Here is a 72,089-nt window from a genome sequence, read left to right as displayed (position 1 = left end):
GGTGAGTGACAGAACTGGAAATTTGAATCCAGGGAGTGGGATACCGCAGCGTTGACCTTGCCCTCTGTTTTCCTCCTCAACAGTGCTTCCCTGATGGAAAGGAAGCAGACATTGTGTTGAATGCGTTTAGTGTACCAGCATTGTAGTGGGTTCTGGGGATTCCTGGTGTGTAGGATTCACTGCGAAGATGGAGGCCAACAGACAGGCATGACGCAGTTGTCATAAGTGGAAGTATCTGCTGAGAAAGGAACTTGGAGAAAGAATTGGTTATGAGAAGCCTCTGTGAGAGCTGATGCTGAGCCTTGATGGGTGAGTAGGGGGCCAAACAAAGAACAGAAGGAAGCACCTTCCAGGCAGAGGACGCTGGATGTTTGAATGCTTGAAAGAACATAGTGTGCTGAGAGAATGCAAGTAATCAGTATAATACGAGGCAGGGGCTACAGTAAGGACTAGGAGGATAAAGAGGAGAAATGGCAAAGCTGACTAGGCCGAGAGGAGACAGTGAAGTCTCTTTATTTAGTGTTTTTAATGTTTTATTTTTTCTGCAGAAGTGAAAACTTTATTTTTGAAAAGGATTTAAGTATTGTATGATAATAATATATAAAAGTAAAAGAAGCAAAAATCACTTGAAAGTCTTCTCAATCTGAGATTACAACATTGATACTTTACTGAGCATTTACACTCTTTCTCTCTATATATGTAATTTCATGCAAGTAGAAATATACTATGCACATTGTTATGCAACTTCCACCCATTTTTTTTGTCAATGATGAGAATCTTGGACTTTATTCTAAAGAGCATTAGGGATTTTCAATGAGGAGATATCATAATAATATTTGTAAACTATGAAAAAATGTGTAACAGTATTGTACAGTGTCAACTTGAGGCAATGGTGGTGGGAATACCAAGGCGCCCAGGGCAGAAATGATGATGACATGAATTGGGCAATGGTGATGGGCTGGAAAAAGGGAGGCGTCCAGATGGTACAGGAGTAAGCGTGGCGTGCTCTGCGATTGTGGAGGTGGAGTTGTCAAATGGAGGGAGGTGCTGAGGAAGAGAGAGAGAGGAAGAGAAATGGCCCGCGATTCCCAGGTTGCTGGCTGAGAATGTGTAGGTATTAACTAGCTGTTTGGAATGCCTGCGGGATGTTCAGTTGAAGAGAGCAGGTAAGCATTTAAATACATGGGACTGCAGCTCAAGGTAGAATTCAAAACTGAAGATAGAATTCTGGGCATATCATCAGTGGTTAAAGCTAAGAGAGCTGAGGACTGAACAATAGCTAACACAGGCCAAGCAGGAAACTCTGAGTGGGGACCTTGTTTTGTTCAGTGTTATATTCTCAGAACTGCCCCTAGCATGTAGCAGGGGCTAAGTGTTTCTTGAATGAGTAATTAAATAATAATAAACATTTTTTCTATTTCAATAGGGAAGCTTCTTATTGCGGCAGCATAATGTTCCACTGAGTAAATATATTACAACTTGCATATCCATTTTCTTATTTTTCCAGTTACTGATAGCTGTATAAAAACCCACCCCAAATCTAGTGGCATAGGAAACTACTTTGTTATGCTCACAGATTCTGTGGGTCAAGGATTTGAAAATGGCACAGAAGGAGGTTTGTGTATTCTCCACAAATTTTCGGACCTCAGCTGGGAAGATGTGAAGGCTGGACTGATCCCTAAGCTTGCTCACTCGTTTGGCAGTTTACTTTGGCTGTTAACTGAGGCCTCATTGGACTGTCCATGTAGCATCTTGGGTTTCAAGAGCGAGTGTCCCAAGAGAACCAGGCAGAAACTGTATTGCCTTTTATGACCTAGCCTATGAAATCACAAGATGGCATTGCTGCCACAGTACAAACTAACTCAGTTTCCAGGAGAGGGAACATTGATCCTATTCTTCAGTGGGAGGAGCGCCCAAAGTCAAAGTCACACTGTGAAAAGAGCTTGTGGGATTAGAGCTATTGTTACAGTCATCTTTGGAAAATGCAATCTGCCACAACTCTCCTGTGTTCCTCACTATTGGTTCATTACTGTAGCCCTTTCTTAGCTTTCTGGTCAATCATGTCACAGTGTCAACAACACTAAGTAGGTAATTAGCTAAGACCCCCATATTGTTCCTGTAGGTTAAGGGAGTTAGAGAAGGCGAGGTTCGGAAAAAAAACCAGACCGGCACTTTATGGGAACAGATCACCTTTAATGAGGCAAGAAGGGGCAGCAGCCAGATTAGTGAGCTGCCACACTAACCCAAGAAAAGAGTAAGTATATTTAGGCATATATGTGGAAATCTGCTGTCTTAAGGGGGCCTGTTCTTCTCCAAGGTTGTTCTGAGTACTTATCTCTTAAATGGCTGGGGCAAGGAATTCTGGAGATCGGCCAGAGGCTTGACCGGCTGGGAGCTGGGTGTAATCAACCTTAATGTCCATTTTTTTTTTTCCTTTGGGTGAGAGAATTCTTTGTTTTGCGTAGAATGGTTGGGAGGACCCAGAGGGGAATTTTAACTCCAGGCTATTTTGAGCCGTGTAACTTTCCTTCAGTTCCTCAATGAACTGAGAAGCTAGCTATTCCTCTGTCATCTGATGCATAATTTTACACTTAAGTTTTGAGTTAGTTACCATTAAACTTAATTATCATTCAATACACATTTATTGAGAATCTGCCATTTTTCTAAATATACTCTAGGCAATTGGGATAGATTGAATACAATATAGAAAAATGGTTCCTTCTCTCAAGAAGTTTACAATCTAGAGGAAAAAAATAATTAGAGGTTTCCATAGTAGACGTGGACTTCCCTGGTGGCTCAGGTGGTAAAGCGTCTGTCTACAATGCGGGAGACCTGGGTTCAAGCCCTGGAAGATCCCCTGGAGAAGGAAATGGCAATCCACTCCAGTACTATTGCCTGGAAAATCCCATGGACAGAGGGGCCTGGTAGGCTACAGTCCACGGGGTTGCAAAGAGTTGGACATGATTTCACTTTCACTTTCCTAGTAGGTGAACACAAACTTCTATTAGCTTGCTCCTCTATCAACAAGCGGAGAAGGCAATGGCACCCCACTCCAGTACTCTTGCCTGGAAAATCCCAGGGACGGAGGAGCCTGGCGGGCTGCCGTCTATGGGGTTGCAGAGTCGGACATGACTGAAGTGACTCAGCAGCAGCAGCAGCTATCAACAAGGATGCGTGCTTGTGCGCTAGGCCGCTTCAGCCCTGTCCGACTCTTTGCAACCCCATGGACTGTGCCCGCCAGGCTCCTCTGTCTATGGGATTCTCCAGGCGGGAATACTGGGGTGGGTTGCCATGCCCTCCTCATCAACAAAGAGACATAGGATATAATTTGTTTTCAGGGTATTGTGTCTAGAAAAATTGTGTTTAGTAGCTTGCTAGACTCCAGACAGGTGTGCTACCAGTGTTCCCCAGTCCCAGCAGTCTGATGACCTCTCAGAAAAGGAAGTGAGCTGACTCAAGCGTGACTTGTGCTTTGTGAGTTCATGCTGGCTTGGAGTGATCACTGCTTCCCCTTTCCCCTCTTTTTACAGATCTCATTCTAATTTGGATAATCTTAAATAACCTTCTCATGTGTTTAGTAGTCATCCATATTTCATTTTTTAAAAGGTTCAGAACCCCTTAGAATCTCTCCAAAGATACTAACATGCTTATTTTAGCATTTTTTTTTTTTTTTTTTTGCTGTATATTCCTATATTGTGTATCCTCTGGGGTTAGATTTATTCACTGAGTTTGGTGCTTCTATTTCCATCTTCTTGAGTGACGGTTGGTTGATCGTATTTGTAGACAAAACCCTAACTTTGTGGCTGGGGAGTAAGAATTCTTATTGACTTGACTGGAAGGTCAGGTTTGGACTAAATCAGCTTTGACTTCAGCGGGTACATGTGGCAGGAAGGTGGGCTTTCATTTAAGATGTGGAAATGGCTTGTCTCAAGGCTATGAAGCTCTCTTTCGTCTGTGACAAAGCCCTGAGTCTCTGGATATGTGGTCCATTTTGAAAGCCTCTCGTGTAAAGAAAAAAACCTCACAATTCACAGCCTAGGGCAACAGAGCTCTGCCTTTGCTAGTTACCTGGCCCCTGGCCAGGACTCTCTCCTTCCTGCCAGCTTCTGCTTATTTTGATTACAAGGCTTTTGCAGAATTCTGCTGGGACAGCTTGTATTTTTGAAGTTCTTTTTCATGAGTTGGGACTTGCGGATTGCTTATTCGATTGTATTTTAGCATCAGTATATCCCAGAAATTTCTCACTATTTGGGTTGACTATCAATAACTCCCTTCTGAATTTTCTAAAAATTTTTCTAAATATTTACCCTTTTAAAAATATTTCTATGGGTTTTGGGAACAGAGGTAAATGCATGTATTCAACCAGCTCTGGTGGGAAGCCGCTGATTTCCTTCTTTGGTGACCAGCAGAGTGGGAATCACAGCAACCTCCCCAATGTGTTTCTAGAAGACATTGTTTTCTTTGTTCTTAAACTAGGGCACGTGTGTATCCACGTATCTTGCATCTCTCCCATTCTCTGTAGGTTTTCAAAGATTGCCAGCGGTCCTTTGCTGACACTGACAATCCCTTTTAGAGCTCTGGAAAGTATTTCATGGGGACATTGAAAATAGCTAAATGATCTTCACATTCCTCACCTATTCAAATGAACTTCAGTTCGCTCTTAGATGTGCTCGCTTTATCTTTTCAGGCGTTGGAACTTTTCACCGAAGATCTTTCTATTGACTACAAAGAAGGTGGCCAGACCGAAGTTGTATAGTTCTACATTCCTGCCCTGCCTATTAAATATTACACCATCACCACTAATAATAAGGAATCCCTTTTGTCCTTATTATCTCTGACCTCTAATTTTTTCTCAGGGATAAACTCATTTCAGGCTGTGGCACTGCTGGCATTAGTCATAGAGGCCCGGCCATGACACTAAATTTGCTCTTGATTTTCACCTCTGCTGCCATCTTGTGTACCTGTTCTTCTAAAGTCTGAGTGCTTGAAATGACTCCTTGTACCATGTTAGCAGCCCAAGGGCAGTAAAGGTGGAAGGAGAAACTGAAGGCCAGAAAGTAAGAAGTCGGAGTAAATCACTGGTGACGAAATACAGGCAGTGTGAATAATAAACTCTGAAGAATTTGCTGATAAAATATCACGGATGTAATAACTCCCTTGCTGAGGTGCTGGGTCCCACCTGTCACCTCCGACCTGTGTCGTAATAACTGTTCTACTGACGTGAATGAGTCATCTAGACCAAGAGGCTTCACCATGCACACCGTGTTTTACAGATTCCAAAGCTCTGTCGTATTTGCTATTGCAGTTCAGTTTCCTTTCTATTTTGATAACACTCCTTTGAAAGGAAAGAGGGGACTAGTAGCTAGGGGAGAACAGACTGTATTTTCAGGCCCAGAAGAAGAGATGAGAGAGGGGAGATGAAATAGTCCGGTGAGAATGGGCTGCAAGTGACAACCTTCCCGGTTCTTTGCTGTCTGTAACTACTCTCTCTACTCTTTGAAATTCTGTCCTTGGCTTCATCAGTAGTATACTCTCTTGATTTTCCTTTTGCCTTTCAGGCCCATTGCAGTCCCCTTTGCTGACTCCTTTTTTTTTTTTTTTTAAATCCATCACAAATGGAAATCCTTTTGAAAAGGCAAAATGCTTTTGATATAGCCAAAATGTCATGTTTTAAATGAAACTTAACTCAGAATATTATTTTTGCCATGTGAGAATTACTTGCAGATTATTCCAAAGGAACTTGAACTGGAAAGGAAACAAAAGCTACCAAAAGTCTGGAAGGGTTGAAAAAGTGTTCTGAGACAGTCCTTAGCTTGAAAATAAAGGTGGTTTCTTTACAAATGGCAGAAATACCCTGTCACTTTGACTCATTCATTGAAAATGTGCCGACAGGCAACTAGATGGCAGAGGAGAATGCCTGGGCTTACCTCCTGCAACCAAAACACTGATATCATAAGTGCCTGCTGAACAGGCAGTGACAGAAAACACTGGATCCTACCAAAGAGGTCTACATCCACAGATGAAGAAGAACCTGCAATGAGGTGGTAGGAGGGGAAGTTTTGTGATACAGTCAAATCCTATACCGGCTGGGTGGGCAACCCACAAACTGGAAAATACTATATCATAGAGTTTCTCTCATAGGACTGAGTGCTGAGTCCCACGGCAGGCTCTCCAGCCTGGGGGTCTGATGTTGAGAGGAGGAGGCCCCGGAGCTTTCGGCTTCTAAGGCCAGCGGGGCTCAAGTGCAGGAGCTGCAAGGACTAGGGGAAGAGAGACTCCACTCTTGGAGAGTGCCCGTGAGGTTTCACGTGCACTGGGACCCAGGCAAAGCAGTGACTCCACGGGAATCTGGGCCAGACATATTTGTGGGTTGTGGAGGGGCTCCTGGGGAGGCAGGGTTAGCTGCTGCTCACTGTGGGGGCAAGAACAGGAGTGGCAGAGGCTCCGGGGGATATTCATCAGTGTGAGCTCTCTCAGAGGCCACCATTTTGGCACTGAGGTCTGACCCTACCCAGGAGCCTGCAGCCTCCAGTTCTGGGGTGCCTTAGGCCAGACAACCAACACAGACCCACCACCTCTCAGCAAGAGGCTGTCCAAAGTCACCCTGAGTGCACAGCGCCCTCTCCACACACCCACCGACATGGCCTTGGCCACAGAGGGACACACGTAGCTCCACCGACCAGGGGGCAGGCATCAGTCTCTCCCACCAGGAAGCCTGCAAAAGCCCCTAGACCAGCCTAACCCACCGGGAGACAGACACCAGAGCGAGAGCCATAAACCTGCAGCCTTAGAAATGGAGACTGCAGACCCAGAAAGTTAGACAAAGCGAGATAAAAGAGAAATACATTCCAGAAGAAGGAAAAAGATAAAACCCCTGAAGAAAAGCTAAGTGGAGTGGAGATAGGCAGTCTACCTGGAAATGAACTCAGAGAAATGATAATACAGATGATACAAGGTCTCAGGAAACAAATGGAAACATAGACCAAGAAGATACAAAGACTGTTTAATGAGACTGAAAGATTTAAAGAATGACAGAGATGAACAGCACAATCAATAAGAAACGCACTAGAAGGAGTCAGTAGCAGAATAACTGAGGCAGAAGAATGAAGGTGACCAGGAAAACAGGATGGTGGAAATCACTATTGCAGAACAAGGTAAAGAGAAAGAATGACGAGAAATAGGGACAGTTATGAGACCTCTGGGACAACATTAAATGTACCAACATCCACATTATAGGTGTCTCAGAAGGAAAAGAGAGATAAAGGACCTGGGAAACCGTTAATATTTGAAGAGATAATAGCCAGTAACTTGCCAAAATGAGCATGGAAATGCTCACTCAAGTTCAGAAAGTGCACAGAGTTCCCTACAGGGTAAATCCACAGAGGAACGTGCCCAGACACATATTAATCACATCAATAAAAATTAGACTCAAAAATAAAAATATTAAAACCAACAAGGGAAAAGCAACAAATAGCAAACGAGGGAATCCCCATAAGATTATCAGTTGCTTTTTCAGCAAAACTCTGCAGGCCTGAAGGGAGTGACACAATATATTTAAAGTGATTAAAGGGAAAATCTACAACAAACATTGCCCAGCAAGGCTCTCGTTCAGATTCAATGGAAAAATCAAAAGTTTTACAGATAAGCAAAAGCTAAGAGAATTCAGCACCACTAAACCAAAGCTTTACAAAAACTAAAGCTTTACAAAAAATGCTAAGGGAATTTATCTAAGTAGAAAAGAAAAGGCCACAACTGGATGAAGAAATCATGAATGGGAAAGCTCACTGGTAAAGGCAAGGATACAGTAAATGTAGAAAATCACCCCCACACAAATATGATATCAAACCCAGAAATCATTAGAAAAGGAGAGTATTAGAAATTGCAGGTTATTAGAAATTATTTGAAATTGAGACCAACAAATTATAACGCAATCTTGCTTATATACTACTATATCTAAACCTCATGCTAACTGCAAACCAAAAATCCACAATAGATACCCTCACACACACAGAGCAAACCAAACACAACTCTAAAGATCGTTATCAAAAGAGAAGAGAAGAAAATAGGAAGGGAAGAAAAAACACCTAGAAAAACCAATCACAGCAACAACTTTTACAATCCATCTCCCAGAATAATGTAAATAAAAGCAACACACACACACACACAAAAAACACACAAAATGAGACCCACTTGAACTCAAAAGCTTTTGCACAGCAAAGGAAACAATAAACAAAACAAAAAGACAACCTACAGATTGGGAGAAAACATTTGCAAATGATGTGACTGATAAGGGATTAGATTCCAAAATTTACAAACAGCTTATGACACATAATAGCATCAAAACAAACAACCCACTCAAAAACTGAGCAGAGGACCTGAGTAGATATTTCTCTAAAGAGGACAAACAGATGGTCAATAGGCACATGAAAAAATGTTCAAAACTGCTATTAGAGAAATGCAAATTAAATTAGAGAAATTATTAGAGAAATGCAAATTAAAACTACAATGAGATATTATCTCATACCAGTCAGAATGGCTATCATCAAAAAATCCACAAACAACAAATGCTGGAGAGGGTGTGGAGAGAAGGGAACCCTCCTGCACTGATGATGGGCATTTCCACTCTGGAAAACAGTACAGAGGTTCCTTAAACTAAAAATAGAGCTACCACATGACCCTGCAATCCCACTCCTGGGCATATATCCAGGAAGAAACATGGCCCGAAAATATACATGCACCCCAATGTTCATTGCAGCACTGTTTACAGTAGCCAAGACATGGGGACAACATAAATGTCCACTGACAGACTAATGGATAAAGAAGTGGTGTATATATATAAAATGGAGCATTACTCAGCTATTCAAAACAGAATGAAACAGACTTCTGGTTCAAGATAGTGGAGTAGAAGGTCATGTGCTCGTCTCCTCCTGTGAGAGCACGAAAATCACAATTAGCTGTTGAACAACCATCAGCAGGGGCTTTCCTGGTAGCTCAGCGGGTAAAGCATCTGCCTGCAATGCCGGAAACCCCGGGTTGATTCCTTGGTTGGGAAGTTCCCCTGGAGAAGGGATAGGCTACTCACTCCAGTATTCTGGAGCTTCCCTGGTGGCTCAGATGGGAAAGAATCCTGCAATGTGGGAGACCCAGGCTCTATCCCTGGGTTGGGAAGATTCTGTGCAGAAAGGAATAGCTACCCACTCCAGTATTCTTGGGGCTTCCCTGGTGGCTCAGATGGGAAAGAATCTGTCTGCAATGCAACACTGATTTTAAAAATATGCAATTTAAGATTTATCTAGCAAGTACAACCCACAGATTGCAAAACTTGATACTTTTCACAACTGCAGAAGTACACATTTGAATGACACAGAAATTCCCAAATTTAAACGCCATTGGTATACATCTTGAGAAACAAATGAAACTTTCAAAACCGTAATGCAATTTCTATAGATTTTAAATGTTAATGGCACTTTTGCCTAAGCCAGATTTTAAAAGTTTAAAATCATTTAACCTCAAATGATATGCTTATCTATAGTGAGCAGTCGTCTGCACTTTTTCCACAATGTCAATGTGTTACAAAAAAAAAAAGGTGTAATTCTTATGTTTTCCATACTTTCATATTTAACCTTCCTTTTTCTCCTATGCAACCTCAGATGTAATACTCACTCCAGAACATTATTGGTAGTATCAGGGCGGCGTCCTTCTCCTATTTTCTTGGTGACACTTTTGAACAATTGTTCTTTTCCATCCCTCAATCACCTGTCCTCGAGTCATGTTGCTCCCAGTTTTCTCAGTCAACTCTGGCCTTGGGGAAAAGAGGCAAGCGTGATACACTCAATCTCAATCAACGGTGTCTTTGTTTTCATACCTCACAGTGGAGCTCTCTATGCTTTCTCACCCAGTTTGTTGTTGTTCAGTTGCTCAGTCGTTTCTAACTCTTTGTGACCCCATGGACCGCAGCACACTGGTCTCCCTGTCCGTCACCAACTCCTGGCACTTACTTAAAGTCAGTGATGCCATCCAACCACCTCATCCTCTGTTGTCCCCTTCTTCTCTTGCCTTCAATCTTTCCCAGTCAGGATGTCTTCAAATGAGTCAGCTCTTCACATCAGGTGGCCAAAGTATTGGAGTTTCAGCTTCAGTAATCAGTCCTTCCAGTGAACATTCAAGACTGATTTTGTTTAGGATGGACTGGCTTGATCTCTGTGCTGTCCAAGGGACTCTCAAGAGTCTTCTCCAACACCACAGTTCAAAAGCATCAATTCCTCCATGCTCGGCTTTCTTTATAGTCCGACTCTCACATCCATACCTAACCACTGGAAAAACCATTGCTTTGACGAGACAAACCTTTGTTGACAAAGTGATGTCTCTGCTTTTTAATACACTGTTTGCGTTCACCATGGCTTTTCTTCTAAGGAGTAAGCATCTTTTAATTTCATGGCTGCAGTCATCGTCTACAGTGATTTTGGAGCCCAAGAAAATAAAGTCTCTCGCTGTTTCCACTCTTTCCCCATCTATTTGCCATGAAGTGATAGGACCAGATGCCATGATTTCTGTTTTTGAGTGTTGAGTTTTAAGCCAGCTTTTTCACTCTCCTCTTTCACCTTCGTCAAGAGGCTCTTTAGTTCCTCTTTGCTTTCTGCCATTAGGATGGTGTCATCTGCATATCTGATTCAATTTCTCATCCAATAAGGTGACCCAAAGTGATACATGAGAGCCCAGAGCAGGCAAATTTTTTTTCCTTTTCCTTCTAGATGATAAGTTTGGACTTATGAATTCATGTTAAACACAATATTCTGTAATCTCTAGTGGTAGAAATTTTAGGCAACTTCAGAGAGTTAAATAACGTATATGAATTAAGGAAATGTCCAAGGTCACACTGCTGGACCAAGTCAGAGCTAGAACCCAAACTCCAATTATAGTGCTCATGCCTCTGAATCATAATGCCGCGGGTGTGAAGCCTAACTAAAGAGCAATAGCCTTGAAATACTCTTGGTTTACTCAGAGGAGTGAGGAAAAATGATAAAGAGTGTGTCATCTGATTCTAAATGTTCAGGACCCTCATCTTAAAATATTTCTTGAAAAACAGCTAACACTGAAGTTGGATGATTCACAAAGGTTGTTTACAATAGTTTTTTTTTTTTAATGCCCTAGGGATTTTCATAAAAATTTCCACTTTCCTGAAAGGCTTTCATTTCCTCATCTTTCTCTTTCTGCCTATATATAGACATGCAAATTCTTCACTTCCTACTGTCTGTACAGAAACAAGCTCTATTGAAATAGATAACCTAAGTGGAAAAGGGTCACAGTTGCTATAAATCATGACTAGATCAGTGAAGTGAAAGACCAATGGCACAATGTCATCATCGTTAGTATTAAGAAAACATTAGCAGAAGAAACTGATGTTGGTTTACTGTGAGCTAATAAGAGCAATAACTACTTAGAGTTTAGAGCTCTAGCTTCATTCACTATTCACTTTTATGATTGTAATACAACTTAACTTTTTGTTAATGAACTAAGGTCATAAATATATGCCCTTGATATAGGATACCCTCCTGCCCAAATTATGGATATTGGGTGAATTTTTGTGGAAAAATAAAGAAAAAGAAGTATAACTAGCAGAGAAAGGCTATTCACAGTATATAAATGTATATACACACATATAAAGAAACTGATAAAGAAACCAGGCTACAGACAGGTTCAAGTCATTTTAGAAAATGACACATGATTGTAAACATCCAATGAGCTGTACTTAGATTTTTCTTCTCTTTCTCTCTTGTTGATCATCCAAATTCCTCAGGTAACACTACCACAGTAACTGAATGTTATTTTGTTATTGGACCTACATCATACACAGAGAAACAAAACATTGGAAATCACATTAATGAAACACAATTTGGGGAAATATTTACTCTAAATATTGCTAAGTATGACTCCTAGAGGCATTTCAATAGAGGTTTTCCCCCACATACTTTAGGATATGACAGACTTCTTATTAAAAATTCCAAGGAAAAAATTTCATTATTTCCCTTTGGGGAAAAAAATCCATTATCATAGAAGCCTCATTGTACAAAAGTTCTTCCATCTCCCATCTTATATGGCAGAATTTTCTCCCTTTAGTTTGGAAGCAGAAAGAATCAGGTTATCACCTTTTATAAACATTTAAGATTATCTTTAAAGGAAGAACAAGGAAGACAACACATTCCTGAGCCATAGTTCAAGACAACCATCTGCCCTGTAATTTTTTTACATTAAACTATTTTCTTATTTTAAGTAATAAACTATGGTTTATCATTTGAAATACACAGGAGTAAGTGTCACATTTTCACTCTGAATATAAGATTTATCTCTTCCTTCCCTATATTGAGTTAATATCGACATTCAAAAAAAGACCAACAGTAGATAGCAAAATAATAAATGGTTAGTCTCATGAAAACTAGAATCATAGCATCCATTTTTGTCACTTCATGGCAAATAGAAGGGGAAAAATTGGAAGCAGTGATGGATTTTATTTTCTTAAGCTCCAGAATCACCTGGGATGGTAACTGCAGCCATGAAATTAAAAGACACTTGCTCCTTGGAAGGAAAGCTATGACAAACCTAGACAATGTATTAAAAAGCAGAGACATCATTTCGTCAACAAAGTTCCGTATAGTCAAAGCTATAGCAGAGACATAGAGACGCAGGTTTGATCCCTGGGTGAGGAAGATCTGCTGGAGGAGGAAATGGCAACCCACTCCAGTATCTTTGCCTGGAGATTCCCATGGACAGAGGAGCCTAGGGGGCTACAGTCCATGAGGTTGCAAGGAGTTGGATACAACTGAAGTGACTTAGCAAGCACGCACATGGTTTTTCCAGTTCTCATGTACGGATCGAACCATAAATAAGGCTGAGAGCCAAGGAATTGATGCCTTTGAACTGCGGTGTTGGAGAAGACTCTGAGAGTCTCTTGGACTGTAAGGAGACCCAACCAGTCAATCCTAAAGGAACTCAACCCTGAATATTTGTTGAAAGGACTTATGCTGAAGGTGAAGCTCCAAATCTTTGGCCACCTGATGCAAAGATCCTACTCACTGGAAAAGATCCTGATGCTGGGAAAGGCTGAAGCCAAAAGAAGAAGCTGGGGGAACAGAGAATGAGATAGTTAAATAGCATCACCGACTCAATGGCCATGAATCTGAGCAAATTCCAGGAGATAGTGAAGGACAGAGGAGCCTGGAGTGCTGCAGTCCATGGGGTCACAAATAGATGGACATAATTTAGTGACTGAACACCAACTAAGCCCTATGAATAGGCATATAGAAGTTATTAATTATTTTTCCCTGATGTGGTCATTAAGCTTGAGTTTGTTTAGAGGTAAAAGTCACAGGCATGGTATCCAGTCCCATCAAGTCATGGCAAATAGACGCTTGCTCCTTGGAAGAAAAGCTTTGACAAATCTAGACAGCGTATTAAAAAGCAGAGACATTACTTTACTGACAAAAGTCTGTCTAGTCAAAGCTATGGTTTTTCCAGAAGTCATATATGGATGTGAGAGTTGGGCCATAAAGAAGGCTGAGCACTGAAGAACTGATGCTTTTGAATTGTGGTGTTGGACAAGACTCTTGAGAGTTCCTTGGACAGCAAGGAAATCAAACCAGTCCATCCTAAAGGAAATCAGAAAATTTCCTTTTCTCCTGGAATTCCATCACCTCCACTAGCTTTGTTCATAGTAATGCTTCCTAAGGTCCACTTGACTTCACACTCCAGGATGTCTGGCTCTAGGTGAGTGATCACACCATCATGGTTATCTGGTCATTAAGAGCTTTTTTGTACAGTTCTGCTGTGTATTTTTTCCACTTCTTAATTTCTTCTGCTTCTTAGATCCTTGCCATTTCTGTCCTTTATCGTGCCCATATTTGCATGAAGTATTCCCTTGATATCTCCAGTTTTCTTGACGAGATCACTGTTCTTTCTCATTCTATAGTTTTCCTCTATTTCTTTGGATTGTTCACTTACGAAGACTTTCTTATCTTTCCTGGTTACTCTCTGGAACTCTGTATTCAGTTGATCATACCTTTCCCTTTGTCCCTTGCCTTTCCCTTCTCTTCTTTCCTCCACTATTTGTAAGGCCTCCTCAGACAACTACTTTGCCTTCTTGCGTGGTATAGCCACAGTCAGCTCCCGGTCTTGTTTTCACTGGCTGCATAGAGCTTCTCCATCTGTGGCTACAAATAACATAATCGGTCTGATTTTGGTGTTGACCATCTGGTGACGTCCACTTGTACAGTTCTCTCTTGTGTTGTTGGGAAAGGGTGTTTGCTATGACCAGAGTATTCTCTTGACAAATTCCTTAGCCTTTGCCCTGCTTCATTTTGTTCTCCAAGGCCAAACTTGCCTGTTATTCTGGGAATCTCTTAACTTTGTGTTTCAATCCCCTGTGAGGAAAGGCTTTTTTTTTTTTTTGACCTTGTGTAGAATCACTGCAGATGGTGACTGCAGCCATGAAATTAAGATGCTTACTCCTTGGAAGAAAAGTTATGACCAACCTAGATAGCATATTCAAAAGCAGAGACATTACTTTGCCAACAAAGGTCCGTCTAGTCAAAGCTATGGTTTTTCCAGTGGTCATGTATGGATGTGAGAGTTGGACTGTGAAGAAAGCTGAGTGCCGAAGAATTGATGCTTTTGAACTGTGGTGTTGGAAAAGACTCTTGAGAGTCCCTTGGACTGCAAGCAGATCCAACCAGTTCATTCTGAAGATCAGTCCCAGGATTTCTTTGGAGGGAATGATACTAAAGCTGAAAATCCAGTTCTTTGGCCACCTCATGCGAAGAGTTGACTCATTGGAAAAGACTCTGATGCTGAGAGGGATTGGGAGCAGGAGGAGAAGGGGATGACAGAGGATGAGATGGCTGGATGGCATCACTGACTCGATGGACGTGAGTCTGAGTGAACTCCAGGAGTTGGTGATGGACAGGGAGGCCTGGCGTGCTGCGATTCACGGGGTCGCAAAGAGTTGGACACAACTGAGCAACTGAACTGAACTGAACTGAGACTGTATGAGCCCAGACTTTTGGTGCAAGCACTGTTTTCAGTGTGGATGCTTGCCACATATTCCTCAGGGTGCGCTGGCCCTTATTCCCTTGCTCGCGGGTGTGGCCAGGGTCATGGTGACCGGTGCTTGCAACGAACCTGGGGCAGGAGCTCTTTTTTGTGGTTGTCACCACCCTGCTGGGGGCAGGATCTTTTGCCCAGTTGTTGCACAAGTTTCAAGCACAGTTTTAAGCTGAGCTGTGAGATGGACAGGACGGGAGGGCTCCTTCTGGGAAAGAAGCGACTGCATTTTCTCCCCGAGTTGTTTTGCTAGTAAATGCGGTTCTGTGATGCCACCTGCCACCGGGTGTGCATGCCAACCAAGACCACCATTGCTGACCTGTCCTCTGTGCCCGCTTCCATGGCGGGGGGTGGGTGGGGGTGGGGGGTGCCGTTATTGGCTTGGACGTGCGTATGTCCTCACAAAGCCACTGGCATGAAAACCTGCAGAAGCTGGTTCCTGTGCTCAGCTTGGGAATGCTAGTAATTTGGACCAGCCCCGCCTCCCAGTGTTCACACCCATTGTTTGCTAAACTTGCTGCTCCTGGCTCCTGCCCCACCGTGAGCAAGCTGATAATGGCGCTGTTCCGCTGGAGCCACACCCCGTCCCTGCCTTCGGTCGACAGCGTGGCTCCTGTAGCAGACCCATACAGTTCCGTGCACACCCCAGGCCCTCAGGCTGGCTGTGCAGCCAGACCAAGTCCCCTCCCCTGGTCTGTCTGCCGAAGCGCAGATCTCAGCACTGAGTAGCTGCGCACGCCAACAGGTGTGTCTCTGGGCCGGGGAAGTGTGGAGAGGCATCAGACCGACAGTGCTGGGCTCTTTTCATCCTTCGGTGTATAGGGCAGCGTCTGCACTTGCCTCTGAAGCTCCTCTGTCCTGGCAGACCTCCCCGCCAGTGAAGGAAGTTCCCAGGATGAGGAAATATTTCCCCAGTTCTCTCCCAGGCAGAGACTGTCCAGATTCCTCTCCTCCCTCTCCCCTTTATCTTACCTGGTTATCTGGGGGTCTCAGTTGTAGCCTAGGTTGTATGAGATTTCCTGCAGACTTTCAGTGCGTCTTCTGCAAGGATTGCTTCACAGGTAGATGTATTTTTTATGCATTAATATTTGTGGAAGGAAGTGAGTTCCATACCCCTCTGTCATCTTGATCCCCTTCTCTGTTTCTTAAAACAAAAGGTCTCAAACATCAGAGTTTGAGTCTGAGTGGTAGGAAAGATCTGAGTGAGTAAGGGACCATGAGTTTGTACGTTTCACAAGTTCTGGCTGATTTTCATGCAGCTGCTCTGCAGACCAATCTTCTGGGTAGCACTGCCTTAACATATAGTGCAGAGTGCATGAGCATTACCTGTTACTACCTATTTAAAAAATAATTATAAAATTTTAGGTCCCTCCTTAGACTGATTGAATCAATGTCATTTTATTCTATTGTTCACATTCACATATACTACCTATAATTTAGTACTTCAAATTGTTGTTTGCATATTATAAAGCACTTTACATAGTATTCATTATAAATAGAAAAATGGTGACACATATGTAGGTCATCTTCAAATGAATTCAAAAAGTTACAAAACAATTCAAAGTTACAAAATTCCCGCTGAACATTGTTCCTGAAGTCCTCTCTTTTTACTAAAGGGGATAAAGGATAGCACAATTTTAACTTTCTCCTTTACTTAACTAGAAGATTTGACTAAAAAGAACTTCCTATGTGACTAAAATGTTAATTTAGTGCTGTTTGCATATTACCTAAAGCAATCTCATCCACTACCAGCTGTATTTGCATTACATCTTGGAAGTATGATTTCAAGGAAACCTCTTCCCTCTCTCTTCTCCAGCTTTCATTCCAGTGACATTCACTAAGGAGATATTCAGACAGCGTCTGTGCCAGGCCCTGTGCTATACCGACAGGTCAGACTCAGGATACCCTGTGGCGCCTTCCCCTAAACATCACTGCATTATCAGGTATTAGTATAATGGAAACAGGCTGCTGAGACTGCAACAGTTCTACTAGGGACTGAGAGCTCAATGTAGATTCTTCTTGATCCTTGTCATCACCATCTTCGTCAATACGCTGTTATTACTCATGCAGGAAAGTCTGCAGGGCTGACATGGACGACTGCATCTGTGCGTCCCATATATTAAGTTGGGGAGAAAGTGGCTGATACGCACGTAGTCCTAAGCATACAGACTGGAAACCTTGAGTTTTTAGATCTGGGCAGAAAATGAAAAGCAAAAAACAAACAAAAAGAAAAACCCAGGGTGAAGTTCACTTTATCAATCCAGATACCACATCATTAAACTGAGATAAAAGCTAATTTGAAACCATCAAGATTCAAAATAATAATAATTAAAAAAAAACTGTATAAAGGGGGAAAACCTCCAAATGATTTTCTCCCTCATTTCCCAAATTAAATATTTATCCAAACACTTTAAAAATAAGATATAATAAAAGATAGTTCATATGCGTGGTTTCCCTAGTAACTGCCATTATTTCTCAGAGACATAGTAATGAGGCACCAGAGGCCCAGCTCCAAAATGGAGACTAAAATACCTATTTTAATAAAACACTTAATTGCCTCAATGACATCTATTGATTTTACTCTTTTTTCAAACTGTGGGTCATATTGTATAGCCCAACTTCAAAGTTTGTCCTTTCAAATTTATCTTACATCACACTTTTTGCTGACATTGCTAATAAACATTTTCAGAAAAGGGCTATTATTCCTTATTAGTTTTCACCTTAGTGACATAACCCATTAAGCAAAAAAAAAAAAAAAAAAACAAAAAAAAACCAAAAACCCAAAACACCTCACACTGTATATATCATTGGTTTGAACAAGAAAATGAAAAAAATAGCTCTAATAATATACAGCAACCAAAACTTATGAATTAAGCTTGAATGTGATCTGGAAGGCTTCACATGATGTACTAAGTGCAAAAATCAGGTTGAAGTATGATGTGTCATAACAATGATAATATTAAGAAACAATCCTTCCCCAAATGAGCATATATTTTAAATATGAACAGGAAGAAAGCGATAGAATGATACATATCAATCTGTTAATTTTGGCTGTTATCTTGGTTGTTAGTTCAGGCTAGAAACAGGAGTCGCTCAGTGGGCTGCCGTCTATGGGGTCACACAGAGTCGGACACGACTGAAGTGACTTAGCAGCAGCAGCAGCAGCAGCAGAAACAGGAGCAAAGCACATGCTGAAGGATTGTTTTTCTTTATACGCTGTACTCCTTTATCTTTGAAACAATCTTTTAAAGAGGTCAATAAATAACATTTAAATGTATAATGTGGATAACAGAGCTTAATGAACAACTCTGAAGAGGACTGGAACCCAAGACTGTAGGGTAAGAATGCTATACTACCTCTGATTTAAGTCTAAGGGGTATACTTCAAAAAGCCAAGCATCTCAAACAACAAATAATCCACAAAGAAAGCGTATGTGTAAATGGTTTCCATGATAAACACGTGGAACCTGAAAACATTACTTTGTATAAGAAACATATAATTATTAATTGAAAAAATATTTTAATTAACCAAAGAAGATAAAAATTGAACTGTGCAGCAAAACACAAACTTTCTACTGTATTAATTAAAAAAAATACTATAATATCATGGAAGGAAACTAATATTTATGAAGAAACTGCATTAAAGTTTTAAATACTCATATGAATCTCATGAAAACAACATTATCAAGGCAAAAAAAATATAAATTACTCGTTTATACACTGACTTCTTTTCTTGGGAGGAGTTACTTTTTATGGCTTTTATTGTGAAAGAAATTTAAAGATGGTGATTGAGGAAGCACAAGTATTTCTGGGTAAGGCTGAAGACCCATTTGCTTATTATCTTTCAACTTTTGTACTATCACTCTGGCAAATTCTTCTCCTTGAATGTCAGTGATATCCAATAACTGTCTGACTTTTGAGGTCCTTGTAGGTTTGGTACTAATGAGTTCATAGTCCTCCTTCATTATCAAGTCTCTGGACAGGAGGGCGTCTAGAGATTGGTTAAGGCAGGCTTCAGTCATCTGGCTCACCACGTCTTCCCTTTTACTCTGGATCCACTGTTGGGCTATACCAGGCTGAAATCGCCCTGTAGAAAAGCAATGACAGGTAAAAAAGTGGGGACAGATACATAGCTATGAGTAAAATCAGATGATAAACAAAATAAGAAGACATAAAATCTAATTTTTCTGTAATTATGCTAATATGGAACAGCACTATTTTGAAGGATGCTATTAATTTTCAGGAACAAATCTGATATTTGGGTTATCTCCTCCCTTCCCCTCCAAAAAAATGCACTGCAGTTTTACTCTTTGTAAATCATGGAGGCAAATGTAACTTTTTTTCAGATTTTTTTTTTTAAACGTAAAGGGTACTTGAATATTTGATAAATAAAAATATATTAACTTTAGTGACGTATTGAGTCACACCTCCTCTGAGCCCTCCCTCCCTAGACAGATGTTCATGGAATGCCATTTAGGCCTGGGTTTACATGTCAACATTCTTGTCTTCAGGGATTGGGAGTGCTTCCCTATTTACAGAACGTATATACCATACTGAAGAATACTGAACATTAAACAGCGTATCTATTGAATATACAGTTGGGATAGCACAGTTGTGAGGTAAACGGCATCATTTACAAAGCGTTTCACAGCACGGATTTACCTGAGTTTCCCTCAACTGAGAGAGGATTCACTATTGCTGAAGAGCATGGGGCAGTCCTGTGGTTACAGAACGCTGCCCGATGATCCACACAGATGTCTCTGTCCCGACTGTGAATCACTGAACACGGACGCAGTGCAGAGAAATCTTCAGTTTTTCCTATAAAACACAACATCTCCATTAGGGGTAGAATATTCCTATTAGCTAAAATATGAATGTCTGGATCACACAGAGGGTGGAATTTAATTGTCTTTTCATTTTCATTGCATAAGCTCGTCCATAAACCTAACTCACAAGTAAATAGTTTTTAGATCAAAAAGGTTTATGATGAATTTTTTTAAACCATATTTGTCTGTGCTTGCCTGTCCTATATAAATTATAAATCATAGGATTTTAGTTCTTTATATCGTATCATATTTTTCCTTCTGTGTCATCTTCCCCCTGCCGTACTTCAAACGTGTCCGGTGAATTTATATATATGTCTTGCCAGTTTCCTTTGGCAATCTTATTAAACATCAACGTCTCAATGGTCACCTCTCTTCCCAAATCCATGTAACTGAATTTTCTGTCTTCACTGAACCTTAAGTCTTGGATTTTCAACAGGATATAATCCTCATATGTGCCTGTGTTTACATGTTCACCTCAAACTGTAAAAAGTTAAAAAAAAAATTATTCATCTTAGCTCTAAAACCCATTTCAACTCCTATTTCTGTTAATAGCACCAATGTTCTTCCAACTAAACTTGTTCAAAGCTTTAGCTTTATGTTCATCTTTTTTTTCTCTATTCCCTCCTACAAGTGAAAAGCTATAGTCCTATCAGTGTGTCCTCTGTAATGTTTCTCACACCGTTCTCCGCTTCTTATACTCTGGAGAAGGTTTCATAATTTCTCATGGAGTACATTAATAGACCAATAGACTCCTAACTCAGAGAAGGCGATGGCACCCCACTCCAGTACTCTCGCCTGGAAAATCCCATGGACGGAGGAGCCTGGTAGGCTGAAGTCCACGGGGTTGCCAAGAGTTGGGCACAACCGAGCGACTTCACTTTCACTTTTCTGCATTGAAGGAAATGGCAGCCCACTCCAATGTGGAGAATCCCAGGGATGGGGGAGCCTAGTGGGCTGCTGTCTACAGGGTGGCACAGAGTCGGACACGACTGAAGCTATGCAGCAGCAGCAGCAGTAGCAGCAGTCTCCTAACTGGGCTCCCCACCTTGAATCTTCTTTCCCTTCCAAAATATCCTACATATTCCAGCCAGGATGAATCTTTCTAAAGCAAAAAAGTTTATCATGTCACACATACCCTTGTTCAAAAATTTGCAATGGTTGTTTCCTACTCAAGCAAATGAGTCCAAATGGCTTAGCCTAGTATTAGAATTCGTCCTGATGACTCCACCCTCCTCATCTCTGATGACCTTTCATTCACCGTCTTCGCCAGCTAGACCCAACTACTCACTGTTCTCTGGGTTTTCTTGCTTCTTTGCCTCTATGTAGCTCCTTTTGCCTGGAATGCCCATCCTTTATAACTATAGATCCAACTTTCAGCCAGAAATAATTTCTTCGTGATGACAACATGGTGTAGTAGAGTGACATGAAAATATTTATCAAAAAGACCTGGGTTCAAATCTTGGATTTGCCAGTTACTAACTATGTGATCCAGCAGTCTTGATCTTAAGAATCTGTAAAATGAGGAATATCTCCCTCACAAGGTTGCTGTGAAAGTACTCTGTAAAAAATGTTACTTTTCCACTATACTACCATAGCTCTACATCCCTATATCTCATACAGTATATTGCTTTTTATCTAATACTATGGTGACTTAGAAATATTTTTGTTCTTTCTTACAAGATATTAAAAAAAAATATTTCTGTAGTGTCTAACAGAATGCTTTTTATACTTAAATGTATTTAACATCCTATTACTATTTTTACATCTTCAGACTGTCACTTTTAAAAAATAAGTTATGAATGCAAACGAAAGACATGTTCCATATGAACCATGACTACCTGCAAGAATATGATCTTGAAAGAAAATTGAAAACTTGTAAGTAATAACTGACTGAAAAATATACACACCAGATAAAAAGTCACTGTCTTGAGGAGTCGACAGGGACACCGAGGTTCCAGAACCACCAGTTTTATGGAGCTGAGAGGATCCACATGATTCCTAAAGTAAACAGATCAATTATTTATGTTAATGCAAAATTATTTAAAAAGTTATACAGCTTTAATTTCTAAACAGTTCTTGCTTTTGGCTTATTATAAACAAAGACTCAAGACTAACACAAATTATACTTTACAAAATTAAACACATATATGAAATAAAAAGCTAAGTGGACTTGATTTATCAGGTCAATTGAGTGGGTGGGGCAATAGTTAAATATATTAGAAATCATTATTTTTTCAATATTTTGTATATAATCTCACAGACTGTCCAAATGATGAACAACTAGAGATCTGTAACTCTGATTACCTGATACTGATTCAGATCAAATGCCTATTCTCAAGCCTCAGGCTCCTTCAACATGGAGGAGCAGAAATTCATGGAAGAAGTAATACTGAACTTGGCTCCAATCCTAGCTGTGTCGTGGAATTACTGCCTAACCTTTGACAAGTCATTTAAATAATCTGGTTCTCAGGTTCTTTCTGTATACCTATCTAAAAGCGTGCATGTATGGGCTCAAAGATCCAAGAGACAGCATATGTAAAGACTACATACTGTGTTTTATGGTTCATTTTGAAGGTATTATTACTTTTCTGAATCTGTAAAGAGAACATATCTTATATATTCCTAAAAGAAATGATTAATATGAAATAATTCTGAATAAATGCTACTAAAGAAATCCTTCTATTTGAATAGCCACATAAATAGCATTTTCCCTTTATCCAGTCATTGTAAGAAGTTAAGAACAAGGCAGGTAGTACAGCTTATAGTGGCAGAAGTGTATCAGTGATTTGTGATGTACTACCCTGGGAAACCAGTCTTCACATAAAATGATGACAGGGACAGAATTCAATGCCTCAGAAAGAAGCGAGGACTGGGATTTGATGAGATGAACCAAACTGGAGACTGCCATCTTAAAATCCTAAAACCTCCCTGGACTTGAGCTTCTCATCTATAAAAGACCGAGATAGACTAAATGATTTTTCATATTCTTCTCACATTTTGAGTTTAATTAGCATAATTTTTTTTTTTTTACCTCCTGTGGACCAGAATTTACAGGTATGTTCGGAGATAACTCCCTTTTCTTCTTGTCACTTAAGTGAACAGTTCTTGAAGCATTCTGTAACCAAAATACATACATACATACATCATACATGTGTTTGAATTAGAGGTGATTAGAAGGTTATATGAGTAAAATATAATCTACTTAACATATTTTATATGTTTATGCAAAATCAATGGAAAGAAAAGCTCAATCAGTTGAGAATATAATATCTAACATAAAGGTAGAGATAGTGTAGAATAGGGGAAATAACTTTAGAGATATATGCTTTGAATTCTGTCTCATATTAACTGGTTACCTTGAACAAATTCATCCTTTAAAATGGAATGATATTTACATGCAGGATCATTCCAGAGATTGAGATAATAAAGTACCTAGTTCAATCTAAGTACTTTATATATTTCAATTTGTGTGTATATCTATCTATCCATAATTATTAAGCATTTACTATATTTTAGGCACCATGATTCTAAGTACTATTATTATTTCTATTTTAATGATAAGAAGTTGAGGGCTGGACTAAGTAAAGGAGGCATAGTGACCTAACAGAAAGATGGGGGCCAATCAGATCTGATCAGAATGCCAGGAACTCTGTCTGATTCGGGGCATGAGACTTAATCTTGGTTTACTTATCTGTAAACTATTTTTGTGGATTACTGCAGCAAGGATTAGAAGTAATATATGCAGAGGCCCTAAAATTACTTTGTAAGCATTTGATAAATGACATCCGTTAATAAGCAGATGATTTGTTTAATTGCTACGCCTTTGTACTAAAATCATTTAGTGATTCACTCCTGTCTCTTTAAGCCAGGTTTGGATTAGCTGCCATCACTATTGAGTGATTTAAAAACAAACCCATCAGTCTGTTTTTCTTCCCCAAACCAACATAATATCAGCTGCTCTATAGAACTTTAGAAATTGGTGGGATCCATACCCAGCCCTTCATTATTCACACTTAATAACTCTGCTCTGTAACATGTCTAAGAACTTTTAAGAGAAAAAAACTACTATTCATCTGTGTACATAATCTATCTGACAGTATTTTGCACATAGCAGTCCATAGCAGATTTTTACATGAACTGTTTAAATTCATCTTTAGATCCATTTCTATTATATAAATCTTTTCTGTGCTTTTAAATTTATTAAAATACTTCTGATTATGCAATATCATTACAAATATCATTTTTCATAAATGATCAGTTAATTAAAATTATTTATGAGTCAGACCCTAGAAAGAAATACAATGAAATATGAAGAAAAAACTTTGATTCAGTTTTTACTATTGAAGATATAAGAGATGCTATCCATGAAAACATGTATTATAGGAGCCAGTTCAAAGAAAAAATGAAAAAAATGTACGAAATTCAAACAAAACAACTCACCCCAAATGGTGATATTTTCAGAAATTTCTTTATGAAAAATCTTATTATCTTATTAAATCTGTATTCTATTCTTGGCCCTGCCATTAGCTAGCTGTGTAGAGTGTTATGTGACTTACTTCCCTATACCTCAATTATTTTGTCTATAAAATGGAGATGATATTCTTTCCCTAAGAGTTTTACAGAATTGATACAAAAATTCCAAAAAAAGAAAAGCGTAACTAAAACAACTCTGAGTGAAAACAATACCGCAACTTAAAAACACTGACTAAAGACAGTAATGCTATTATTAAATGATATTCAAGTATTTGAAAAATACACACTTTAAATTACTTTATTTAAGAAGCAAAAATCTCTCCCCTTAAATTAACAGTTTTAAACACAGATCCTAGTATTTAAGTTGGTTGGGGACAAAAAAGGAACTGAACTGCTTCTCTTCCAGTTCAGTTTCTTATAATCAAGGTTGTAGGAAAGGTACAAGAAAACAGATCCTTCTATCCACCTTCGCTTGGCAGAAGAGCAGCAAGTTGCAAGGAGAGAAAAGGGAACTGAAAAGACAAAGCAAAAAGAAATATTATCAGAAGTTTGTTTCTACTGAGAAGTGGAAAGAAGTGGAATGTTCTGGAAAAGACCATCTACTCAGAAGCAGGGAAGTCCATTAAAATTTATCAAAATATTAAAACACAGTTCCTCAAAACATTCAGGCACTATTATTGCCAACATTTTTTTAAGTTTGAGTGAGGGCAGTTGTTTCCTTTATGTACTTTCCTTTTAAACCAAAATTTTATGGTTATCCTTTATGCACTTTCCTTTTAAACCAAAATTATGTTAACAGATCCACAAGCTGCAAGAGGCAAGCAATGTCATTTAGTGGGAAACCCAGCAAGTGTTAAACTAAGCTGACTTTGTCCCCAAACAACTGTAGTTGCTTTTTAAACAATTTTTGATAACAGCAAGAAAACCCTGCAGTAATAGGTCCCTTCAGTTGTTCTGATTTACAAGAGCCAGAATGAGTAAATGAGACAACCATTCTAGGTAATTCATATCAACTGCTACTTTGGTCCATGCACAATGGAGTGTCTGAGTGGGAAAACAAACAAAAAAAAACACACAAATAAGCAATAAAACATTCACATTTTGGTCTCAATTATTAATAAAAATTCTATTGCTTAATTTGGCAATAAACCTCTGAAAAACCCAAGAAACCTGAATAAAGATAAGTACAATAATCCAGGCATCTTTTACTGTGTATGTATCAAAACTTTCGGGAAATAAACATAGATTAAACAACAACAACTGTGGTAATTTAGGGTAATAATTATACACAATTCAGGCACTCATTGCACATTTCAAATTTACATGTGATATATGGGAGGTCTGAAAATGTCTTGGAAATCTGGAGGTGGCTGTTTGAATAAAATGGAGAAGTTCTTTAGTGACAGATTTAAGACCGCATTCATATTCTCTAATAAATTCTACTGCCTCAGTACTGTAACCTCTATCTTTGGAAGGTATAAAACTAAAGGAAAAAAGAACTAAACTAAAAGTCTCCACGATTTAAAGTTTTACATTTCTAACATTTCATATGATAATTTACCTTTGTTTTCTTTAGCTGAATAACAGCTTCAAGAAAAGTTATCTCTTCAAATGTTCTCAAAACTGGTTCAAGTTCTATTAAACATTCTAAATAAGAAAAAAAGAGATCAGGTTGCTTATAACCATTAAAATGAAAAACATAAATGCTAATATTAAGTGATAAGGCCTTAAGCCAATTTTTTCCCAAACTGACGACATTCAAAATCATTAGAATGTTTACTGCCAAAATGTTTATTATAGGCATAAAGATAGATATATCTAAATAAAGACAGATCAACGGAATATAATTGAGTCTAAAAATAAGCCTTTGCAAGTATGGTCAATTATTTTTTGACAAAGTTGCTAAGATAATTCAACAAGGAAAGGACAGTCTTTTCAACAAATGTTGGATACCCACACGAAAACAGATTTTAGACTCTTACCACACAACATACATAGAATTAACTTGAAATGGACTATGCACCATGGACAGAGGAGCCTGGTGGGCTACATACCATGTGGTTGCAAAGAGTGGGACGTGACTGAAGTGACTTAGCATGCATACACCGACTATGCACCTAAATATAAATATAAGTGGAAATCTTCATTGCCTTGAGTTAGGCAAATAATTCCTAGGATATGGTATCAGAAACAGGATCCATAAAATATCTTTGATAACTGGACTTCAAAAATGTTGAAACATTTACATTAAGAAAAATGATGCATTAAGAAAAACAATGCAATTAAAAAAATGAAAAGACAAGCCCCAGACTAGGAGAACACTTTTACCTATCATGGATCTGGTAAAGAACTTATATCTAGAATAGAAAAAGAACTCTAACAACTTAAGACAAATAACCCAATTTAAAAATGAGAAAAGGATTGAATTTCAGCAAAGGGGACATACAAATAGCTAAAAAGCACATGAAAATATGCTTAAACACCATTAGACATTAGGAGATGCAAACTAAAACTACAGTGAGGTATCACTCCATACTCACTAAAATAGATGTAATTAAAAAGACAAAGTAACAAGTACTGACAATGAGGCAGAGAAAAGGAAAACCTCCCACATTGCTGGCAGGAACGTATCACGATGGAGTTGCTTTGGAAAACAGCTTGGTGATTTCTTTAAAATGAAGGATAAATTTACCACACAATCAAGCAATTGCACTCATAGGTCAGAGAAATGAAAACATATGTTCACATACACACGTGCATATGAACAGTCATAGCAGTATGATTAATAATAGCCAACAAGGAGAAACATCATAATTCTGCTATTACTACAGTAATATATAGACATGCTGCTCAAGTGAGAGGTCAGGGCTCCAGAAATAAAACTGAGCATCAAGAAGGTAGAGATGGTATAAAAGCCACGGTTTGGACTGCATTGTCTAAGGGAGAAAGTGCAGTAAAGAACCCATATTTAGCTCTAAGCCATTTTCAACAGTTAGAAACTGAGCAGAGGAAGAAAAAAAGACAGAGGAAGAGATGATAACAGGGAGGGAAGCATGATCTCTTGTGCCTTGGAAGCTATCAAGGGGAAAGTTTCAAGGAGGGAAGGAGTCAGCCAAAACTACTATTGAGAGGCTGAGATAATCAGTATTTCAACACTGCTTTCCTTGGTAACTTGAACAAACACAGCTTTAGTGGCAATATGAAACAGAAGACTGCTGTAAGGCTGTTAATAAATAAATTAGAAGGGAAGAAGTAGAGACAACAAGTATGACAATTCCTACCAAGTGTTTAGATCCAAATTCAAGTGGAAAAACTCGGTGGTAGCTGAAGGATGATATGGGGTCAAGAACTTCTGTCCTATATAAAGGTAGGATCTAATAGTATAACAGATCTGTATGACAGACGAAGGATCCAGTACACAGGCAGAGACTGGCAATGCAAGAGCAGAGAGAGAATTAACGTTAAGGAACAGACTGCTGCAGAGAGGAAGAGATGCCATCCAGAGACGAAGAAACACTGTTGAGAGCTGTATAAGGACACTTTTCTTTCCACTGTAAAAGAGAGAAGCAGAAAGACAGGTCTAGTACAACTAAATTGATGGATCTGGTAGTGGGACTATGAGGGAGTTCTCTCTCATGGTTTCTATTTTTTCAGTGCTCAAAAGAAACATGGAACATGAGGTGTAGGAAGCTTAAGAAGGGAAGATAAGGTACAATATGGATTACCTCTGTCTTCTCTTCCTGAGTTCAGAATCTATTAAGAAAAGCTACACAATTATAACAGGTGGTGATCAAAATAACACCCTATTATAGATAAAACTAAATGGAATTATATCCCTTTCCAGATCTGTAGCATATAGGCTTACTAGTAATGTTTTGCCCCTTCAACTGAGTTTTACTCACTCAGCTACAGGCCTCACCTGCTTCCATACGGGGAAGCAGAAAAATGTATGCATCTTTTAGACAACCTTACTTCAAAAGTAGGAGAAAACTGAGAATGGATTAGCTAAGTATGCTTAGTTTTTCTCCAAAATTAACGGATGAGCAGGAGTGCTGAAGGGCAGACAGAAGCTGGAAATGTTCCTCCCATGCTCCTCTTCTTGGAGACTGAAACAGGATTTCATCTCCACTTTGGGAACATAAAGTATGGAACTTACGCATCTCCTACAGTAGTTCAAGATGATTATCTAGGACAGTAATTTTCAAACTTTTGGGTCTCAGAACTTCAAAATTATCCCAAAGAGCTTTTGTGTATATTGATAGTGTCTACTGACATTTACTACATTAGACATTAAAACTGAGAACATTTTAAAACATCAGAGTATATGAAAATACATTACATTATCCCAATGACATCATTACACCTCATTCAGTCTCTGGAAACTATTTTTCCAGAGGATGAGCGTGAAAAGGGAAAATAATACCTTAGTATTTATTAGTTTGAAAAAGTTTTGATTTTGTGAATCCTTTATAAGTCTCAGGGACCAACCCCACCTCCAGGGTCCCTGTACCACAACTTAAGAATAGGTGATCTATGAGAATGTATTTGAAAACATAACAGAATGCTAAGTAGTGTTTAGAGTTCAGTTTTAGCTATTAAAGAAAAACCAATGAATTCGATTTCTGGACAAGATGAAGCAACAAGGACCAATTCATCCTCCTGTCTTAAATATCCAACAGTCAGACAAAATGCATGAAACAGTGGTTATTAAGACACTAGGTATCAGGCAACGAAAAGGGACAGTGATCTCTGAGTGAAGAGAAATAACTGAGGTGAGCTCTACCACAGCCTGACTGCCCAAGCATCCTGCCTTGAGAGTTTCCAGCTATACTATAGGGATAGGCAAATAAGGTGAGGTCTGGTGGAACCTCAAAGCTGAAGACACAGGGCTTAGAGTTAGGGTAGACCAAAGCAGAGAGAGTTTATGGGACATTGTAGGAAAGAGGAGTAGTACACATAGAGAGAACTCCAGAGATCTGCAGAACATTCCTCTCAAATATTCAGCAGCACTAACCAATGCAGGACGTAGAAGTCACTAAGCCTGAAGCCAGTGTTTTCAATAAACAATAGGGAAAAGCTAGAAAGTTTGCAGAGAAGTTAAGTGAGTATTAGTCTTAGTCTTAGAGAAGAGAAAAAACTATTAGTTGCTCAACTGTGTCCAACTCTTTGCGACCCTACGGACTGTAGCCCACCAGGCTCCTGTGTCCGTGGAATTCTCCAGGCCAGAATACTGCAGTGGGTAGCCATTCCCTTCTCCAGGGGATCTTCCTGACCCAAAGAATCATACTGCAATGCAGGAGACCAGGGTTTGATCCCTGGGTGGGGAAGATCCCCTGGAGAAGGGAATGGCTACCCACTCCAGTATTCTTGCCGGAGAGAAGTAAAGTAAGTTTTGACTAATGGCATGATCTTCAGAAGAGCCAGAATCCTTAGGGAATGGAGAAGAAATTACAGTTTGAAAACGGCACTGGGGACAAAAGAGATATATATATATCTCCTATTAAATGGTGCTTGGAAATAAGAGAGAACATGCTAATCCATTATTACAGCAAATTTTGATTTTTTTTGAGTACAGTGCGGATAAGCACTAGACATAAGTTTTAAATGCAAAATATATTTAATTTTTTTTCTAGCTGGAAAGAAGATTCCCAGTCTATAGCTTGTCTTTTCATTTTCTGTAGCATCTTTTGAAGTGCAAAATTTTTCAATTTTTTTGAAATTATCAAAATTTTTTTAATAGATCTTGTTTTTGATGCTATATATAAGAGCTCTTGGCTCAATCCGAGGTCATGAAGATTTTCTATGTTTACATTTAGGTGATGATCCATTCTACCTCTAATTCTATCTGATTTTTTGATTTCCAGGATTGGTCTAGAGATTCTACTCCTGCCCTTCTCTGATCAATTTTTTTACACAGTAGCAAATAGCTCCTAAACTTAAATTTATCATGTTCTTTCTCTGAAAACTTGTATTTGGAATAACCTTCTAATCTTTTTATGATAGCCAACAGTCTCTCCTTACCATTTCAATCTCATCATCTAACAACTAAATAAAAAAAAAAACCAACAAAGTTTTGACTTCATCATCTAACTTGTGTGACTGTTCAAGGAATACTTTATTTACAGCATACTTGGTATTTTTGCAATTCAAAAGGTCCAGATTAAAACTGTACACTTACTTAAGAAAGATGGTCTTTCATCTGGATTTTGCGCCCACCCACTTTCTATTAGAGAGATCATAAGTGCTCGATGAGGTATATCAAGTGGCAAATTTTCTTCATTAGTGTCAGGTCGATATCCTTGTGACACACTATACATAATCTGCAAAGGATTGGTGACGTCTGTCAAAACAAATGAAAATATATTTCACTCATTAGAAATATATTATGATCTAACATATTAATTACATTCTAAGCTCAACCAAATGAAAATCAGAGAATCTTAAAAATCTTAGGTATAATTCATTATCTCCCTTTCTGTCAAAGGAATATTTATATCCCAGCTATTCCCAGACTTACAGGAGGAGTTTATAGCTTCACCTCTTTAATTCTGGGCTTGGCCACGTGATTTGATTTGGCCAATGGAATATGAAGACAGCAGAGCAAAGCAGAGCTCAGCAGAGCTGAGTAGAACTAGCAGAGCCGAGAAGTCACAGCAACTAATCATCTAGTGTGAATAAGAAATATTATAAATGTTTAGCTTGTTAGCTACTGAGATTCTAAGGTTGTTACACAGCAAACTGACCTAAACGAACCTCAAAGAAACAGACAACATTATCAGAAAATGTGAAAATTATTCTTCAATGTCTGCTGGTCTTTAAAGGAGCACTAATTAAATTTTCATATAAAGAATTTTATAGTTGGAATGAACCTTAGAAGAATTCAAAATTCTTATTTTGCAGATGAAGAAAATGAGGACTTAAGAGATTCAGCGGCTTAATAATGGAGTTAATTACTATCAGAACAAAACAAATCTATATTTTTCTGATCCTTAATTCAGTATTTTCCAATATACATGGGATTCACCTTGATAAACTGTTATGTTTTTCTAGTGTGCTTTCCACAAAATGAATAGTAGACAGATTTAAAATAGGTGATCTTTATTTAGATAGTTCTGAGTGTGATTTACCAACATGATGTCATAATAAGGAAGTCAAAGTACACTTACCTTCAAAAGGCTGTTTTCTGGATAAGACTTCCCATGTAATAATTGCATAGCTGTTTAAGATAAAATATACATATAGTAACTATGCATAATCAACTAAATAGTACCGATCTTAAAAGCTGACAGTGGAGATACCATTTTTGAAAATAATAATGTAGTGAAATGCTGCTTAAAGAATCACTATATAGAACCAAGATGCTAAATATTTATATACAGTTTTACTTTCAAAGGAAAATAATTCAATTTGAAAAATTAGGAAATTAGTACAATAAAAACAAAGTAATAGGCAAGGATAACTTGTGGATGATTCATTAATACTATGTCCTCTAATTACATGATTTTATTACTCACACAAAATAAAGAGTAAAAAAAAAGACTGTCTCATGTAGCCCTATTCTACTGACTTTTTTCTGGTGTGAGTACTGTCTCCTTTGGTAAAGCTAAATGTTATTCACACTTTTCCCTCCCTCTCTTAAGGTCACATATGATAAAAGCCCTTGAATTTACAAATTAATAGAATAATAGACAAGTTTTAATATTTTTTTAAGGATGTAAAAGTAGCTTAAAGCGAGGTACCTTTATTTTTATATGCTTTTATTTTTATTTTTTTGGCTGCTCTGCACAACTTGTGAGATCTGTTTCCTGACCGGGAATTAAACCTGGGTCATGGCAGCGAAAGCCTGGAATCTTAATCACTAAGGTGCCAGGGAATTCCTTAAAGCAAGGTATTTTTAATTTGAAGAATATTAACCACTGCCTCTAATTTATTTTCACCCCACCTATGAGAGAAGCATAAGAATCATACTTTTAAACTGTAGCTTCAAAAAAAAAAAAATGTAGCTGTAAAACTCTGATTGATTAATCTTGTGGAGAAGGAAATGGCAACCCACTCCAGTACTCTTGCCTGGAAAATCCCATGCACAGAGGAGCCTGGTGGGCTACAGTCCAAGGGGTCGCAAACAGTCAGACACGACTTCGTGACTTCGCTTCACTTTAGGCAAAGCGAACTCTGAGCAAAAGTAACATACTGTACCTATATATATCATGCTTGACAGAAGCCCTCGCTTTCTGTCCGGGCTCATAGTTTTCAGGTGGCATATAGACAATTGTTCCTCCTTCTGGTACAGACTTACTACTTCGTGATTGTGAAAGGGACATCATACGCCATTTTGATAAACCGAAATCTGCAATCTGGAAGGGAAAAGGGTAATTTAAATCCAGGAATTGTTTGCCTTTCTTTATATTTACTGTGTTTAGACATGCGACCAGAATAAATGCTATATATACACATATAAGCAACACAAACTGACTGAGAGTTCAGCATAACATCACAAGTTTTAAAAGAAACTAAGATTTGAAAAATTAAACAGGAATAATTTTTGCGTTTAGAATAAAAGAATGGAATGAGTACATCCACTTTACTTTTTGTGACAAGTAGGTTTACATCATGTGCTTTCAAAATTTACCTATACCTCACAAAACTGCTAAACTACTCATATCTAATATGACCATCACTGTGTATATATTCTTCTTTAAATGTGCTTAAAATAGTACTTTCATATTTTGAAATAAGCAAAATTCCATAAAGTATAACTCATTATTATATGATTTTTGCTTACCACACAAAGAATATCTGTTGACAACAGTGTAGTTAGCAATATAACATATTCATGTCCATGCCAAGTGGTGCCTGAAGAACTGTCAGCGACAGACATTCTGTGCTTTTGACATGCCCTTTATAGTTTACTTCACTTGAAAATTTTGTGCAGATACTACACAATACTTTGTAGCTATCTAAAATGTTCTAATATTTTTAAAAATGGAGACAAAAATGTAAGAACAGAAACAATATTTAATGAACAAAAAAGTATAAGGAAAGCTTTGAAGACATTTAATTTAAATTACTTAGACCTTACACTGTGCCATTTAGGAGTTGACAGAGTGGAATGAGCTCCATCCACCATACCTTTTGTGTTTCAATCGTTTAACTCTTAAAATACTTACAAGCTTTAACAGAAGAAATAATTTATTTAGTGTTTAGATGAATTTGAGATTAAAAAATTATAGCCCCACTCCAAAAAGGGATGGAGGACTATACAAATCTTTCATATATTACCATAATGAACGGGTAAACTTAAGAAAAAAAATTATAAAAGACCAAGAGAAAAAAAGGTGCCACGACATGAAGAGCTAAACTGGACTGATTTCTAAAAGCAGTGCAAGATGTTATTTAGTCACTAAGTTGTCCAACTCTTTTACAATCCCATGGACTGCACCCTGCCAGGCTCCTCTGTCCAGGGGACTTCCCAGCAAGAATACTGCAGTGGGTTACCATTTCCTTCTCCAGGGGATCTTCCCAACCCAGGGATTGAACCCAAGTCTTCTGCATTAGAGGCAGATTCTTTACCACTGAGCTACCAGGGAAGCCCCACTCAGAACCGTATTTGACACATAATGGGTGAACCATGTGTGTTAGTATTATTAATGTTTTATACACAGGAATAAACCTCTAAAGCTTACTCTTATTCATACAACACCAACAACACAGAATGCAGTTTGAAGGTCTTTAATCTAAACTTTTAGGTGGTATTAAGACTCTGGGCAACTGTATCCCAGTTACTCTTACTTGCTGCTACAAACTCTTATTCCTCTCACTTATCCTCTAAAAGCAAAAACAGTGCTCCAGTTACAACATTGGCTAGGATAATAAACATTACTATGAGAAGGCAAAGAAGGCTGAGTGCCAAAGAATTGATGCTTTCAAATTGTGGTGCTGGAGGAGATGCTTGAGAGTCCCTTGGATTGCAAGGAAGTCAAATCAATCAATCCTAAAAAAGAACTCAACCCTCAATATTCACTGGAAGGACTGATGCTGAAGCTGAAGCTTAAATACTTGGACCACCTGATGGGAAGAGGTGACTCATTGGAAAAGACTCTGATGCTGGGAAAGACTGAAGGCCAAAGGAGAAGGAAATTAGACAGCATAGCCTACTCAATGGCCATGAATTTGAGCAAACTCTGGCAGTTAGTGGAGGACAGAGGAGCCTGGCGTGCTGCAGTCCATGGGGTCGCAGAGAGTCCAACACAACTTAGTGACTGAACAGCAACAGGCTCTTCTTATACCTGAACCATAAACTGCAGACTGGGCTAAGCACTGCTGTGAATACAGCATGCAGAAAATGCATTCTTAGTTTGCTTATGTGCTCCTTTTACTTCACATTTGTGTTTTGAAACCTTATCTAGAAGAATTAATCAGAATTCCCTTTATCAGTCAATTTAGTTTGGTTTTCACATGGAACTACATTTCTTCCCCTTCTCTATCACAAACATCATATACAAAAGACATGATTCATTAAATCTGGATCTTCCAAAGAAGAGAAAAAGTGAAGAATATGAGAGGGATACAAGTTCTATGGTTTCTTGAGCATCCTGAAATATTTGTCATTCAACAATGAAGACAGAGAATAGGAGCTTTTCATTTCTACACAAGATCTTAACATACATTTTAAAGGTAAAGGATCTTTTTAGTTAAAAACAGATGATAACGCAACAAGAATTTATTGCATAGCACAGAAAACTATATTCAGTATCTTATAATAATCTATAAAGGAAAATAATCTAAAAAATATATAAAATTGAATCACTATGCTGTATAACTAAAATATAATACTGTAAATCAACTATACTTCAATTAAAAATTTTTTTTAAATTAGAGGAAATTAAAACACTTTGCTCATAAAAATCATCACTAATCTTACCACCCTACCAGAATAGTTATTTTCATTTACATAATACTGTCTGTCTCTTTAAAACTAAGAAGTTATCATCAGTAAGAAGCTATGAGGAAGAACCTCCAAGCATTCTGGTTTCCACACAGGACTGACAACAGGAGAGAAACCGGACATGGTGCATATAAATGCTTCCTTCACACAAGCCTGTCATGGGTTCATTTGTATTTAAGGTGTACTAATAGTTGCTGACCAGCAGACCAACAAGTTGAACATGTTCTTTTAAAGTAGAAGAGTCTTGATTGATCTTAGCTAGTGGTAAAGATTTTTATTTTAGATACTATTAATATGTTTCTGATTATCATTATAGTGAGAAAATTTACTTAAAAAAAAAAAAACTAACAAGGTGTGAGGTTCCATTTAATCTCATTAAGTACTTCAAGAGAATTTTTGCATTTCATTTAAATGGCCCTTTCAAGAAGACAGGTAGATAGGATAACCTAATCATTCATGAGTCACTGAAACTCTTACTTTTAAGGGACATTTATAAAACAAAAAGTAGAGACACACAGGATACATATAAAAGAGTGTCACTAATTTATAAGAACTGTATTAGAAAGGTCACAGTTTTGTATGTGCTAAAAGTAACAAAAATTAAAAAAAACACACAAAGCCAAACTATTTTAAATTCTATTCATGTCAAATAAATACCATGGGTACCCTACTCATCAATGAAAAAGAGAAAGTAGGGATCGTCATCACCTATTACTTTGCTTGGGTCTTCTCTATCAAGAATGGTTTCTGGACTGAGATGAAGGAAATAAGGTCCAAGGAAGTTGAAAAATTTATATAGTACAAGTCTCAGTTCATTTTACATATATTTCAGGTTTAGTTAGAATACTAGCAAATACCTCCACGGTGCAGAACAGAAAATAGTATTTGTTGACGGTCTGTATGAACATCATGACCTGACCCATAAGGAGAGCTGCAAACACAAAAGGTCCCAAGAAACTTGCCACCACCATCCACACCCTCTCGCCTTTTAGTATAAAAGCAAAAGCCTGTTCTAGCTTGGGTGTGGTGGTTCTTTGGGACACTAATCCACCATTTTCTTGGTCTACTGGCTTTCCAAATAAGGTAGCTATCCCTTGCCCCAACACCTCAACTGTTGATTTACTCTCTCTGTTGTGTGGTAAGCAGTACAAAGTTGGACATGGTGACAAGGACACTTAGGAAAGCAGTCAAAGGAGGACTTTTGTAACACTTGTATGAAAAAAAAGGAGAAAAATGGGCTAACAGTTCTTTTAGGAGTATGCCAAACAAAATGAATGCTTATTCTCCAAAAGTTCTAATTAATAAAAGGCCTGAACTTGACCTGAAGGGAGGTTTTTAGCACCATGTTGCGTAGCTCTGATTTGAGCACTGTAATGGTTAGGATGCCAGAATAAAAAACTGTGATAAAACCAAATGCTGGTGAGGGTGCAGAAAAGCTGTGTCTTTCATACACTGCTGGTGATATGTATAATGGTGCAGCCACTGCAGAAAATAGGCAGCTTCTTAGAAACCTAAACATACTTTACCATATGACCATGCAGTTAAAACTCTTGGGCATTTATCTCAGAGGAATAAAAACTTACGTTTGTTCAAAAAGTTGTATAGGACTATTCAATGGAGCTTTATTTTAACTGCCAAAGGCTAAAAATAACCAAATCTCTCTCAATAAGTGAATGGTTAAACAACTCTAGTACACCCACACCATGGAATATTATTCACCAATGAAAAAGAAAACAACTCAACACAAGCAAAGACTCAAATGGATCTCAAAGGCCTTATGCTAAATAAACAAAGCCGATCTCAAAATATCATACCCTGTATGATTCCATTGTCAAAACAACAAAATTATAGAAAAGAAAAGCAGATTACTGGGTGACAGCGGTTAGGGATGATGGAGGGAAGGTGAACATGCCTATAAAGGGATAGTGGGAGTGGTATCTTTGCTGTGATAGACTAGTGCTATATCTTGTCTGCTGTAATAGTCACAGAAATTTACACCACATAAAGTGAAACAGAACTACAAACTACACATGTGTACTGTACCAATGTCAAATTCCTGGCCTTGAAATGGTACTATAATTATATATGATGTAACCACTGGTAGAAAATGGGTTAAGGGTACATGAGACTTCTTTACTTTGCAACCACCTAAGAATCTCTAATAATTTCAAAATAAAAAGCAAATAAAGGTATACTTAACAATTTAAATTAAGAATATAATGACTCTGTATCTGAACCATAGTTTTCTGAATATCTGTAGTCTAGGAATAACTAGCCCATTGCAGCAGGAAGAAGTGGCACTGAATTAGGGGCCACAGAAAAGGCAGAGATATTAAATTGGCAAGGTACAAAAATTAACTAAAAAGTCTTTAAAACTATTAAACACAAGGATGCAGATAAGCTTTTTTGAAAAACAGTAATTACCTTAACATGAAATTCATTATCCAGTAAGATGTTTTGAGTCTTCAGGTCATGGTGAAGTAGAGGAGGATTCATATTGTGCAGGTAGTTTACACCTAGAGCAATCTCATGCAGAATACGAAATCTCAATGGCCAAGGAACATCAGGATATTCGATTTTCTTCATATATATGAAAATAAATAAAACCAAAATCAATGGCCAAATTTATTTCCACTTTGAAAATGAAATATTCCATGAGGAACAGTATAAACTAAATATCTAGTATAACTAAGTTATAGGGCAAAATATACATTTTATTATATAGTATCTATCTGACATTCTTTAATATCCTTGGATCTCATTTTCCTTATGAGAAAATAATGACTTTACAGTACTAATATTTCCTTTTAGTATATACTGGCAATGTCCTACATGGTATGGGGTCTCTCTCCAGTTGAGATAGCTTACTTTCATCTGCAATACCCAGACACATATATTTATACTTGACATGTCTTCTCGTTCCAGGTTGTTGTTCAGTTGCTAAGTCATGTCCCACTACTTGTGATCCCATGGACTGCAGCATGCCAGTTGCCTCTGTTTTCTATTATCTCCTGGAGTTTGCAGTCAAATTCATGGCCACTGAGTTGTTGATATTATCTAATCATCTCATCTTCTGCCATCCCCTTCTTTTGCCTTCAATCTTTCCCGGCATCAGGGTCTTTGCCTATGAGTCGGCTCTTCCCATCAGATGGTCAAAGTATTTGAGCTTCAGCTTCAGCACTGGTCCTTCCAATGAGTACTCAGGGTTGATTTCTTTTAGGATTTACTGAATTGATCTTCTTGCTGTCTGAGGGACTCTCAAGAGTCTTCTCCAGCACCACAGTTCGAAAGCATCAATTCTTTGGCGCCCACCCTTCTTATAGTCCAACTCTTACATCCCTATGTGACTACTGGAAAAACTATAGCTTTGATTACACGGACCTTTGTAGCAAAGTGATGTCTCTGCCTTTTAATACGGTAAGTTTGTCATAGCCTTCCTTTCAAGGAGTAAGTGTCTTTCAATTTCATGGTTGCAGTTACAGTCCACAGTGAGTTTTGGAGTCCAAGAAAATAAAATCCATCACTGCTTTTACTTTTTTCCCTTGTATTTGCTATGAAGTGATTGGACCGGATGCCATGATCTTAGTTTTTACAATATTGAGTTCCAAGCTAGCTTTTTCACTCACCTTTTCAACTCTCATCAAGAGGCTCTTTAGTTCCTCTTCACTTTCTGCCATTAGGGTGATATCATCTGCACGTCTGAGGTTGTTGATTTTTCTCCCAGCAATCTTGATTCCAGCTTGTGATTCATCCAGCTCAGCACTTCACATGATGTACTCTGCACAGAAGTTAAATAAGCAGGGTGACAATATACAACTTTGTTGTATTCCTTTCCCAATTTGGAACTAGTCAGTTTTTCCATGATTGGTTCCAAATGTTGCCTCTTGACCCACATACAGGTTTCTCAGGAAACAGGTAAGGTGGTCTGATGACTCCCATCCTCTTTAAGAATTTTCCAGTTTGTTGTGATCCACACATTGAAAGGCTTTAGCATAGTCAATGAAACAGAGATGTTTTTCTGGAATTCCCTTGCTTTCTGCATGATCCAGTGAATTTTGGTAATTTGATCTCTGGTTCTTCTTCCTTTACTAAATACAGCTTGTATACTTATAAGCTCTTGGTTCACATACTGCTAAAACCTAGCCAGTTTGCAAAAACCTTGAAGGATTTTGAGCATATCCTTGCTAGCATGTGAAATGAGCACAGTTGTATGGTAGTTTGAACATTCTTTGGCATTGCCTGTCTTTGACACTGGAATGAAAACTGACCTTTTCCAGTCTTGTGGACACTACGCATTTTCCAAATTTGCTGATATATTGAGTGCAGCACTTTAACAGCATCATCTGTTAGGATTCTAAATAGCTCAGCTGGTATTCCATCACCTCCACTAGGTTTGTTCACAGTAACGCTTCTTAAGGCCCACTTGACTTCATACTCCAAGATGTCTGGCTCTAGGTGAGTGACCACACCATCATGGTTATCCAGGTCTTTAAGATCTTTTTTTGTGTAGTTCTGTATACTCTGGCCACCTCTTCTTAATCTCTTCTGCTTCTGTTAGCTCCTTGCCATTTCTGTCCTTTATTGTGCCATCCTTGCATGAAATGTTTCCCTTGACATCTCCAATTTTCTTGAAGAGATTTCTAGTCTTTCCCATTCTACTGTTCATTTAAGAAGGCCTTCTTATCTCTCCTTGCTATTCTCTGGAACTCTACATTCAGCTGGGTGTATCTTTCCCTTTCTTCTTTGCCTTTCATTTCTCTTCTTCCTCAGCTATTTGTAAAGCCTCCTTGGACAACCACTTTGCCTTCCTGCATCCTTTTGGAGATGGCTTTGTTATTGCCTCCTGTACTATGTTACGAACCTCTGTTTATAGTTGTTCAGGCACTCTGTCTACCAGACCTAATCCCTTGAATCTGTTCATCACCTCCACGGTATAAACATAATGGATTTGATTTAGGTTATATCTGAATGGCCTAGTGGTTTTCCCTACTTTCTTCAATTTAAGTCTGAATCTTGCAATAAGGAGCTCGTGATCTGTGCCACAGTCAGCTCCAGGTCTTGTTTGGCTGACTGTATAGAGCTTCTCCACCCTTGGCCACAAAGAACATAATCTTTTTTTGATATTGACCATCCGGTGATGTCCATGTGTAGAGTTGTCTCTTGGGTTGTTGGAAAAGGCTGTTTGCTACGACCAGCATGTTCTTTTGACAAAACTCTCTTAGCCTTTGCCCTGCTCCATTTTGTATTCCAAGGCCAATCTTGCCTGTTATTCTGCGTATTTCTTAACTTCCTACTTTGGCATTCCATGTATAATATAGAAACATTACAAATGTAATGCCTTTACTTCCTGGTACTTACAAGTAATAATCACCTGAATTTTCTTAAATGCTTTCCTAACTTAAATATTAATACAGCTTCCCAGGAAGATGAACATACTCAGAAGAAGTAGACAATCATTGGGGAAGAAGGTAGATGAGTGCTCAACCTGTATTTTATGATTCCTTCTAGAAATTAGCAATGCCCCTTAGGAGGCTCTAGAATTTCTAATAGGCTGCAAATTTTGGTACCAGACTATCTACTGGGGTGCTGGGGTATGGGAGGAAAACATTAGGATCTATGTTTACATTCATTCAAAAAAAGGAAATTGTGTTTTGTATCTTAATTGCTGTGTTGGTTACACAAATCTTACGCACTGACACTAGTCACTTTACTCTGCCCTTGTTTTAGATCCTGCCGTCACAAACAGAATGTGTTGCATCCTAAAATAAAGAGGAAGTCACTCCATGAGTGGTGATGGGGCACCCATGCTCCCTCATGTGCTTATAGAACATTGTGATGCACCGGAATTTAGGAGTGTTCAGTGACTGGATTTTATAGATTATGTTACTACTCAGTTTTAACTAAAGCAACCTTCACAAAACAGACCCAGGTATTAAAAAATATTTCTTGAGGGAAACTGTGGGCTAGAGATAATCTTAAGGTCAAGCAAACAGCAGTAGATGAATACACACATTTTGAGAATAAGGACCTCACCTCCTCAAAGTTGTTTACTAATGGCTTTCATAGTTGAAGACAGAGTAATTGGTACCTTGAGAAAAAGGTAATACGGCTCATGCCATTGCGTATTATTGGAAAAACTCAGGTATTTGATAGTCAGAGATAGATAATTTGGCCTATTAATTCAGAACTTTGTGAACTGATACTACTAACATTTAATTAGAATACTAAATTGTCTTTAACATAAAATAAAAGCTGGCTTCAGCCAACACTACACTGCGCAGCGTGCAGAGTCTGTCTTTCCTCTCTCCTGCTCCTCTCCCACACACCCTGACCTGCGGGCACTGGAATTCAGCGTAAGCCTCAGGAACCTAAGCAGCATAACCGAGGCGGCTAGAACGCAGAGTCTGGCTGCACAGTACTTTTAACACAGAAGCAGCCAGAAATCGTGAAATTTTACCACTGCAACTGTTTGTCATCATTATTTTGGCTCACATGTAAAACCAAAGCACTTTATAGGTTAACTAATAGAATTCTAGCCACTGAAAATGTATAGTACTTACTCTATGTAGGAGCTCGTTTAATGATCCATTTGGCATGTATTCGGTAACTATTCCCAAAAATTCAGGCTCATTGCAAATTCCCAAAATTGGAAGAATGTAACTAAATCGAGCTTTGTGTAAAATTTCAGCTTCTCTTAAGACATCATTTCTTTCACTAAAGGAAAAAAAAAAGCATAATTATTTCAAAATAATGAAAAATACACAATTATCATGTCCATAATATTAATTAATTTTGGATTTTTTCATTCATTCATTAGCTTATGACCTCATGTAAATTAGGCAACTTTTCTTAGTTTTTTCACATTTAAAGGAGGGATAATATCTACCCTACATATTCCATAGGTCTGTTTAGAGACCAAAATAATATATATAAACCACTGACAGAAAGAAGTGCTACACATAGATTAAAACTGTACTTTTCCTAGGAAAGGGAAAGAACACAGTGTTTGTTTATAAAGTCTATTTGTATTAAAACAATAGGTGCTTGAACTAATTACTTAAGTTTGTTTTATTAAAATGATAAAATTTTATTAGACTGTTACATTAAATTTTACTGTTGCATACCATGTAAAAATTTTCTAAATATCCTGAATATTAAAACACTTAAATGTTGTAGATTTTAATGACTCGATGATAATAGTTGCATAAGGGTTGATACTACTCAGAAATTATAGGCTGGAACTCAGAAAAAGAACACTGAGAAGAGATAAATGCTTATAACATTCCTGGGCTAACTCTGGGTTCCAGATTTATTTCCTTATTCATTCATAAAAGAAATGTGTTGAACTTTCATTATGAGTAAGCCACAGTGCTCAGCCCTATGGAGACAATTAAGTTAAAACAAAACAAAACAAAACAAAACAAAACATAGTTTGGTGAGTTCCCTGGCAGTGCAGTGGATAAGAATCTGCCTGCCAAGGCCGGGGACATGCATTCAGTCCCTGGTCTGGGACGATTTCACATGCCATGGAGCAACGAAGCCCACGGGCCATAATGACTGACTGAAGCCTGCGTGTTCCAGGGCCCTGGAGACACAACTAACGAGCCCCTGTGCCACAACTCCTTAAGCCAGCACACCTAGAGTCTATGCTCCACAAGGAGAGAGGCCACCGCAATGAGAAGCCCATGTGCCACAACTAGAATAGCCCCGACTCCCTGCAAATAGACAAGGTCCATGTGCAGCAACAAAGACCTAGCCCAACCAAAGGTAAATCAATAAAGCAGTGTGTACATGTCAAGTAAATACAAAATTAGATTAAAAAAATACAGTCTGTGATCTCAAGCTGTCCAGAAACCTTTTTAAGAAACATACATACTCATCATGATCTTGACTTGCACATTTCCAATGACTAGTGGGCTTCCCAGGTGGCGCTCATGGTAAACAACCTGCCTGCCAACGCAGGAGACATAAGAGACTCAGTTCAAACCCTGGGTCAGGAAGATCCCCTGGAGGAAGAAATGGCAAGCCACTCCAGTATTCTTGCCCGTACTACTGATGAACACAGACGCAAAAATCCTCAACCAAATATTAACAAACCAAATACAACAACACACTGAAAGCTTCATACACCATGATCAAGTGGGATATATCCCTGGGATGCAAGGATTCTTCAATATATGCAAATCAGTGAATATGACAAACCATATTAACAAACTGAATAAAAATCACATGATCATCTCAATAGATGCAGAGAAAACTTTGGACAAAATTTAACACCTATTTATGATAAAAACTCTCCAGAAAGTGAGCACAGAGGGAACCTACCTCAACATTATAAAGGCCATATATGACAAACCTACAGCAAATATTCTCAATGGTGAAAAACTGAAAGAATTTCCTCTCAGATCAGGAACAAGACAAGGGTGTCCACTCTCAATACTATTATTCAGCATAGTTTCAGAAGTCCTAGCTACAGCAATCAGAAAAGGAAAGGAAACAAAAGGAATCCAAATTGGAAAAGAAGACGTAAAACTGTCACTGTTTGCAGATGACAATGATACTTTACATAGAAAATCCTAAAGATGCCACCAGAAAACTACTAGAGCTCATCAGTGAATTTACTAAAGTTGCAGGATACGAAATTAAAACAGATATTTCTTGCATTCTGATACACTAACAAAGAAAGATCAGAAAGAGAAATTAAGGAAACAATATCATTTACTATTGCAACAAAAAGAATAAAATACCTAGGTATAAATCTACCTAAGGAAGCAAAAGATCTGTACACAGAAAACTGAAAGACATTCAGGAAAGACATCAAAGATATGAACATACGGAGAGATTCACCACGTTCTTGGATTGGAAGCATCAATATTGTGAAATGACTATACTACCAAGAGCAATCTACAGATTCAATGTAACCCTTATCAAATTATCAATGGCATTTTTCATTGAACTAGAACAGAAAATTTTACAATTCGTAGAAAATACAAAAGATCCCAAATAGCCCAAAACAACCTTGAGAAAGAAAAATGGAGCTGGAGGAATCAGGCTTGCTGACCTCAGATTATAGTACAAAGCTACTGTCATCGAGACAGTATGGTACTGGTACAAAAGTGGAAATACAGACCAATGGGATAGGACAGAAAGCCCAGAAACAAATTAATGCACATACAGTCACCAAATTTATGACTAAAGAGGCAAGAATATACAATGAAGACATTCTCAGTACGTAGTGCTGGGAAAACTGGACGGCTACTTGTAAAAGAATGAAATTAGAACTCTAATGCCATACACAAAGATAAACTCAAAATGAATTAAAGACCTGAATGAAGGCCAGACACTGAAAAATTCTTGGAGGAAAATATAGGCAGAACATTCTTTGACATAAATCATAGTAGGATCTTTGCTGACCCATCTCCTAGAGTAACGTCAATAAAAACCAAAATTAACAAATGGGATCTGTGCTTATTATGTGCACACAAGCTCATTTGCTCAGTTGTGTCTGTTTCTTTGCCACCCTATGGACTGCAGCCCGCCAGGCTCCTCTGTCCATGGGATTTTCCTGCTAGAATAGCAGAGTGGGTTTCTATTTCCTCCTCCAGGGGAATCTTCCCGACCCAGGGATCGAACCTACATCTCCTGTATTGGAGGCAAATTCTTTACTGCTGAGCCACAATTGAACTTAAAAGTTTTTGCACAGCAAAGGACATCATAAACAAGACAAACAAGGAAATATCTGCCAATATTTTCTCCCTCAGAATGGGAAAAAATACTGGCAAATGAAGTAACTGACAAGGAATTAACCTCCAAAACATACAAACAGTTCAAGTTAAAAAAAAAAACAACAAAAAACCCCATAAACAACCCAATCAAAAACTGGGTGGAATACCTAAATAGACACTTCTCCAAAGAAGGCATACACAGGGCCAACAATCACCTGAAAAGATGCTCAGCATCATTAGTTATTAGAGATGTGAAAATCAAAACTATAATGAGACATCACTCATACCCATCAGAATGACCATCATTAAAAGACAAATCTACGAACAATAAATGCTGGAGAGGGTGTGGAGAAAGGGAACTCTCTTGCACTGTTGGTGGGAATGTAAATTGATAAAGCCCTATGGTGAACAGTATGGAGATTCCTTCAAAAATTAAAAATAGAACTGCTGTATGACCCAGGAATGCCACTACTGGGCATATACCCAGAGAAAGGCTATAATTCCAAAAGATAAATGCACCCCAACATTCACAGCAGCACTATTTACAAGAGCCAAAATATGGAAGCAACCCAGATATTCATCTACAGATGAATGGATAAGGAAGATGTGGTACATACATACAATGGAAAATTGTTACTCAGCCATAAAAAAGAACTAAATTGGATCATTTGCAGAAACGCGGATGGACCTAGAGACTGTCATACAGAGTGAAGTTAAGTCAGAAAGAGAAAAACAAATATCGTATATTAATGCATATATGTAGATTCTAGAATAATAGTATAGAGGATCTTATTTGCAAAATAGAAATTGAGACACAGACAACAAACATTGGACACCAAGGCGGGAAAGGGGGTGGTGGAATGAACTGGAAGATAAGGACTGACATATGTACATTATTGATTCTATGGGTAAAGTAGATAACTAATGAGAACCTGCTGTATACTTTAGGGAACTCTACTCAGTGCTCTATGGTAACCTAAATGGGAAGGAAATCCAAAAAAGAGGGGAGACATATATATATACATAGACACACACACATATACATACATAGATGATTCAGTCTGCAGTACAGAAAAAATACAACATTGTAAAGTAACTATTACTCCAATAAAATTAATTAAAAAAAGCAAAACAACAACAAAAAATGTGAAGCAATGAGGGTCTGAAGCTATAAAGGTTGCAGTGGAAATGGGAAGAAAAACATTAGCTGAATAGAATGCCCAGGCTGTGATGACTGACTGACTTTATTGATTAAGGGAGTATAACATACCTTATTAAGGAACTATAACATACTGCACTAAAGGCTACCCACTCTAGTATTCTGGCCTGGAGAAATCCATGGACTGTAGAGACCATGGGGTTGCAAAGAATCGAACACGACTGAGTGACTTTCACTTTCACTCTCTAGTAGAAGCTATTTGGCAAGAGATGATGACTGTTGTTTAGTCACTTAGCCGTGTCCGACTCTTTTGTGACCCCATGGACTGTGGCTCATCCAACCAGCTTCTCTATCCATGGGATTTTCCTGGCAAGAATACTGGAGAGGGTTGCCATTTCCTTCTCCAGGGACTTACTCCACTGTGCAACAGCAATCCAAGATCCCCCTCTTAAAAAAGGAATCTTCCTCCTCCGTCAGTAATGTTCCCCCCACCTGCACTGGTTAATGACAGGAAAAAATCCTGCCAGCAAGCCATGCCCACTTTTAATTCACTGAAACCAAGTTTCCTAGGAAACACTCCTCCCTTAAGTACTAAAACCTCCAAAACCACTAAGGCTGAAGCTTCAGGGACCAAAAAATTCCTCAAGTTGTTTACTAGGCATAATAAGAGAATACAATGCAAATGCACACATGTGTACACCAAAAGACACACACAACAATGTTCACAGAAGCTCTCATCCTAACAGCCAAAGAATGGAAACATCTCTATCAACAATGGAATGGATAAATAAATGTGTTATCTTCCCTTGTAGCTCAGCCGGTAAAGAATTTGCCTGTAGTGCAGAAGACCCGGGTTCGATCCCTGGGTTGGGAAGATCCCCTGGAGAAGGAAATGGCAAGCCACTCCAGTATCCTTGCCTGGAATATCTCATGGACAGAGGAACCTGGTGGATTGCAGTCCATGGGGTCGCGAAAGAGTCAGGCACAACTGAGTGACTAACACAAAGTAGAATACTGAACATTTTATAGCAATGAAAATGAATGAATGAATGTTACCTGCTCCAGGTAACAACATGGATAAATCTTACAATGTTAGATAAGAGAAGCCAGAAACTAAAGATACATTATGTATTCAATTTATTTAAAGGCTAACCACTATCAAGTCTAATCTTTGGTGTTAGAATTCAGGATGGTATTTACCCTTGGGAAGGATGACGAGTAATGACTAAGAAGGGATATAGTTATTTATGTGGGTGGTGACTGTAGTTATCTTCACTTTGTGATATCATGCTAAACAATCATATTTGTGTTTTTCTATACAGATGTTATGCTTCCATTATAAAGCTTATTTAAAAGAAGTTCATTTAACTGTTATCTTGCATATAATGTATAATTTTTCTGGATGCTTCTGTTTAAACCACCCAAGATCTTGATGAATGGCTGCTGAAAAACACATTCCAGACCAGACTATTAAGGCTTCCTTTTAAAAACAAACAATAAACAAAATAAAGCAAAAATATCTTAGCCATCCATGTTTTGAATAGGTAATATATTTACATGTTTCTAAATTCAAGCGTTACAAAAATACATAAAGAGCCTCTATCCTTCTTCCTGTTCTTCAGACGCTTAGAACCCAAACTGTGAGGCAACCAATTATACCTGTCTGTGAGACCAGGTTTAATTAAATTTGTTTCCTAAATTGAAACAGGTCTGTATTTGCCTTAAGAAAGGTAGATCAACAAGACAGTTACAGAGTAGCACCTTTGCAGGGAAAACACAGGACTGACCTGAAGGTTCCTAGATACCCTGAGAATTATAGAGAGGGCATGCTAGGGGAAATCTTGGTGATACTTAACATTCTAATTCCTCCTCCCATTAGGAGTATGAGGCATTCTTCCTTCTCTTGTGATCCTACTATGTATCAGTCACTTTACTAAAGTTGGTTTTATTATCCCTATGAGAGCACTGCTGCTACTAAGTTGCTTCAGTCGTGTCCTGCTCTGTGTGACCCCATAGATGGCAGCCCACCAGGCTCCCCCATCCCTGGGATTCTCCAGGCAAGAACACTGGAGTGGTTGCCATTTCCTTTTCCAATGAATGAAAGTGAAAGTGAAAATGAAGCTGCTCAGTTGTGTCCGACTCTTAGTGACCCCATGGACTGCAGCCCACCAGGCTCCTCCGTCCATGGGATTCTCCAGGCAAGAGTACTGGAGTGGGGTGCCACACTGGGCTTAGATAAATGAATAATTTTCTAATGGTCATGTTAATAATAAGTGGAGGGTTGGAGTCAGATTTGAATTGCAATTGTGGGTTCTAACACCTTTGTTTTTCCCTATCACTGCTTAATCAGAGAAGGAAAATTCCTGAAGTTATATTTTGAAAAGAATGAGAAAGTGGGAAAACAGAATAAGCTACAGCAGTTTAAAAATAGGTTTTTATTGAGTTGGCCAAAAAGTTCATTTGGGTTTTTCCACGCCATCTTGCAGAAAAATCTGAATGAACTTGTTGGCCAACCCAATATATTAAAAAAAAAAAAAAGAAAGAAACATAAAATACAGCTTCTACAGACATATTGGCAAAATAGAAAATTTCAGTCACAAAACAGTTAAACTGTTTACACAAGGTGTTTGAACAACCAGTCAAACTCACATACTCATAAGGAGCTGGGAGATTGTTGGGGAAGGTCCATTCATTGGGCAGAAGTCAGGTTATAGAGAATGACTCACCAATCACTAAAATAAGAACATGTAATAGCACATAAACTTATTTTTCTTTCCTTTCAAAGAACAATGCAAACATTATCCACACGAAAGCCCAAGAAGTACATGTATTTGTTATTCCCACTTCGTAAGTGAGGACACAAACATCCTGCGAGTCAACTGCATATCCAGTCCTATGCTCAGACGTCATAAACACAGCTGATGTTAACATTCTAGGTAACAAGTAGGAGGAAATACATGATGCAGTAATGCCAGAGTGTTGCCTTGGTCCTTAAGGCTTCTTTGAAGGCAGAATTAATTTCCTACCCAATTTGGCAGGAATTTTGGATTATGAAAATTGTTAATGAACATGGAAAGTGAACTCCCCCATCATTTCTTGGCTCCAAATGGCACAAAACTTAGGTAAATTAAAATCTTGAGAAGCAGCATCCAAAATGGGAAGATCAATCTGCTTTAAAATACCTAATGAGTCCATAACTGCTCGATTTTCATATATTTTAAGTTGATTCTAAAATACATCCACCCTCTCTAGCCAATTACCACCCTTCAAAGTTGACTACATATACATACACATACTCGTATTGCCCCATACTTGCTACACAGAATTCAAGACCTAGGGTAAACATATCCTGTATATCACTAAATCTGAATTATGGTACACAAAAAATGGAAGCAATCCCTAGAGGTATCTCAAACTTACTGTGGGACCTTGCCCATCCAAGCCTGACAGCAAGAGAAGGAAAAAAAACCACAGGCAGATGAAAGTCAATAGCATTAGCAGGGCTGAAACTGAGGAATTTAACTGCTGTTGGATACTGACAGCTAATCAGGCATCTCAGTTCAGTTCAGTTCCATCGCTCCGTCGGGTCCGACTCTTTGTAACCCAGTGAATTGGAGCACGCCAGGCCTCCCTGTCCAACACCAACTCCCGGAGTTCACTCAGACTCTCATCCATCGAGTCCGTGATGCCATCCAGCCATCTCATCCTCTGTCGTCCCCTTCTCCTCCTGCCCCCAATCCCTCCCAGCATCAGAGTCTTTTCCAATGAGTCAACTCTTTGCATGAGGTTGCCAAAGTACTGGAGTTTCAGCTTTTGCATCATTCCTTCCAAAGAAATCCCAGGGCTGATCTTCAGAATGCACTGGTTGGATATCCTTGCAGTCCAAGGGACTCTCAAGAGTCTTCTCCAACACCACAGCTCAAAAGCATCAATTCTTCGGCGCTCAGCTTTCTTCACAGTCCAACTCTCACATCCATACATGACCACTGGAGAAACGACAGCCTTGACTAGAGGGACCTTGGTTGGCAAAGTAATGTCTCTGCTTTTTAATATGTTGTCTAGGTTGGTCATAACTTTTCTTCCAAGGAGTAATTAATTTCATGGCTGCAGTCACCATCTGCAGTGATTTTGGAGCCCCCCAAAATAAAGTCTGACACTGTTTCCACTGTTTCCCATGAAGTGATGGGACCAGATGCCATGATCTTCATTTTCTGAATGTTGAGCTTTAAGCCAGCTTTTTCACTCTCCACTTTCACTTTCATCAAGAGGCTTTTTAGTTCCTCCTCACTTTCTGCCATAAATCAGGCAACTAGCATGATGTATTTTCACTTATATGATATAGGGGGAAGACCTGGGTTCGATTCCTGAGGGGGAAGATCACCTGGAGAAGGGAACGGCTACCCACTCCAGTATTCTGCCCCAGAGAATCCCATGGACTGCATAGTTAAGATTTCTACCGGAAGGAAAACAGACTAGTGACTAAACTCACTTACCAATACATAAAGTTGAAAGGTTTTTCTGGAAACAGAAACTAATGCTAGCCCTCCCATGAAATCTGGATAGTGCACTAAAATTGTTCAATGGGAGAGGCATTCAAAAGTTGTCATTTAACAGTCTTCTGATTCCAGTTTATTGTTAGTAAAAATTACACAAGTTTCCTCCAGAGACAGACTTCCTTTCCCGTGAGAGTGAGGAGAAACTAAATTGAGTTGAGTTTGATGTCTAAACTTCTCTGACTACATGTAGTAAACCAAAAGCCACCACAAAAAGCCCAAAGCAAAACGTCCCAGATTCTACAGCAGTGCTGGTCAATAAAACCATGTGACCCACATACACAATTTGAAATTTTCATGTAGCCACTTAAAAAAAGAGGTAGAAAGAAATATGCAAAGTGAACTTTACCAATATATTTATCACAACATATCAAAAGATACCATCTAAGCATATCATATAAAATTATACATGAGATATTACAAGTTTTGAAAGTAAGTGCTAAAAATCTAGCGTGTATTTCCCACTAACAACACTTATCAGTTCAGAGAGCCGTATTTTCAGCGCTCAACAGCTATGTGTGGCTAAGAGCTACCCACTGGGCGATGCGACCCTAGAGTTAGACTTCAAAAGAAAAAAACGAACACAACTGAATTTCAATAGAGAGGACGTTTAGAGTTGGGCTGTGATTGCTGGCTCTGGTGTCTGGAGAAAGGAAGCCTAGGAAAAAAATAACAAAGCAGTGACAAGAAGCGAGATTGCGGCATCTCCAGAGAAGCCGGCCGTTTCCCCCAGGTGAGCCTAAGCTTTGAAGGGCCGCTTCGAGGGGAGGCGGTCACCGTCGTCGGGGCTCCAGAGCCCGTGTGCCCGGGGTGAGAGCCAGAGAGAGGGGCAGCGCCGCGGCCCTACCTGTCGAGCAGCGGGCTGTGGATGTGCAGGTGCTTCACGGCCACCTGAACGCGCCAGTCGGCGTGGCGGGCGGACGACACGGTGCCGGACGCGCCGCGGCTCAGGAAGCGCAGGTCGGCGAGCTTGTGGTACGGGATGGCGGGCAAGGCGCTGCAGACGGCCTCCGCGCTCATGGCGGCGGGCCGTGCCGGCCCTCCGGCCGCCGGCCGCTCCCGGAAGTGCCCGCCGCGCCCGCAGCTCCGCCCCGGCGCGGGCAGCACACTAGGTCGCGAGGCCGTTCATCCCCGAGGCGGCCCGCGCCACGCTCCTTATCCAGGGCCCGAGCGAACTCCCTCTGGAGACAGGTTAACGCCGAGGCGACGAGGCGCTCCGGTGACGGGCTCCCTCTCGCCGATCCGGCCGTCCAGGGCGCGGCAGCCCCTGCCCGCCGCTCGGAGCTCCGCCTCCTCAGACGCTCCAGTGACGTCAGCGGGCGGACGCCGAGCCGGGGGCTTTCCCGCGCGTCCGCCTGAGGTCGCCGCCGCGGGGAGCTCCGACCGCGTGTCCTGGGCCGGCGCGGCACCCGCGACGGCCTGCGAGTGGGAAAGGAGCCCGGGGCGCTCAGTGCGTCTTCTCTCCGCGTCCCTGACCAGCCAGGGTTTGGAAGGATTTTCTGTGAGGAAATTTCCCCTCAGCCGCCTCACTCTTGGTCCGCAGGCCCTCTCGCCTGGAAGCCTCTCCTCTGGTCCCGTCTATGAGCAACGTAGTTTTCTTCCCCTCACCCATGTTGTCTCCTGACGCCCATAATTACAGTCAGAGATTGAAAAATAACCTTGAGAGAGTCCTTGCCTCTGATTTCAGATGAGACTGCAAACATTTCTTTCTCAGATCTGGGAAGAACGCAGTATTTAATGCCAACCAAAAAAACGACGGAAGCATCTTTTCGTCTTTTTTTACCTTAAACACCGGTCTACACCTGAAATGGCTCTTTCGCAACGTGTGTTGCAGATATTGTTCACAATAGCAAGTTCGTGCTAGGCATTTAATGAGTTCGAAAACGTAATTAATAGGAAATGCTTGAGTTGAATCAGGGATTTCTGCCTAGGGAAATCCAACGCTTCCTGTATTTCTTTATTGCCCGAAACGTGAGTAGCAATGCTACATTTTGCAATTAATGGAAGCTGTAATAAAGATTGTTTTGAAATCTGGTAACTTAAATTGCTTAGCTTTAAAGCTATGGTCTGATAATCTGTGGCTTATTTCTAAATAAGCTTTTTGCTACAAAAAGTGCTTAGAAAACTTTTCGTATTCATTCATTCACTCATTCATCCAGGTTACAAACTAAGAGCTCTGGAGAAAGAGAACAAAAAGTAGGGAGGAAATTATCAAAATAATAACTCAAGCACTTTTGCCAGGATCAAAGGTGAAAGGTCTTCATATTGAAAGGGTCTACCAGCTACGGTGGCTGCAGTGGTAAAGAATCCACCTGCCAGGGCAGGAGACTCAAGAGACGCCGGTTTGATGCCTGGGGTGGGAAGAGGAGGAGGAAATGGCAGTCCACTGGAGTATTCTTGCCTGGGAAATCCCATGGACTGAGGAGCCTGGCAGACTACAGTCCATGGGGTCACAAAAAGTCCAACACACACACACACACACACACACACACACACACACACAGACACACAGCACCCACAGTGAATAAGAAAAGATCTATATTGAAGTACACCATTAAAAAGATCAAGACACTAAGAGCAAATAGAAGATTTTAAGAATTCAGAGGGAAGAAACAAGAACAAACGGGTGGGTATTAGAATGGCATCTGATTTCTCAGTGATAATGCTTTTATGCTAAAACACTGCAGTGAAATTTCAAATTTGGTATTACAATAGCTTCCAATCTAGAATTCTGTAGTCGAACTATTCATAAAGTATAAGAGCAGAATAAAAGCATTTCACATATATAAGAATGCAAAAACATTTATTTTCCATCTATCTACTTTAAAAAAGAAAACTGCTAGAGGATGTACTCCAATAGAATAGGACAGCAAAGCAAGAAAGACATGGGGCCCAGAAAACAGGACCAGAAGGATGTGAAGGGAAATGCCAGGTGAAAGATATGTGGCAGGATTAGAGAGCAATTGCTTTCACTGGAGCAAGATGGCAGATTCCAAGAAGAAAGGCTGATAAAAATTGTGTATTTAGATGATTAATTTTGAGTATTTGTGTGTAGTTATATTGCTAGAGGTGTGATAGATCTAAAGAAATATGTGATAAAATCTGAGCAGGAGATTTAAAACTATAGGAAAGTGAAAAAAAGAAATTAATTCCATGAAGCTAAAGATTATACAAGAATGGAAGCAGCATTTCTCCAAACTGTTCTGTGGTGGTGAAAAGTTCAAGACTTTTTAGAGCTTCTGAAATACTAGTATATTATAACTCTCTAAGAAGGAGAGAACATGCAGCATAGAAGTCTATAAAATTTATATTTTAATTGCATTTCTTTTAAATTAAAAAATAGTATTATAGTCACATGGTTCAAAATTTAAAAATTTAAAAGGACCAATAATCCAATAGAAAATTAAGAAGACATAGATACTTCACAAAAGGAGATATCTAAAGAGTAAATAGCAAATGAATGTGAAAAGGTATTCTATATCATTAGTTATTAGAGAACTACAAGTTAAAACCACAATGAAATAACACTACACAAATATAAGAATAACTGAAATTAAAAAGACAGAATATACCAAGTGTGGATGAGGTTTTGTAGCAATTGGAACTCTTGTACATTGCCGATAGGAGTGCCATTCGGTATAATCAACTATTCAAACCCTGTGGCAGAATCTATTAAAGTTACAGATATTCACATCCTCAGCAATTCCTTGTCTAGGTATGTTGTTCAGTCACTCAGTTGTGTCCGACTCTTTGCGGCCCCATGGACTGCCACAAGCCAGGCTTCCTGTCCTTCACCATCTCCTTGGAGTTTGTTCAAACTCATGTCCATTGAGTCAGTGATGCCATCCAACCATCTCGTCCTCTGTCATCCCCTTCTTCCCCTGCCTTCAATCTTTCCCAGCATCAGGGACTTTTCCAATGAGTTGGCTCTTCGCATCATTTGGCCAAAGTATTGGAGTTTCAGCTTCAGCATCAGTCCTTCCACTGAATATTCAGGGTTGATTTCCTTTAGGATTGACTTGTTTTATCTCCTTGCTGTCCAAGGGATTCTCAAGAGTCTTCTCTAGAACCAAGTTTGAAGGCATCAATTCTTCAACTCTCTGTCTTTTTTACTGTCCAACTCTTACAGCCATGACTACTAGAAAAACCATAGCTTTGACCATAGACTATATGGACCTTTGTTGGCAAAGTAATGTCTCTGTTTTTTAATATGCTGTCTAGGTTTGTCATTGCTTTGCTTCCAAGGAACAAGTGTCTCTCAATTTTATGGCTGCAATCACCATCTGTAGTGATTTCAGAGCCTAAGAAAATAGTCTGTCACTGTTTCCACTTTTCCCCCGTCTATTTGCTGTGAAGTGATGGGACTGGATGCCATGATCTTCATTTTTTGAATGTTGAGTTTTAAGCCAACTTTTTCACTCTCCTCTTTTATCTCATCAAGAGTCTCTTTAATTCCTCTTTGCTTTCTGCCATAAGGGTGGTGTCATCTGCATATCTGAGGTTATTGATATTTCTCTCTGCAATCTTGATTCCAGCTTGTGCTTCATCCAGCCTGGCATTTTGCATGATGTACTCTGTATATAAGGTAAATAAGCAGGGTGACAATATACAACCTTGATGTACTCCTTTCCCAATTTTGAACTAGTCTTTTGTTCCATGTCTGGTTCTATTCTTCTTGATCTGAATACAAGTTTCTCAGGAGGCAGGTCTGGTCATCTGGTATTTCCACTTCTTTAAGAATTTTCCGCAGTTTGTTTTGGTCTGCTCGATCAAAAGCTTTAGCATAGTCAATGAAGCAGAAATAGATGTCTTTCTGGAATTCTCTAGATTTTTCTATGATCCAACAGATAATGACAATTTGACTCGGTTCCTCTGCCTTTTCTAAATCCAGCTTGGAAGTTCTTGGAACTTTGGAAGTTCTCGGTTCGCATACTGTTGAAGCCTAGCTTGAAGAATTTTGATTACTGGCATGTAAAATGACTGCAATTGTGCAGTAGCTTGAGAAGGAAATGGCAACCCTTGCCAGGAGAATCCCATGGACAGAGGAGCCTGGTGGGCTACAGTTCATGGCGTGGCAAAGAGGCAGATACGACTGAAATGACTTAGCACGCATGCACGTGCAGTAGTTTAAACATTCTTTGGCATTGCCCTTCTTTGGCATTCAATGAAGACTGATCTTTACCAGGCCTGTGGCCACTGCTGAGTTTTCTATATAGTGCAGCACTTTAACATCATTTTTCAGGATTTGAAATAGCTCAGTTGGAATTCCATCACCTGCACTAGCTTCGTTCATAATGATGCTTCCTAAGGCCCACTTGACTTCTCACTCCAGGATGTCTTCTCCAGGTGAGTGATCACACCATCATAGTTATCCAGATCACTAAAATCTTGTTTGTATAGTTCTTCTGTGTATTCTTGCCACCTCTTCTTAATATCTTCTGCTTCTGTTCAGTCCATACCACTTCTGTTCTTTTTTGAGCCCATCTTTGCACGAAATGTCCCCTTGGTATCTCTAATTTTTTTGAGATCTCTACTCTTTCCTATTCTATTGTCTAGGTATACTGATATTCCCTGGTGGCTCAGACAGTAAAGAATCTGTGTGCCTGTAATGCAGGAGACCTGTGTTCGATCCCTGGGTTGAGTAGATCTCCTGGAGGAGGGCATGGCAATCTACTTCAGTACTCTTGCTTGGAAAACCCACAAGGACAGAGGAGCCTACCGGGCTATAGTTCATGGGGTCACAAAGAGTCAGACACGTCTGAGTGATTAATCACAGCTTATACTAGAATCTTCATAATAATACTATTTATAATAGCTTCAAACTGGAAATTATCCAAATATCCATAAACAGTAGAATGGGTAGATAATTTGTGGCACGTTTAACACAATGGAATGTGAAACAGCAACGGTATTGAATAGGCTACAATATTGATGAATCACAAATATAATATCAGATGAAAAAAGCTGCAGAAAAGTATACATTTTATGAGTCAATTTCCGTTAAGTACAAAAATAAGCAAAATAGCCTATTCTTTCAGAAATCAGGATAATAGCTACTCTTGTAGGGTGGTCATAGTGACTGGAAGGGACATGATGAGGCTTTTGGGATGATAGAAATATTGTTTCTTGATCTAGGACCTAGACTCTTGGTGCCAGTTACATGGGTATGCTCAGTTATGAAAATTCTTTGAGGTTATACAATGTGTACTTTTCATATATATATATATATATGGTTACACTTCAATAAAAAGTTAATAGATTTAAATACAAAATAAATAATATATGTGGACATACATGTATATATATTATGTCTCATGTGTATGTGTGTGTTTGTGTGTGTGTGTGCTCCATCATGTCTGACTCTTTGTGACCCCATGGACTGCAACACACCAGGCTTCTCTGTCCTTCACTGTCTCCTAGAGTTTGCTCAAATTCATATCCACTGAGTTGGTGATGCTGTCTAACCATCTCATCCTCTGCCATCCCCCTCTCCTTTTGCCTTCAATATTTCTCAGTGTCAGGGTCCTTTCAAATGAGTCTTAGTGGCATGTATACTGTTTAATTAATGCCCATAAAGAATGGCTAAAGGCAGAAAACCTAAAGAATACTGATGCTAAACTATGTCAACTAAAGGAGAAACAAAAAATGAGAATATTTATGGAAATTAGGCTAAAAAGAAGCATCATATGTATATGTTGAATTCATCTATTCAAAATTCTGTAAAATCATTAGACACATTTTTCCATTTACTGAGAATAAAAATTATTTATGCTGTATGTGCTATTTTAGGGACATAGTTGCTCGAAGTGGTATGCTTGAAATCTCTCATAGTCTCTTAAATTAGAAACAACACAGAAAAGTGGAAAAATAAACCACTTATTAAAAGTACAAATAAAAGATTAAAAAACATTTCGTATTCTAATTTTTTTCTATTGTTTGGTCTAAATGTATCTGGTAACCATTGAGGCAAACTGGGTGAAGGATATGAGGGATCTCTCTGTATTATTTTTGCAACTTCCTGTGAGTCGATTATCACCTCCAAATAAAAGGTGTTAAAAAGTTGAACTTGGATGTATTAGTTTCCTGGGACTACCATAACAAAGAATCACAAGAATTATAAGAAAGGTATGTAAATGAGATGGGTTTCCCTGGTGGCTCAGCAGGAAAGAATCTGCCTGCAGTGCAGGAGCCCTGGGTTCGATCCCTGGGTCAGGAAGATCCCTTGGAGAAGGGCATGGCAACCCACTCCAGTATCCTTGCCTGGAGAATCCCACGAACAGAGCAGCCTGGTGGGCTACAGTCCATGTGGTCACAAAGAGTTGGACACGACTGAGTGACTGAGCAAGCACATGTGTAAATGAGAGGTAAGCTTTCCTTGATTCCTCAGATCTCTAATCCAACTCCCTAAGGCAACAGATAAATTTAACAAATGTTATGTGCCATAATGTAGGTGCTACAAGGATAACCAAAGACAAGTGATCTCTATCCTTAAAATACTTTTAGTATTCTAAGGGAGATAGAACCTGAGCATACAATTAGAGTGTGATACCTGTTCTGATAGGGAAGTCCAGCATATGATAGTGAAGTCCAGAGCACACTTGGATGCTAGGCAAAAGAAGCATGGATGGTAATTTAACGAGGAGAGGTAAAGCAACTACCCAAAGGCAATAGAGTTTTTAAATTACAGGGACATGATTCCTGCACAAATCTATTTGAATTAAAGCTCACATTCTTTCCAGGAACTGCTAGAGTACTCCATTTTCAGTTTCACATAATATGATGTCCCAGGAGAGGAATTTGGTAGCAAGAGGGAATTTCCCAGCTACGAAAAGACAATGATGGACCAAAACTAACTATTAATGGACACTTCATGGGAAATTCCGTTTGCTTTTGATGTTTTACTTGGCAGGTTTCCAAGGGTGGAAAGCCATGTTACTAGCAGCTCCGTCTGCATTTAAAATTTTTAGCCTCTGAATTTAATAGGATATTTTGTTTTTCAAAATGACTTCAGAACTCAAAATCATTTTCTCCATCTGTCATTCTTATCTTTTATGCAAAATATACTAAGGTATATTTTTTAGACAATGCACACACACACTTTTTTTTTTTTTTGCTTTAGGCAGTGACTGTATGAAAGAGATTTTAAATTTAGTTCCCTTTTTAGCGTCCTTTTTTTGGGCAGACACAGACAAAATTGTGGAAGAAGGCAGAACGTTTCTTATTGTAGTATCCAATATAGTCTAGGTCACAACAGCACAGGCTTGTGTAATCAGAAACTATGACTGAAGCAGGGATCCAGCAGCAGCAGCTGAACAGGTTGCTAGAGAGAACTCTAAAGTTTATTGGGAACTAACAAACACACAGGAAGTTTCTTAATTTCCCCAGCTGTAAAAAGGAATAGAAATGTCTGCCCTGCCAGGGAAACCCTGTTGCACAACTCCTGGGGACACTATTCCCGCTGGGGGGGTGCCAGTGCGCAACACAGTGTAAATGGGCCCCCTGGTGTTACACAATGTGGAGGCCCTATGGCTTACCTCTCTCCCAAAATTGTTCTAAGAGACTCAAGTTATACAACGAACATAAAAGAACTATAAATTATAAACCTGTCAATCTATGTAAATAATATAATAATACTTTACAAGTTTTGCCCTTAAAGCAAAACATTCTTACCTAGTCTGAGAAAGAGAAAAGCAGCTGCTATTAGCTGGGAGCTGGCCTGGCATTCTCAGTAAATCTGTAGGATTCTCCTGTTCAATATAAGTAACTCTAATAGAACACCAACCTCAGACAAGACTCCTTTGCCACTGTAGAGCAGGAAAAAATAAGACCACTTCATGATCACGTTTGAACAGACAGAGGTAAAAGCATTGTTCAAACCACAAAAATGAACAAACATCCCCCTTTCTCGGCTAATAGTGAGTACCTACTGCTTCCTTAACAATTTTAGCTTTAACTTGATCTCATTGTTCTCCTTGTCTAGATGCAAATTAAGATATCCAATCAGAGAATCACTCCTCTTCCAGATAGTATCCAACGCAGGGAGGATACCTGTTTTTCTTGAATGCTCCTCACAATCACCTAAAATAAGCCCAAATCCTATAACAAATTATTTCTAATATCCTCTTACTGAAATGTCCTGTGATTCCTAGTGTTACAGAACTCCTGCTTGCAGTGAGTCAGTAAATCCAGTTCATAGAACTGCAGATGTGTTGCTGATGGTCTTTGACTAGAGGACATTGACAGGCTCATAGAGCAGTTATTGCCCAGCCTGGCGCCCTCACTATCTGCATCTCAGCTCTTCCAACTCCTGTAGGGACACGTCTATGGTGTTGACTCTGTTTCACAACACAGAACTCTTGAGGAAGAGATTCTGTCTGGCCATAATCTCATCCTTCAAGCCCTTTGTGGATTATGGGGTTATGGACACGAGGTACTGAATTTCTAAAATGGAAACAACAATATAGCAACAGCAATAACAACTAACACATATAATGCTTGCTATGTGTGAGGTACTCTTGTAAGGAATTTCATAGAGTAATTAATTTAATACAACAACACTATACAGTAGATGCTATTATCATTCTCACTTTGCAGATGTGGAAATCAAGGCACAGAGACGCTCATTACTTGTGTGAAGTCCCACAGCTATTAAAAGGCAGAGACAGCCAGCAACTGAACAAAAGAAATTATATTGCTGTATTCTGAATCAGTTCAACTGTTCTCACAAACGGAGTACTGAGAGACGGAGCATGACTGATTTGGCCCCACTCAACACAATTTTAGGGCTTCCCTGGTAAGTCAGAAGGCAAAGAATCTGCCTGCGATGCAGATTCCTGGGTTCGATACCGGGGTTGGGAAGATCTGGGATAGGAAATGGCCTGGAGAATTTGTATATATAGTGTATTTGCCTGGAGAATTCCATGGATAAGAAGCCTGGCAGGCTACAGTCCAGGGGGCTACAAAGAGTCAGACATGACTGACTGACTAACACTTTCAGCACATTTTTATATGAAGAGTTATGTTATATGTGAGCAAGGATATGTTTTAAAGAAGTTCAGTCTAGTAATCTTAAAGTGTTGATATGTCTTTTTGATAACGGTATCTGTTAGGAATAATTTAAACTTTATGGAACCAATCCTATTGGCTATCATTTGCTTTATCTTTTATGTATTAACATTTTAATTCGGCATTTATTGACTGTCTATGGTGTGAATGGCTCTTTGGTACATAGAATGGGACACACAGGACAAATAAGCTCTACATTGCTACCTACAAAAGTTATGACTAAAGTCTTTATATACATCATTTTTATCCTTAGAAATCTTCCTTATTGTAATAGCAACTTAGAATTGGGATATGACCAGATCAAGGCAAATGCTGTAGAATGTCTCTCTTTAGGAATTTGAACCGCAGCATATGTGTGTGTGTGAGTGTGCTCAGTCATGTCCAGCTCTTTGCAACTCCATGGAATGTAGCCTGCCAGGCTCCTCTGTTCATGGATTATCCAGCAACAAGAATACTGGAGAGGGTTGCCATTTCCTCCTCTAGGGTATCGTCCCAACTCAGAGATCAAACCAGCATCTCTTGCATCTCCTGCATTGAGATAATGGATTCTTTACCACTGAGCCACCTGGAAAGTCCACGGGATATAATTGGCATTAACCTATTGGATTCTAGCAGAAATATATGAGGTTTTGATACCTAATGGAGTGAAATGTTTCCTTCTTCATTAACCAATGGCTCGATAAAGGACAGAAATGGTATGGACGTAACAGAAGCAGAAGATATTAAGAAGAGGTGGCAAGAATACACAGAAGAACTGTACAAAAAGAGCTTCATGACCAAGATAATCATGATGGTGTGATCACTCACTTAGAGCCAGACATCCTGGAATGTGAAGTCAAGTGGGCCTTAGAAAGCATTATTACGAACAAAGCTAGTGGAGGTGATGGAATTCCAGTTGAGCTATTTCAAATCCTGAAAGATGATGCTGTGAAAGTGCTGCACTCAATATGCCAGCAAATTTGGAAAACTCAGCAGCGGCTACAGGACTGGAAAAGGTCGGTTTTCATTCCAATCCCAAAGAAAGGCAACGCCAAAGAATGCTCAAACTACCGCACAATTGCACTCATCTCACATGCTAGGAAAGTAATGCTTAAAATTCTCCAAGCCACGCTTCAGCACTACGTGAACCGTGGACTTCCAGATGTTCAAGCTCATTTTAGAAAAGGCAGAGGAACCAGAGATCAAATTGCCAACATCTGCTGGATCATTGAAAAAGCAAGAGAGTTCCAGAAAAACATCTATTTCTGCTTTATTGACTATGCCAAAGCCTTTGACGGTGTGGAGCATAATAAACTGTGGAAAATTCTGAAAGAGATGGGAATATCAGACCACCTGACCTGCCTCTTGAGAAACCTATATGCAGGTCAGGAAGCAATAGTTAGAACTGGACATGGAACAACAGACTGGTTCCAAATAGGAAAAGGAGTCCGTCAAGGCTGTATATTGTCACCCTGCTTATTTAACTTATATGCAGAGTACATCATGAGAAACACTGGACTGGAAGAAGCGCAAGCTGGAATCAAAATTGCCAGAAATATCAATAACCTCAGATATGCAGATGACACCACTCTTATGGCAGAAAGTGAAGAGGAACTAAAAAGCTTCTTGATGAAAGTGAAAGAGGAGAGTGAAAAAGTTGGCTTAAAGCTCAACATTCAGCAAATGAAGATCATGGCATCCGGTCCCATCACTTCATGGGAAATAGATGGGGAAACAGTGGAAACGGTGTCAGACTTTATTTTGGGGGGCTCCAGAATCACTGTAGATGGTGACTGCAGCCATGAAATTAAAAGACACTTACTCCTTGGAAGGATAGTTATGACCAACCTAGATAGCATATTCAAAAGCAGAGATATTACTTTGCCAACAAAGGTCTGTCTAGTCAAGGCTATGGTTTTCCAGTGGTCATGTATGGATGTAAGAGTTGGACTGTGAAGAAAGCTGAGCACCAAAGAATTGATGGTTTTGAACTGTGATGTTGGAGAAGACTCTTGAGAGTCCCTTGGACTGCAAGGAGATCCAACCAGTCCATAAAGGAGATCAATCCTGGGTGTTCTTTGGAAGGACTGATGCTAAAGCTGAAGCTCCAGTACTTTGGCGACCTCATGCGAAGAGCTGACTCATTGGAAAAGACTCTGATGCTGGGAGGGATTGGGGGCAGGAGGAGAAGGGGACAACAGAGGATGAGATGGCTGGATGGCATCACCGACTCGATGGACATGAGTTTGAGTGAACTCTGAGAGTTGGTGATGGTCAGGGAGGCCCGGCGTGCTGCACTTTGTGGGGTCGCAAGAGTTGGACATGACTGAGAGACTGAACTTAACTGATCAACTTTGTAAGATGATTGTCAAGGTTGGCTTATGAATTACTGAAAAGTGGCTTAACTGTGTACCCATGCTGTTGTTTCAAATGTGAGCTCTGTGAAAGCATGGGGTATATCTGTCTTATTCAACATTACTTAGGACAATGAGTGAAAGTCATAATAATCTACCTATTGTCACTTGAGGCTGTGGAAGGATCTTACGGCCAGTAGAAGACTGCAGTTCTTGGGTGAAAAAGCATGTGTAGTTATCTGGTGTGCTCATTTCAAGTTTTTGTCTTTTCAGAGTTACAAGATCGTGTTTAAAAATCATTAGAGTTCTCAGAGGTAAAGTTACGATGAAAGTACCAGACTTCTAAAAATCTTTGCAGCCAATATTCTGATGACTCTCTGAATATAAACCGTATCTCTCAACTCTTAGACTGTATCCAGCATTTTCTTTCAGCTATTTAGAAGTTTAAAATATTACTAAATAAACCATGCATAACTGAATCTGTTGGATGGAAGATGTTTTATTTCAAGCATAGTTACAAATATTCACTTAAGTTTATTCTTTAGTAGATTTAGCGAAAGCAGTCATCTGATTGAATGAGTAAATCAATCTTCCTTTAAAAACTTGCTATGAAATAAATGATAGAATTGTTAAAGTCAAATACTAACTCCTCACACATAAAACTGTTTTATGTCTTACCAAATATAATATGATAAGGCAAGCTTGTGTTGTAATAGATTCCAAAGAGAAAGGGAAGAAAAAAGGGTGAGCTACTATGTTACCAAACTCACAAGTCAGGTAAAATACTCCTTTTCTCCTAGAGGGAGGTCAGGCCTGATGAGGGAGGGGGCATGGATGGTACAGCCATTGGCTGGGTATATTATTCCAATGAAAGAATTCCTCCTGGAAGATAATATCTGGAATGAGTGAATGGTGGTAAGTGTTCTCCCCAACAATTTCCATTTCAAAGATGGGATAATTGAGTCTAAGAGTAGATTGACTAGCCTCAAGTATTAAAAGTAACAAGTGATAGAACTGGGAGTAAACCAGATAGTTTATTTCAGGTTTATTACATCAAGGGACCCTTGTTAATGAGGTCCGTGATACACTATCCTAAAGTTACAATAAAGCTAGGACTTATACATATAAAAGTCAAAGGCAAATATCATAAATTCGCAGCTTTCTTTATATTTGCTTTGTGATGAGGTGATGAACTTATTGCTTCCCTTGTGGCTCAACAGGTAGCATATTAGAATAAAAGCATTGTATATATTTGGTGAGTACTCAAGCTGTGCATAACACTGAATTAAATGCCTGAAATACTTCAGTCATTAAGAAGCTATCATTGGAGATATAGCAGAGTGTACATATGACTTTATATACAAATATTTAACAAAAACATCATAAAAAGATTCGGTTATATTCATGCTGAAATATGGAAGTTACCCGAGAGTTAGTGAATGAGGAATTGAATCACTATTATTTTGTAAAGTGTGAATGACTGGGAAAAATTTATGGAAAGGATGATCTGAAAGTCAGTTCAAAGGAAAGAATCACTTTAGTTGCTTTCAGAGACTTTTTGGGTACATTTTGTAGAGGGCTACCATATCCAAGAATGAGAATCACGTCTTTCAGGACAACAGGTGGGTCTGCATGCTGCAAAAGAGCAATTGAGTGGCAGATGAAGTCTGGACCTGCCTAACTACACTCTGGGCAATAAAGCGTTTTAAGAGTCAGGTTCCATATTTTAGTACCTGCAGTGCTTATCCTTACTGAAACTAGCTTTCCTCACTCATAGAAGAAGTGCTCTATGAACTGCGACATATGAATTAATTTTAGTTTTGAAGGATAGCTCTTTTTTAAGGTTTTCTTTATTCTAGTTTAGTGGCATCTGAGGGTGAACAATGGACAAGGCACATACAGAAAAACACAAGCTATTTTCTGCCTTCCAGGAGTTTTAAGAGAAGAGAGAGGAGTTTTTAGAGGCTTAGCATTTATTCCACACTTGGATGGCTTCCTGCTAACATGGTTTCTAAACTTACTCATCTGTGTGGAGCGCAATAAATATTTCTCCACTGACTAACATAAGACAGGCAGATCAAGTAATTAAATGTAACACTTAAATTCACACAATGTAGCATGTTATCTCACACATGGAAATTGGCAAAATGTTCAAAGAGTAACCAAACCGGCTTTTAGGATCTAGCTGTGCCAGTCAGATTTGATTTATTATCTCTCCTCTGCCTGCTGTAACTTGTGTTTATTTATGTAATCTTCATGGATACTTCTAAATTGTTTACAAGAGCTAGACACTATGGTTTTAATAAAGTCACCATATGATTAAGGAATTGTTTTCTTTTGAAAAAAATTATGTAATTGAAGGATAATCACTTCACAATATTGTGATGGTTTCTGCCATACATCAGTATGAACCAGTCATAGGCACACATGTGTCCCCTCCATCCTGAACCCCCCTCCCACCTCCCTCCCCACCCCATCCCTCCAGATTATTGCAGAGCATTGGCTTTGGGTGCCCTGTGTCATGTATCAAACTTTCACTGGTCATCTACTTTACATACGGTAATGTATACGTTTCAATGCTCCTCTTTCAAATGGTCCCACCCTCTCCTCCCACCAGGTCCAAAAGTCTGTTCTTTATGTCTGGGTCTCCTTTGCTGCCCTGCATGTAGGATCATCTGGACTATCTTTACAGATTCCATATGTATGTGTTAATATACGATATTTGTCTTTCTCTTTCTGATTTACTTCACCATGTGTAATAAGCTCTGGGTTCATCCACCTCATTAGAACTGATTCAAATGTGTTCCTTTTTATAGCTGAGTTTCCAGTAGTCATGTATGGATGTGAGAGTTGGTCTGTGAAGAAGGCTGAGCGCTGAAGAATTGATGCTTTTGAACTGTGGTGTTGGAGAAGACTCTTGGGAGTCCCTTGGACTGCAAAGAGATCCAACCAGTCCATTCTAAAGGAGATCAACCCGGGGATTTCTTTGGACGGAATGATGCTAAAGCTGAAACTCCAGTACTTTGGCCACCTCATGCGAAGAGTTGACTCATTAGAGAAGACTTTGATGCTGGGAGGGATTGAGGGCAGGAGGGGAGGGGGACGACCGAGGATGAGATGGCTGGATGGCATCAGCGACTCGATGGATGTGACTCTGAGTGAACTCCGGGAGTTGGTGATGGACAGGGAGGCCTGGCGTGCTGCGATTCATGGGGTCGCAAAGAGTAGGACACGACTGAGCGACTGAACTGAACTGAACTGAATATTCCATTGTGTGTATGTACCACAACTTCTTTATCCATTCATCTGCTGATAGCTTTTGCACAGTGACGGAAACTATAAGGAAGGTGAGAAGACAACCCTCAGAATGGGAGAAAATAATAGCAAAGGAAACAAGGGACAAAGAACTAATCTCCAAAATATACAAGTAGCTCATGTAGCTCAATACCAGAAAAATAGACAACCCAAAGAAAAAGTGGGCAGAAGACCTAAAACAGAAATTTGTCCAAAGAAGACACTCAGATGGCCAGTAAACACATGAAAAGATTTTCAATATCACTTATTAATAGAGAAATGAAAATCAGAACTGCAGTGAGGTGTCACCTCACACCAATCAGAATGGCCATCATCAAATACCTACAAATACAGATGCTGGAGAGGATATGGAGAAAACAGAACACTCTTGCACTGTTAGTGGGAATATACATTTATACAGCCACTATGGAGAACTGTGTGGAGATTGCTTTAAACACTAGAAATAAAACTGCCATATGACCCATCAATCCCCACTACTTGTCACATACTCTGAGAAAATCACAATTCGAAAAGACACATGTACCCCAATGTTCATTGCAGCACTGTTTATAATAGCCAGGACGTGGAAGCAAACCTAGATGCCCATCAATAGATAAACTGATAAAGAAGTTGTGGTACATATATATGATGGAATATTACCCAGCCATAAAAGGAACAAACTTGAGTCATTTGTAATGAAGTGTATGAACCTAGAATTTGTTATACAGAGTGAAGAAAGTCAAAAAGAACAAAACAAATATCATATACTAACAGATACATATGGGACATAGGAAAATGGTATTGATGAACCTATTTGCAGAGGAGGAATGGTGACACAGACCTTGAGAACTAACTTGCAGACACAGTGGAGCAAGGAGAGCAAGGAAAGAATTGAGAAAGTAGCAAAGTGAAGTCGCTCAGTCGTGTCTGACTCTTTGCGACCCCGTGAACTGAAGCCCACCAGGCTCCTCCGTCCTTGGGATTCTCCAGGCAAGAATACTGGAGTGGGTTGCCATTTCCTTCTCCAGGGGAACTTCCCGACCCAGGGATCGAACCCAGGTCTCCCTCATTGCAGGCAGATGCTTTAACCTCTGAGCCACCAGGGAAGCCCAACAGATATATATGGAACATAGGAAAATGGTATTGACGAACCTATTTGCAGAGGAGGAATGGTGACACAGACCTTGAGAACTAACTTGTGGACACAGTGGAGCAAGTAGAGCAAGGAAAGAACTAAGAAAGTAGCATTAACACATATGCACTCCCATCTGACTCTTTGTGACCCCATGGACTGTAGCCTGCCTGGCTCCTCTGACCAGGTGAGAGTACTGGAGTGAGTTGCCATTTCCTATCCAGGGGATCTTCCCGATTCAGGAATTGAATTAACGTCTCTTGTATCTCCTGCATTGGCAGGGAGATTCTTTACCACTGGGCCACCAGTTGTTTAGTTGCTAAGTTGTCCTAAGCTGTAGACTGTTAGAACCTTACATGGAACAACTGACTGGTTCAAAAGTGGGAAAGGAGTATGACAAAGCTGTATGCATATTGTCACCCTGCTTATTTAACTTATATGCAGAGTACATCATGCAAAATGCCCAACCAGATGAATCGTAAGCTGGAATCAAGACTGCTGGGAGAAATATCAACAACCTCAGATATTCAGATGATACTACTCTAATGGCAGAAAGTGAAGAGGAACTAAAGAACCTTGTGATGAGTGTTGAGGAGAGTCATAAAGCTGGTTTAAACCTCAATATTAAAAAAGCTAAGATGATGACATCTGATCCCATCACTTCATGGCAAATAGAAGGGGGAAAAGTGGAAGCAGCGGCAGATTTTTTTCTTCTTTGGTTCCAAAATCACTGTGAATAGTGACTGCAGCCATGAAATTAGAAGAGTCTTGCTTCTTGGAAGGAAGGCTATGAAAAAAACAGACAGTGTATTAAAAAGCAAAGATATCACTTTGCCAGCAAAGGTCCATATAGTCAAAGTTATGGTTTTCCCAGTAATCATGTATGGATGTGAGAGTTGAACCATAAAGAAGGCTGAATGCTTAAGAATTGATGCTTTCAACTTGTTGTGCTGGAGAAGACTCTTGAGAGTCTCATAGACAGCAAGAAGATCAAACCAACCAATCCTAAAGGAAAAAAAAAAAAACGCTGACTACTCTTTGAAAGGAATGATGCTAAAGCTGAAGTTTCAATACTTTGACCACCTGATTCGAAGAGCCGACTCATTGGAAAAGACCCTGATGCTGGGAAAGATTGAGGGCAGGAGGAAGAAAATGATATGTTTGGGTAGCATCTCCAATTCAGTGGACATGAACTTGGCAAACTCCAGGAGATGGTGAAGGACAGGGAGGCCTGGCATGCTGCTTTCCATGGGGTCTCAAAAAGTCAGACATATCTCTCTGTCCATGGGATTTCCCAGGTAAGAATACTCAAGTGGATTGCCATTTCTTCTCCAGAGGATCTTCTCAACCCATGGATGAAAACTGTGTCTCCTGCAATGACAGGTGGATCTTTACTGCTGAGCCAGCAGGGCAGCCCCATATAAACACAACCATGTGTAAAATAGGTAACTAGTGGGAAATTGCTCTATACCAGAGAGAGTCCAGCCTGCTGCTCTGTGATGATCTAGAAAGGAGGGATAGTGGTTAGTGGGAGGGAGACTCAGGAGGGAGGTATATATATAAACAGTATATATATATATATATATATATATATATACAGTTTGGATTGATTTGCTTTGTTTTACAGCAGAAATCTACACAGTACTGTAAAGCCATTATCCTCCAATTAAAATAAATCAATCAGGAAGTAAGTTTTAGGGCAGTGTTTGGAGTGAGCATCTCTCAGTGTTGTGTTCTGCATTTCTGTGATGAAGAACTATTTACCAGATGGTTCTCCAGCCTTCTGGAAAACCTCTTTTTTTCCTTCTCTGTATAGATGGCAGTATCCTTTCAAAGATTAATATTATCCAATTCCAAATCATTTATTCTTATTGACTCAGGAGTTATATATCTACTTTATTAGCATGGAGTTTGCTGAGTGTGAAGGAGTTGCTGTTTGCTGTTCAGTCACTAAGCAGTGTCTGACTCTTTGCACCTCCATGAACTAGAGCATGGCAGGCTTCCCTGTCCTTCGCTATCTCCTGGATTTTGTTCAAACTCACGTCCATTGAGTCAGTGATGCTATTCATCCATTTCATCCTGTCGTCCCCTTCTCCTTCTGCCTTCACTCTTTCCCAGCATCAGGGTCTTTTCCAATGAATTTGCTATTTGCATCAGGTGGCCAAAGTATTAGAGTTTCAGCTCCAGTGAATATTTAGGGTAGATTTCCTTTAGGATTGCCTGGTTCAGTCTCCTTGCAGTCCAAGAGACTCTCAAGAGTTTTCTCCAGCACCACAATTTGAAAACCTCAATTCTTCGACACTCAGCCTTCTTGATGTTCCAGCTCTCATATCTGCACATGGCTATTGGAAAAACCATAGCTCTGACTATCATACCTTTGTTGACAAAGTGATATCTTTGCTTTTTAATATGCTAAGTTGGTCATAACTTTTCTTCCAAGAAGCAAGCATCTTGTAATATTATCTCTGCAGTCACCATTCACAGTGATTTTGGAGCTCAAGAAAATAAAATCTGTCACTGTTTCCACTTTCCCTCCTACTATGTGCCATGAAGTGATGGGATCATGATCTTATCTTTTTTAATGCTGAGCTTTAAGCCAGCTTTTTCATTCTTCTTTTTCACCCTCATCAAGACGCTCTTTAGTTCCTCTTCCCTTTCTGCCATTAGAGTGGTATTATCTGCATATCTGAGGTTGTTATCTCTCCCAACAGTTTTGATTCCAGCTTATGCTTCATCCAGCTGGCATTTCACATGATGTATTCTGCATATAAATTATATAAGCAGGGTGACAATATACAGCCTTGACATACTCCTTTCCCAATTCTGAACCAGTCTGTTGTTCCATGTCCAGGACTGTTGCTTCTTGATGTGCATACAGGTTTCTCAAGAGACAAGTAGTATGGTATTCCCATATCTTTCAAGAATTTTCCAGAGTTTGTTGTGATCCACCTGGCGGCTTAGAGGTTAAAGCATCTGCCTGCAATGCGGGAGACCTGGGTTCGATCCCTGGGTTGGGAAGATCCCCTGGAGAAGGAAATGGCAACCCACTCCAGTACTCTTGCCTGGAGAATCCCATGGATGGAGGAGCTTGGTAGGCTATAGTCCATGGGGTCGCAAAGAGTCGGACACGACTGAGTGACTTCACTTTCACTTTCACTTTCACACAGCCAAAGGCTTTAGCATAGTCAATGAAGCAGAAGTGTATATGTGTATATGTGTATATATATATATATATATATATATATATATATATATATATATATATATATATTTCCCTTGCCTTCTCCATGGTCCAGTGAATGTTGGCCATTTGATCTCTGGTTCCTCTTTCTTGCCTAAATCCAGCTTATACACCTGGAAGTTCTTGGTTCACATGCTGCTGAAACCTAGCTTGAAGGATTTTAAGCATTACCTTGCTAGCATGTGAAATTGCTCAACTGTATGTTGAGCAATATAAGGAGGTAAGGATTATACCTCAACTGTATAATAAGGATTATACCTCTTTCCCACAGTAAGGCTGTGGTTGTCTGAGGAGGTTTTACAAATACCTTACCTCTTATACCTTATAATCCTTACCTCTTATACCTCAACTGTATGTTAGTTTGAACATTCTTGGACATTGCCCTTCTTTGGGATTGGAATGAAAACTGACATTTTCCAGTCTTGTGACCACTGCTGATTTTCCTTAATTTCCTGATATTGAGTGTAGCACTTTAACAGCATCATCTTTTAGGATTTGAAATAGCTCAGTTGGAATTCATCACCTCCACTATGAACAAATCATAGTAATGCTTCCTAAGGCCCATTTAACTTCACACTCCAAGATGTCTGGCTCTCGTTGTGTGACTATACCATCATGGTTATCCAGGTCATTGAGATCTCTTTTTGTATAGTTCTGTGTATCCTTGCCACCTCTTCTAAATATCTTCTATTTCTGTTAGGTCCTTACCTTTTCTCCTTTATCGTGCCCATCCTTGCATAAAATGTTCCCTTGACATCTCCAATTTTCTTGAAGAGATCTCTGGTCTTTCCCATTCTATTGTTTTCCTCTATTTCTTTGTATTGTTCACTTAAGAATAATGCAATGCTTTCTTATCTCTCCTTGCTATTCTCTGGAACATTGCTGAATTCAGCTGGCCATATCTTTCCCTTTCTCCCCTGTCTTTCACTTTTCTTCTTGTCTCAGGTATTTGTAAAACCTCCTCAGACAACCACAGCCTTACTGTGGGAAAGAGGTATAATCCTTATTTCACTATGTATGTCAGGAAGCTTTAGAAAGACTCAGTTAAGCCTGTGGCCTAAAATATCTTCATAATCATAGGGCAATAATAATAATAATAGCTAAAAATGTAATGAAAGTTTTATTTCACATGGAATATCTAATCTGTAGGTAGGCATTATTATTGGTATTTTCATTTAACAGATGACAAAGATGTTTAGAGGGATGAAGTAACTTGTTTAAATTCCGTAGCTGTAAGTGGTGGATTCAAGC

At 39.3% G+C, this 72,089-nt stretch overlaps 1 protein-coding gene across 1 annotated transcript; it reads right to left on the bottom strand.

Annotated features, from left to right (window-relative positions):
• RIPK2 (receptor interacting serine/threonine kinase 2) lies at window positions 18,643-52,055 on the bottom strand. The gene is made up of 11 exons (XM_018058185.1): window positions 51,621-52,055; window positions 41,897-42,050; window positions 37,761-37,916; window positions 32,588-32,745; window positions 31,558-31,607; window positions 30,570-30,731; window positions 25,953-26,038; window positions 22,950-23,033; window positions 21,826-21,916; window positions 19,755-19,910; window positions 18,643-19,179 (listed from the first exon to the last, which is right to left on the bottom strand). Exons 1-11 carry the CDS (start codon window positions 51,791-51,793, stop codon window positions 18,836-18,838), a joined length of 1,614 nt encoding a protein of 537 aa, XP_017913674.1. The 5' UTR covers window positions 51,794-52,055; the 3' UTR covers window positions 18,643-18,835.

This window comes from Capra hircus, chromosome 14, assembly GCF_001704415.2.
Source record: "Capra hircus breed San Clemente chromosome 14, ASM170441v1, whole genome shotgun sequence".
NCBI lineage: Eukaryota > Metazoa > Chordata > Mammalia > Artiodactyla > Bovidae > Capra > Capra hircus.
This window is presented reverse-complemented; position numbering and strand designations above follow the sequence as displayed.

Coding starts and splice junctions, on each gene's coding strand:
- RIPK2 (XM_018058185.1), bottom strand. CDS start 51,793: ATGAGCGCGGAGGCCGTCTGCAGCGCCTTGCCCGCCATCCCGTACCAC. Junction 32,746..37,760: donor ATAATGAATTTCATGTTAAG/GTAATTACTGTT, acceptor TTTCCCTTCCAG/ATTGCAGATTTCGGTTTATC. Junction 30,732..31,557: donor CAGAAAACAGCCTTTTGAAG/GTAAGTGTACTT, acceptor TTGTTTTGACAG/ACGTCACCAATCCTTTGCAG.